This window comes from Dendropsophus ebraccatus, chromosome 5 (assembly GCF_027789765.1).
Source record: "Dendropsophus ebraccatus isolate aDenEbr1 chromosome 5, aDenEbr1.pat, whole genome shotgun sequence".
Classification (NCBI taxonomy): Eukaryota; Metazoa; Chordata; class Amphibia; order Anura; family Hylidae; genus Dendropsophus; species Dendropsophus ebraccatus.
This window is the reverse complement of record NC_091458.1, coordinates 10,202,640-10,274,728: the sequence shown is the minus strand read 5'-3', so window position 1 is coordinate 10,274,728 and position 72,089 is coordinate 10,202,640. Positions and strand designations below refer to the sequence as shown.

Genomic DNA, 72,089 nt, shown 5'->3' with positions numbered 1-72,089 from the left:
CCCATGGGGGTGGTGAAGGCCGTCTTCTCACGGTCTTCGGGTGCCATGGGCACCTGCCAGTACCCACTGGTGAGGTCCAAGGTGGAGAAGTAGGCGGCTGACCCCAAAGCAGCAATAGACTCTTCGATCCGGGGCAAAGGATAGGCATCCTTGTGGGTGATTGTGTTTATCTTCCTATAATCCACGCAGAACCGGATGTTACCGTCTTTCTTTTTCACAAGGACAATAGGGGCAGCCCACGGACTCTGACTTTCTTGGATAACGTTAGAGTCTTTCATCTCCTTGAGCAGTTTCTTGACCTGCTGATAGTTGGCAGGGGGGATTGGCCGATGTTTCTCTTTGATAGGCAAATGGTCCCCAGTGTTGATCCGATGCTGGACCAGATTGGTCTTTCCGAAATCGAGAGAGTGTTTGCTGAAGGCCTCGTGATACCTTTTGGCCACCTTGAGGATGCCGTGGAGGTATTCAAGTGGGGTATTGGCATCGCCAATATGGAGCTCGTCCCACCAAGGGGCGAGAGCCCTGTTTGAGTCCCTTTGAGTGCCACGGATGGATCTCTGATAGGCAATGGTCTCCTCACAGACGATGTCCTCAGGATCGAGTTGGTATAGCATGGCCACGGTGGTGAACTTGGGTAGGTCAGCTGGGGAGTCTCCAAGGTTCACCAGACGGACAGGGACCTGACCATTGGAGACGGTCACCAGGCTTCTAGCGGCCCTGACAAGAGGTTGCCCCTCAATTTCAATAGCATCCAGAAGGGCCACATAGTCAGCATTGTTAAGGCCCGGACGGACCCTGCACCAGATGAGGAACTCACTGTTAGCTGGGATGATGATCGGACGAGCATCTCTAGTGCGGACACGGCAGATTTCTCCTCGAGGATTGGCAAACTTCCGCTGAGCGGTGAGCACTTTAATGGTCTTCTGGACGGCTTGCCTGTACTGAGGAGAAGCACAAGACATAGAGGCATTCAAGGCATCCAACACTTCAGTGAATACATGACGGATAATATTCATGCCTAATACCACGGTCCTACTATCTCCCTGAGCCTCAGTAACAATGATACCCTGACGTGCTAGCTCTTGCTTCCCTATGCAGACAGTGGGTTCCCAGTAACCTAGTTGCACAATAGGACGACCATTACTAGCAATAAGTTTCAGACGGTATTTCTCAACTGGACCTAGGGTTCTCAGATCCCAATGTTCTTCAAACACATGCCTCGGGATAGTGGTAACCTGGGAACCCGTATCTACCAGAGCCTCCAGGGGGACTCCGTCCACCCAGAGAGTCACATGCGGGCATTGTGAGAGGAACCTTGAGAACCACTGTGCTTCCTGCGGGCCTGGATCTCGACCTCCTGGGTATTGGCCCTCGGACCCAGGGGTAGCCCCGTTTAACTGATAGCATTGGGAGCGGTAGTGTCCATGTCGCCTACAGTGGCGGCAATAGGGGCGCTCAGGGGATCTAAGTCTCTGTGGAGGAGGCCGATCGGGAACTGCATACTCAGGGCAGGGGTCCTGTGGTGGTGGAGGTGTTGGATAGGCCCCTTGTAGCCCCCTTAGGGCTTGGCAGAGAGAGTCAACCACTTGCGTAAGGAGAGCAGGGATCGCTGGTGAGCTAGCCGGGATAGACTGTTGGGCAGCTTGTATAGCGGAAACCGGCGGAATCATATTGGGCACTGGAGGTGAGGGTATAGATCCCACCGGGTCCGGGCAATCTGAACCTGGAGTACAGCCGGCACAGGGATTGTCAATGCCAACCACCCTCAGAGCCAGAGTCTTGAAGTCCAGGAAAGGCATTGTAGGGTTTTGGGCAGCTAGCATACGCAGTTGGCTCTGGATGAGTCTAGAGTCCACCCCCTCTATGAAGCGGTCAGTGATCATACTCTCCACAGCCGAGGGGGCTATGGTATCAACCTGTCTCAGGGCCCGGTAGGCAGATTGGAGGGCTAGTGCATAGTCTCTGAGGGTCTCACCTGGCCTTTGTCGTCGGTCATAAAACTTAAGGCGGACCTCCGTGGGTGACTGTACCTCAAATTCTTTACTCAGCCGGGCCAGGATCTGTTGTACATTAGCTTTCTCCGTAGCTGGCCACGACCGCACCTCCTCTGCAGCGGGACCCTCAAGTTGTCCTAGCAGCAACTGCACCTGCTGAGTGGGAGAGAGTGAGACAAGTTCAAGGGTGCGGGAAATTTTTTCCTTGAAATCAGCCAACGTGTGGGGTTCCCCTTTATAACTAGGAAGATTGTTGGGCCCAATGAAGAACGGGACCGCTGCGGTAGCCATAGCAACGGGAGCCGCGGGAAGTCTTCGCCGGGCCATCGGCGGACTGCCGGACCCGTCAGAGTCACTGTGATGGCCGGTGGACATGATGAGGGGTTCTGGTGTAAGGCGTCTGGAAGAGAGCAGAGGTGAGGAGAGCTTGCGGGAACAGCAGGCACCGATAGGCAGGGTGTCCGGGACCGGAGAGGGATAGGGCGGAAGTCAGCACCAACACTTCCGGCGGTCCGGGCACAATCTCCTTCCCTCCTGCAACAGAGGCTTGGATACTGCAGGGCCGGGGCGGAGCTTGAGTGGAGCGCGCGCTCGCGCGCGAAGACAGTGCGTCACAAGCTGACTTGACCCCTTAGCAGGCCGCAGCGCGGCAATAGCAGAGTCTCTGAGGATGATGAGGGGTAGCAGTACAGTTCTGGGGACACTGACAGTTGGCACAACACAGTCTGTATCCTGTTCGTGACGCCAAATGCGATGCCCTGGCCCCTGGGGGCCACTTCCGCAGTGCTGGTGTTATGAGCGGGCAATGACCGGTGCAGCTGCCGGGGTTATACTTGTCACGGTATAGGCCTGAGGGCAGCACAGCTGTAGGGCCGGTCTGTGGAATCTGCGGGTGATGATGGGCATGCGATTCTTCGCTGCACTTAGTCAGGGCACCAGTTAGTGGACACCAATGCCAGGGTTCAGTAACAGCGGTTTTATTATAGATGAAGTAACTAGTAGCAACAGTTCTGTCCGGATGCAACCGGGTATATAGCAGGCTTTGACAAATAAAGCAGGAGTGGTGCTGCATAGGCTGTGAGAATACGTGCCGGATGATGGGAGTGGGAGTATGAGAGAAATAGCGTTGCTGGGTGGATTAGCTTGAGAATAATACTTGCTGTGAATCCTTGCAGCGATGAGGAGAGATATCGGAATGACACCCAGATGAGAGAGAAGAATCCGGTCACTTGAGCAGGCAGATACAGCCGAAGACTTGAATATAGCAGAGCATCTGATCCACACTTCTAGTGGTGAAGTGGGAGCTGCAGAGAAGAAGCCCAACTCCTCTGAGGCAGGAGAGGGACGACACACATCCTCCTTGCTTGGAAGCAGGGGGAAGACTAACTTGTTAGGAGGAAGTGGGAGGTCACATGGTTGCTCCTGGCCAGAACTAGTCGGCCATTGGAGGAACCATGGTTACAGGTCACGTGATCAACAGCCTTGCATACCACTGTACACTGTAATAATATACAGGAATACATGACAATACACATGAAAATGCACATTACTAGAGAATACTAGGGGAAAACCAGCAGCAGTTGCAGTGCAAACACTTACCAGAACAGGCATTGACACAGCAAGAGAAATGGCCATAATAGGAGTAGTAGTCTGCATGTTCTGGGACACTGCAACTATATCCATGATTTCCACATAGCCTTAGGGCTTTATCCAACTTCAGCAGCCACCGCTAATCAAATGCCGAAAGTTCGGGTTCGGATCGAGTCGAGCATGCTCCAGGTTCGCTCATGTCTAGATGTTACACATAATAGGCCGACACAGGTGTATACAGGAAAATTATACACTGCCTGCCTGTCGCTGATGCCTAGTAGTCTGTGCACTGTATGAATATAAGTGTATGCTGTAGCCCTAACAAAGGGTATACGGGTCTTGCCTGTCTAAAATGTCTGACAATCCTCACTGTCCCAATTAGACAATGCAACATTTAGACAGTAGGAGCAACTAAACCCAGTGCAGGACCTTTAGAAGACACACCAGCTGCCTGTCTGTCTGAATAAAGCAGCTGCTGTCCTGGTAGCTGGCCGATTCTTTCTATATATGAACAGAATATACTGTGCTGTGCTAAAACCTATTTCTCCCTGCTACACACACTCTACCTCTCTAGGTCCAACATGACATCTGATGGCGAGCAGGAAGTCCCAAGTTTTTGTACTTTGGAGGTCACATGACTAAGCCAGCCAATGAATGTAGACTGTTCTCGCGATGCCAGCGTGCTCCCAGGGCCTCTCACCCCCCACATAGTTATTGGTCCAAAAAAGGCGCCAGGGAAGGTGGGAGGGGAATCAAATTTTTACTGTGTATTTAGTAGGATGCTCGATCGAAAATGAGTATTTCAAATAGTGTAGTATTCGATCAAACATCTATTCGATCGAGTATTACTCACTCATCTCTAGTTATTATCTATTCAGTCTCCTTCCCCCAGGTCTCAGCTGCCACTTTCTGCTGAATACATAAAAATCTGTGTGTGAGCTTTCCTCTCTGTCTCCCCCTCCAACCCCCATTACCACCAACACCACCACCACTTCTGAAACAGCTGATGTAAACAAGTCCTTCACTGTCTTTATCTGCAACATTGTAGCCTCTGGAATTTCTGACATTTAATTGACAATGCTTTGAAAGGATTATCCAGCGCTACAAAAACATGGCCACTTTTTCCCTCTCTTGTCTCCTGATTGGGTGGGGTCCATTAAAGTAAATGGAGCTTAATTGCAAATCACATCTGAACTGGAGACAAGAGAAGGGGAAAAGTGGCCATGTTTTTGTAGCACTGGATAACCCCTTTAACGGTCGTTATTTGGGAACAAAATGACAGATTTCCAAAAAATGTCAAAAAACAACAACAACAAAAACGACAGTGTTGGAACATGTCCTTATTAATAATAATTGTCAAATAAAATAACATTTTCTAATTTTTTCCAAATTATGGATATTTGATTTGTAAAATGAAAATGTAAAAACTCCAACAGAAATATTCATCTCAATTCTCCTTTTTGCATTTTCTTTCGGATTTTCCTCAATATTTGTCTTTTTTTTTTTTATAAATTGTTTATTTTCAAAGTTTTTCAAAACAGAATACATAAACAAACATACATTGGAGGCATGAAAGACTTCCGGTTACATAGACTTCAGGGCCAACACCATAAAACAAGTTACACATAATCACGATCAGAAAACGTCACTTTTTCCTCAATATTTGTCTTAAGGAACAATTACTTCTGGGAGTCTTTACTTAGATATTACATTAGAAACACAATTAAACTACAGAAAACCGAGGTGCAAATGTTTATTTTTCAAGTGTGATTTAAAATAAATGTCGCCTTATCATCTACAGGAGGACCGGCATTGATGGAAAGAATGAATTCTCCAAAACCTCAGATGTTTATCTCAATCTCATTTACATATTAACCTCTATGGTATACCCGTCATGCGGCCGTTAAGAGTAAACAGAGAGGGCTCCCGGCGTGAGCCCTCTCTGCAGCGCGCGGTCCCCAGTTGCTAAGTGCAGCCAGGGACCGCGTGTATTAGCCGGCGCGGCCGACCGCCGCGGCCGGCTAATTAACTATTCAAATGCCGCTGTCAAAGCTGACAGCTGCATTTGAATAGCAGCTGTGCCCCCTCTCCCTGGTGTCCAGTGGGGGATCTCCCCCCCGCGATGCGATCGCGGAGGGGAGATCCGTTCTAATGAGCCGGCCGGTGCTCAGCGTTGCTCCGACGCTGATCCCGGCTCGGCAATCTATTCAGATGGTCTGCAGCAGACCATTATAATAGAGCACCGATCTGATGGATCATTGCTCTATTATATACACAGGATTGATCTCAATGGGAGATCAGTACTGTGTATATAGAAGTCCCCCAGGGGGCTTCATATTACTGTAAGGGAAAGTTAAAAAAAAGTGTTTTATTAATAAAAAATCCCCTCCACTAATAAAAGTCTGAATCACCCCCCTTTTCCCATTTTACAAATAAAAATAAATAAATAAATAAACATGTTTTTTATCACCGCGTGCGTAATCGCCTGAACTATTAATTAATCACATTCCTGACCTCGCACGGTAAACGGTGTAAGCGCAAAAAAATCCCAAATTGAAAAATTGCGCATTGCACAAAAAATGACACCTGACACAGCCCCATAGACCAAAGGATAAAAGTGCTATAAGCCTGGGAATAAAGCGATTTTAAGGAACGTATATTTGTTAACAATGGTTTTAATTTTTTACAGGCCATCAGATACAATATAAGTTATACATGTTATATATCATAGTAATCGTAATGACTTGAGGAACATATATAACAACTAAGTTTTTCCATAGGAAACACGTCGTAAAAATGAAGCCCCCCCCCAAAGAAAAATAATTGCGTTTTTTTTTTTCAATTTCACTGCGCATATAATTTTTTTCTGGTTTCGCAGCATATTTTATGGAAAAATTCAGCCTGTCATTGCGAAGTACAATTAGTGATGCAAAAAATAAGGGCTCATGTGGGTCTGTAGGTGTAAAATGCAAGTGCTATGGCCTTTTAAGCACATGGAGGAAAAAACGAAAACGCAAAAATGAAAGTTAGCACGGTCCTTAAAGGGTTAAAGAAACAAAAAGGACATCATCCAGTATTGTTACTAGCTCAGACGTTTTATCTGCTATAATTTGTTGCTGAAGAAAAAAAGCTACAGAAGCTTCTGAGCTGAATGTTTCCAAAACGATAACTAAAGGCCCTATTCCACGGAACGATTATCCGCTGTTACAGGCGATAATTGTCCCGTGGAATAGGAAGCAACGATCAGCTGACATTGTTCATGTCGGCTGATCGTTGAGGTCGTTTGTCTTTCAACATGTTGAAAGACAAACGACTTATATAGCAACAATCTGCTGCTGCCGCACCGTGGAATAGGAGCGGTGGCAGCAGACCGCCGCTATATCCTATGGGCTGCACGGATGATCAGCATGATATTGCCTTAAGGGGCCCATTACACAGAGTGATTGTCTGCCCGATCAAGCCGACTTGGCATATTATCACTCTGTGTAATAACAGCTGCAGGACAACAGGGGAGAACAGGTAAGTATAAGCCTTATTATTATTCATGAGAAAGGCACGTTCTGCACGCATATCACTTACCATCTTATACGGCCCTAAGGGTTTCGTTTTTTTTTTCATGATAACAAAACTCTTCTCATATGCAAAACATATGTCAATAGCTTCCTATCCTGATATCGGCCCAGGGATAAGCTGTTGTTTAGCCCCTGGAAATTAGCTGCTCTGTAGCAGCATCTGGTCCATACATTGCATAGTATTATGAAACTAATGCAGTTTTACAGTATGGCCATTCAAAGTTACTCCTGGGTTGGCTACCCTATTTCTAGAGTGAAAGATGGAATCCTAAGGCAATGGCCACTCACTTTTGTTGGCTAAGGACTTATGGAGAGTTCAAGAAACCTTGAACATACAATGGCCGATTATGAACCTTTTGCCTGGCGAAACATGAAAATAATAACTTTTTTTTATATAAAGCATCCCTTAATGTCACATTAGACATTGATTTATAGAGTAGCAACCTATGGTTGGCATTAGGGTATCTTTCTTCTGAAGGAGAGCTAATTTGCATATTTGTTCCGTCCATAGGATGGTGACTGTACACTCTATAGATCCCTTCATAAAAACCAAAACAGATGACTACTCCCTGTTCTCCATCAGTAATATCAACAAGGATCTTACAAGGCCCATAAGGACTTATCGAGGTCTACAGGGATCTTGCAAGTTTCACATTGACCGTATTGTAGATAATTCTTATTTTAACAAATGAATCCATGACCAACCCTGTATTTGATTCTCTGAAGAACTTTCCTTAATGTTTGCCTGATTTCCTTTGTTCTGAGGAAATATATAACAGGATTGGCCATATGGGGGACAACAGAGTAAAGGAACAGGATGAGGGCATGGACATCTGGCCTAATAATTATTACAGAACTGAGAGAGATGGTGTAGAGGAAAACTCGGGGTACATAATACAAGGCCACCACCAGCAGATGGGTTGTGCAGGTGTAGAAGAGTTTGTGCCAATTTTCAGAGCGAGATGATGATGAAATCTCCACTACGATCAAGACGTAGGAAAGAACAATGATCCCTAAAGGTGCAAGGAGCACCACCATAGCAAACACAAAGGCCACTTTCCTTATGAAGGTGACATCTGTACATGCTGTTGCCAAGACTGCCGTATGGGTACAAAATAAAGTGTTTATCTTGGTGGATGAGCTACACAAAACAATGTTGGAAGCCTGAATAGTGAGAGTTGCATTTGTAGATGTGGCTGCAAAAATCCAGAAGAAGGAGCAAATGATGATCGTTCTCCTGTTGGTCATAATCAAGTTGTATCTCAGAGGCTGGGATATAGCAACATAGCGATCCACGGCCATGAACATCAGCAGGTAGGAATCAACACTTCCAAGGTAATGGATCCAGAACATTTGGAAGATACAGACTTTGAAGTTAATAGAAGACGACCCAAACCAGTATCGGGCAATGAGTTTCGGTAAAGTAACCGTATCAAATAAAAGATCAGAGGTGGCAAGGTTTGCTATAACCAGATACATGGGTTGATGTAGATAAGTATTTAAGGCGACCAGACAAATGACACTGCCATTGGCGGTAAGGGAGAAGATGTAAACCAAAAACATCACAGTGGACACAAGGCTGTAAATGTTCTCAGGAATTCCTGGAAATCCCACTAAAATAACTTCTGAAATTTCAGTCTCATTTCCCATTTTCTGGCTCTAAAACACCACCTAGAAAACATGCACAAGACTATACATAGATTAGCATTGATTAGTATTCCGTCCTACAATATGTCTTCTGCCTTAAAGAATAAAGGGTAAAACATGAGGCATGTGGCTTCAAGAACTTTAAATGTTGGGTCAGAAATGAGATCTGACATCTTAAATAAAATAAATAAGTTTAGGTTCAAATTTTAGTTTTCAGAATTTAGATATTAACCACTGTTCACATTGCTGTACGAGGACTTGTTTCTTGTTGTCTTATTATAGGCACCGTTTATTTTACCATATATTGTTTCAAAAAATTATTTCCCATTCCTATGTTCCCACAATTGGATTTTGTGGTCACAAATGATGATCAAGAATAGAGATGAGCGAACCGGGTTCGGGTTCGAGTCCAGCCGAACCCGAACGATCGGCATTTGATTAGCTGGGGCTGCTGAAGTTGGATAAAGCTCTAAGGTTGTCTGGAAAACATGGATACAGCCAATGACTATATCCAAATTTTATCACATAGCCTTAGGGCTTTATCCAACTTCAGCAGCCACCGCTAATCAAATGCCGATCGTTCAGGTTCGGATGGACTCGAACCCGAACCCGGTTTGCTCATCTCTAATCAAGAACATTATTTGCAGCTGTCATTACTTTTAGGGAAAGACGGTGGCAACATGGACTAATAATGTGTTCTATTAGTCTTGTTTCTCACATGGCAGTGTTTTAGCCAAGTCCAGAAGTGGACCCAGTAGGAAACAGAACTATACTGTAAGCCCTTCCTTTATATTTCCCTTTCCGTTTTAATCCACTTCTAGCTTTAGCACAAAAACTGCCGTGTGTGAAATCAGCCTCAAAGTTTAGGGAACAGCGACTATGTCCTTCTGTGGTTCTGTAAACAAAAAAATAAGAGTTATGGCCCTCGGACTAGCTATGTACGCTATATGATGTTATTAAACAGATTCCTTCCAGAGTAAAATAAAAAAAAAATGTCTGCCTTACAGAAGACAAGGAAGAAAACTGAGAACTGGCTGTGAAGAAAAGAAGCTAAAGGGTTAATCCCTCAGTGATCGGGGATGGGGATGTCTCTGCTTTCCTTTCAGATTTACAACTTTCTACCTGGACTTTAGTATCAGACATTGAGCTGGTAACAGGGTGTAATATGGAGGAGTGTATGACCCTGTATATAATATATATATCATCTGTCTGTATCTTATTACTCACGGTGAATATGAAGAAGACGTCTCAGCAGATCCCCCGGCCGTCTGCTGATCACAGTCTCTGTACAATATATAGTATGTGTCGTCCTATGGGGAACGTCCCCGGTGGCTGCAGACATCACGCCACAAACTTTGCTGATGAGACGTCTCAGGAGTTTTATTAAAACTCTGGAAAATTCAAAATGTTCTCATATTAGCAAATAGTTACATATTGTCCGTGGAAAAAAAAATCAGTTTACTGTATATCCAGCTTTACTGGACCTACGTGCCTGCCACTGTAGATCAGCTTGTACACACTGCCTAAGCCAGGCTCTACTAGTAGAGTGCAGATTTAACTGACCAATGCTAATCTAAGGATTGCTTAGAAATGTCTTCTATGAAAATTTAACTCCTTCCCGACTGCCAAATTTTGTGGGCTTAAGTTTCCTTCCTCTACAACTTCTAAACTCATAGTCATTTTTAAACTTAAAGCGACTCTGTACCCACAATCTGACCCCCCCCCCCAAACCACTTGTACCTTCGGATAGCTTTTAATCCATCAGGAGCTCCTGATGAAGAGAGCGAAACGTGCGTCGGGCTTGTGGGCCAGACGGGGGTAAGATCTCAGTGTGTGTGCGGTGCCTGGACGCTGGAGTGTGGTCACATATGAACTGCAATTGTATATGGCGTTTTCCTTCTGGCGCTCCTCTGTTAGTTGGTGGCCAGCTGAGGAATTACGTACCTGTTTTCCTCTATAGATTATATAGTACTGGTTTAGCTGTCCACTTCTATGTTGGGGTGTTCTAGTTCAACATCATTGCCTGTACTTTACTATTAGTGACCACCAGATGGCAGCGTTGTAATTGGCACATATTACACTATAGCACTTTAGCATATTTATATATATATATTTGGTTGGTTCTCCCCCTCTGGCCTTAGTGTTATCTGTGTCATTCCCCATGGTAATTTTGAGTTTTTAATATTATGTATATGATGTATATGGTAATAAAGGATTTGTTATACTTCTAGATTATTTGTGCAATTTCTTTGGTTGTGTGTATAGGTTTGGTTGCACAGTAGATTTATTTAGGCAGGACTTTGTTTTGGGTTGTTTCTCTTTAATATTACCAACGGAAAGAACAGCACCATCACGGGTAAGCCGGTGCCGCAGTCCGTTTTTTGAACCTCGGCCTGGTTCCCGTGTAGGGTGCCGATCTATCCACGGGTACCGGGCTGGGGCTGAAGCACAGGACGCGGCTCCATTAGAATCAATGGAGTCGCGTAATGGATGGGGGTGGGCCGGCCCGCCTCCTGTGCTTCAGTCCCAGCCCGGTACCCAAGGATAGAATGGCACCGTACACGGGAACAGGGCCGAGGTTCAAAAAACAGACCACGGCATCGGCTTCCTCGTGACAGCGCCGTTCTATCCGTGGGTCATATTAAAGAGGATGTACCTGTTGGTACATTCTCTTTAAGGTCAACACACACATTTTCCATTGAAGTCAGGTCTGGGCTCTGGCTAAGCCATTCCAAAACATTGATCTTCTTCTGGTTCTTATGTTGATGTTGCAGTGATGCTTTGGGCAATTGGGTAAACTCCTGTTCATCTTCATCTTTTTAGCAGAAGCCTCAAGGTTTTGTGCCAAAATTACTCTTTACAATTTACGCTACCTTGACTAAAGCCCCAGTTCCTGCTTCAGCCCCAGAGCATAATGCTGCCTCCAACATGCATCACTGTGGGCTTGGTCTCATCAGACCAGAACACGATTTCCCGCATGCTTCTTGCACATTTTTGGCAAATCATAGACAGAGTTTTAGTTAAAGACTCCATAGCCCAGACATATGGGGAATATGGGAGATTGTTTTCACATGTAACACACAACCAGGACTTGCTAAATATCACTACACCTCCTGAATGTTGCAGTAGTCCTGGACCAATTTTCTTCTTGTCTTTTCATCAATTTTTGACAGACATAAAGCCCAAATTTTATTCACTTTTTGATGAATGTCTTCACTGTGTTCCTTGGTATATCTAATGTAATGGAAAGTGAGGAACCTTCAGCGCCCCAACTATTGCAAAACTACAATTCCCATCATGCCTGGGCAGCTGAAGCCAAGCTTGGGCTTTCCAGGCATGGTGGAAATTGTAGTTTTGAAAGAGCTGGAGGGCCAAAGTTTCCCTGTCCCTGACATATGGGGTTAGTCAGAATCCCTTGAAATGATGGCCGCCGTATACTAACTATAGTGTAAATGTGATTTGGTAAATTGAAGATTACTACATGTCATGAGATTATGACAACCCTCTTTAAGAAATGTATCTTTAGTCTTACTAACAATACATTTAGAATAAATGACAATTGCATATATTTACAATATTTCCTAACTGTGGATATTTGATTTGTAAAATGAAATTATAAAAAATCCAAAAGAAATATTCATGTCAATTCTCCTGTTTGCATTTTCTTTCAGATTTTCCTCAAGATTTGTGAGAAGGAACAATTACTTCTGGGAGTCTCTATTTAGATATTACATTATAAACACAATGAAACTACTGAAAAACTACCCAGGTGCCTAAGTGGGACACCACACTAATCTTTTTGAGTGTCACAACTTAGAATTTGACAATACAGGAGGAAAACTGAGCCTTATACAAGAACTACACAGATGATATATGGTCTGCAAGAATCTTACAAAGCCTACTTGGATCCTGCAAAATTTACATTGAGCATAAACAGTGTGCATAGACTTTTGTGGTCTATAAGAATCTGACACAGTTAGTATGGAGCTTGCATGTTCTACATGGAACCTTTAAGGTCTACAGAGACCCTAAAAGGTCAACATGGAGCGTAAAAACCTCTTTGGATTTTACATAGTCTGCATGGATCTTTAAGGCCTACATGGATTTTACAAGGTGTAGAGTATATTAATTCTTTAAGGTATACATGGAGTTTTTATGGTCATTACAAGGCTACATTGACTTCACAAGGTCTGCATGGACTTTACCCTATCTACAAGGATCTTACAAGACTTATCAATATTAACCCCTTAGGGACCAAGCCTATTTGGGCCTTAATGACCAGGCTCATTTTTCAAAATCTGACCTGTCTCACTTTATGCGCTTATAGCTCAGTGATGCTTTAACGTATGCTAGCGATTCTGAGATTGTTTTTTCGTAACATATGGTACTTTATGTTAGTGGCAAAATTTGGTCACAGTCTTGTGTTTTTTTTGTGAAAAACATCAACATATCATGAAAAATTTGCACTTTATGAACTTTGAAATTCTTTGCTTTTAAAAAAAGAAAGTCACATGACAAAAATTAGTTAGTAAGTCACATTATGAATATATCCTCTTTATTCTGCCTTCATTTCGTAAACATATTTCACTTTTTTAGGGTGTTACGGGGCTTAGAAATGTATCAGCAAATTATGAAATTTTTATGAAATTTCCAAAACTGATTTTTTTTTAGGCACCAGTTCTTTTTTTAAGTTGATTAAGGAGGCTTGTATATTGTAAACCCCCATAAGTGACCCCATTTTGGAAACTAGACACCTTAAAGAATTAATCTAGGGGTATAATGAGTATTTTAACTCTACAGGGGCTGGAGGAAAGTATTCACAATTAGGCCGGAAAAAAATGGAAAATAGAAATTTTCCAATAATATATTTGTTAAGATTAAAGTATCTCATTTTCATAAGCAACATGAGAGAAAATGCACCCCAAATTTTGTAACGCAGGTTCTCCTGTGTACAATGATACCCGATATGTGGGCGTTAACCACACAGCGGGGCTCAGAAGGGAAGGAGCGACAATTAGCATTTCCAGTTCAGATTTTGCTGAAGAATTTTCTGAGCGCCAGGTGCGTTTGCAGCCCCCCTGTAGTGTCAGCAGAATAGAACCCCCGCAAAAGTCACCCCATTTTGGAAAGTACACCCCTCAAAGAATACATCTTGGGGTGTGGTGACCATTTTGACCCCATAGGTATTAGAGGAAAGTATTCAAAAGAAGACGGTAAAAATGAAAAAATAGAATTTTCCCAATTATATGTTTGTTTAGTTTGAAATTTCTCAATTTCACGAGGAACAGGGGAGAAAACTCACCCCAATATATATAACGCAGGTTCTCTTGAGTATAACGGCACCCCATACGTGGGCATAAATCACTGTAAGGGCACACAACGGGGCTCAGAATGGAAGGAGCGCCAATTAGCATTATCAGTGCAGATTTTTCTGAAGAAGTTTCTGAGCGCCAGGTTCGTTTGCAGAGCCCCTGTAGTGTCAGCAGAATAACCCCCCCCCCAAAAGTCACCCCATTTAGGAAAGTACACCCCCAAAGAATTCATCTTGGGGTGTGGTGACCATTTTGACCCCACAGGTATTGGAGGAAAGTATTCAAAAGAAGACAGTAAAAATGAAAAAAAAAATAGAATTTTCCCAATAATATGTTCCTTTAGTTTGAAATTTCTCAATTTCACGAGGAACAGGGGAAAAAAATCACCCCAATATATGTAACGCAGGTTCTCCTGAGTAAAACGGTACCCAATATGTGGGCATAAACCACTGTTTGGGCACACAGCAGGCCTCAGAAGGAAGGGAGCGCCAATTAGCATTTTCAGTGCATGATTTTTCTGAAGAAGTTTCTAAGCGCCAAGTGCGTTTGCAGCGCCCCTGTAGTGTCAGCAGAATAACCCCCCCCCCCCCAAAAGTCACCCCATTTAGGAAAGTACACCCCTCAAAGAATTCATCTTGGGGTGTGGTGACCATTTTGACCCCACAGGTATGGGAGGAAAGTACACACAGCAGGGCTCAGAAGGGAAGGAGTGTCATTTTAGTTACAGGCAATATGTGGGTGTTTACTGGCTATCTGCAGGCCTGTATTTAGAGTTCATGCTGCCCTAGGCACTTTGCACGCAGAGGCGCCCCCCCCCCCCCCCCCCCCCGTTACTGTACATGCATGGTATACACCCTGGCACTTGGGTGCCGCTCTGCTTGATGCCTGCTGTTCTCATCAAACAGACGTGATGGAGGAAGGAAGGAGGCCGGGGACGTCTTAGTTTGGGGACTGGTTCTGTCCAGTGTTGGACTGGGGTACCTGGAGCCCACCAATATAGAACCAGTGAGACACAACATGCTGACCCGCTCCTTTCCTGAATTCATCTGTATCTGTGACAAATCTCAGAACACCCTCCATTTATACAGCTCTCAGGGTATGCTGGGAGTTGTAGTCTCTGAGAGGACAACCCTGTAATAAATCACTGTGTGCAGAGGCTCCTGGTGGCTGCAATCTGTGGGTGACAACCATCAGCCCTGAAGGTCCAGTAATACATCTGTCTACAGCGGCAGCTATCAGAGGATTGTACTGCTGTACTACAACTACCAACATATCCTGAGGGCTGCAGACTGTCAGTACATGCTGGGAGTTGTAGTGCCTGCAGCTGTTGTAGTTGGGTCCTATACACTGGATGCTTTGTGGCATATAAGAATACATAGATCTGTGGGGGCTCAGTGCAGGGAAGTGACCCCAGAACAGCACTAATATGGGACATAACAAAAACATCTCCCCCTATCCCCTATTAGTGCTGTTCTGTGGTCACTTCCCTACACTGAGCCCCCACAGATCTATGTATACTTATATGCCACAAAGCATCCAGTGTATAATGCACCTAGGACCCAACTACAGCAGCTGCAGGCACTACAACTCCCAGCATATCCTGAGGGCTGCCGACTGTTCTGGGAGTTGTAGTGCCTGCAGCTGTTGTAGTTGGGTCCTGGAGGCGTTGTGAGAGATCAGAATACATAGATATGTGGGGGCTCAGTGCAGGGACGTGACCCCAGAACATCACTAATAGGGATACGGGTAGATGTTTTTGTTCTATCCCCTATTAGTGATGTTCTGCGGTCACTTCCCTGCACTGAGCCCCCACAGATCTCTGTATTCTGATCTCCCACAAAGCCTCCAGTGTATAATGCACCTAGGACCCAACTACAACAGCTGCAGGCACTACAACTCCGAACATTTACTGACAGTCTACAGCCCTCAGGATATGCTGGGAGTTGTAGTGCCTGCAGCTCTTGTAGTTGGGTCCTAGTTTGAAAGTTTGGGCTAGTGTACTGTAGTGACCGCAGGGATGTGTCAGTACACTACCGCAAACCATACACTGACCCATTGAGACCCCAATGGTGCACAGGCTCTGCACAGTATAGAAGTGATTACAGTGCAGTTACTAATGACTCACAGGTGACGTCTTCTCGAATTGCCGTCGCTAACTTTTTGCTTTCTTCTCCATCTGGCGCAGCATCATGAAGACTTCTCCGACGACAACTCGTCTGCAGTGTGGGCAGCTGGGGGTGACTGGGGAAGGGAGGCAGCTGGGGGTGACTGGGGAAGGGAGGCAGCTGGGGGTGACTGGGGAAGGGAGGCAGCTGGGGGGGGGACTGAGGAAGGGAGGCAGCTGGGGGTGACTGGGGAAGAGAGGCAGCTGGGGGTGACTGGGGAAGGGAGGCAGCTGGGGGTGACTGGGGAAGGGAGGCAGCTGGGGGAAAGGGAGAGCAGCTGGGGGGCAGGGGAGCAGCAGGGAGGGGCAGCTAGGGTGGCAGGGGAGAAGCTGGGGTTCAGGGGGGCTGGGGCTCACGGGAGAAGCTGGGGTTCAGGGGGAGAGGCTGGGGGTCAGGGGGAGAGGTTGGGGGCAGGGGAGAAGCTTGGATTCAGGGGGAGAGGCTGGGGGCAGGGGGAGAGGCTGGGGGTGGGAGGGAGAAGCTGGGGGTCAGGGGGAGGGGCTGGGAGGCAGGGGGAGCAGCTGAGAATGCAGGGGGGAGAGGCTGGGGGCAGGGGAGAGGCTGGGGGGCAGGGGGAGAGGCTGGGGGCAGGGGAGACGCTGGGGGGCAGGGGAGAGGCTGAGGGTTAGGGGGAGAGGCTGAGGGGGCAGGGGAGAGGCTGGGGGGCAGCGGAGAGGCTGGGGGTTAGGGGGAGAGTCTGGGGGAGTAGGGGAGAGTCTGGGGGGGGGGGGGTAGGGGAGAGTCTGGGGGCAGGGGAGAGGCTGGGGGGGAGGGGAAAAGCTGAGGGTTAGGGGGAGAGGCTGGGGGTCAGGGGGAGAGGCTGGGGGGTCAGGGGAGAGGCTGAGAATGCAGGGGGGAGAGGCTGGGGACCAGGGGAGAGGCTGGGGGGCAGGGGGAGAGGCTGGGGGGCAGGGGAGAGGCTGAGGGTTAGGGGGAGAGGCTGAGGGTTAGGGGGAGAGGCTGGGGGGCAGGGGAGAGGCTGGGGGTAGGGGAAGAGGCTGAGGGTTAGGTGGAGAGGCTGGAGGGGCAGGGGAGAGGCTGGGGGGGGGCAGGGGAGAGGCTGAGGGTTAGGTGGAGAGGCTGGGGGGGCAGGGGAGACGCTGGGGTCAGGGGAGACACTGGGGGGCAGGGGAGAGGCTGAGGGTTAGGGGGAGAGGCTGAGGGTTAGGGGGAGAGGCTGAGGGTTAGGGGGAGAGGCTGGGGGGCAGGGGAGAGGCTTGGGGGGCAGGGGTGAGGCTGGGGGTTAGGGGGACAGTCTGGGGGGGTAGGGGAGAGGCTGGGGGCAGGGGAGAGGCTGGGTGGCAGGGGAGAGGCTGGGGGGTGCAGGGGAGAGGCTGGGGGTGCAGGGGAGAGGCTGGGGGAGCAGGGGAGAGGCTGAGGGTTAGAGGAGAGGCTGAGAATGCAGAGGGGAGAGGCTGGGGACCAGGGAGAGGCTGGGGGGCAGGGGGAGAGGCTGGGGACAAGGGGAGAGGCTGAGGGTTAGGTGGAGAGGCTGGGGGGCAGGGGAGAGGCTGGGGGTAGGGGGAGAGGCTGAGGGTTGGGTGGAGAGGCTGGGGGCAGGGGAGAGGCTGGGGGGGCAGGGGAGAAGCTGGGAGGGGCAGGAAAGAGGCTGGGGGTGCAGGGGAGAGGCTGGGGTGGCAGGGGAGAGGCTGAGGGTTAGGGCAGAGGCTGAGAATGCAGGGGGGAGAGGCTGGGGACCAGGGGAGAGGCTGGGGGGCAGGGGGAGAGGCTGGGGGGCAGGGGAGAGGCTGGGGGGGGGGGCAGGGGGAGAGGCTGGGGGGCAGGGGAGAGGCTGGGGGGGGGGCAGGGGGAGAGGCCAGGAGCAGGATGGGCAGGCAGGCTGTTCCCCCCCCCCCCCAAATGCAGGTCTGGGTCCGGGGTGAGCTTCCCACCTCTCAATGCAGGTCAGGGGTCCGCAGGTCACCGTGGCGAGCTTCCAGCACACACAGTCTGACAAAGGCCGGAAGCTCACAGCTGCAGCCCCGCGGTCGCGGATCTTCTCTCCTGCTCGGCGATGACGTCACATCATGTGAGCGCCGCCGAGAAGGAGAGAAGAACCGGGATCGCAGGGCTGCAGCTGTGAGCTTCCGGCCTCTGTCAGACTGTGTGCCGGAAGCTCACCCCCTGCCTTGCACCCCGGAGCTGCATGGGGGGAGGGAACCAGCCTGCCTGCCCATCCTGCTACTGGCCGCTCCGTCTCCACCCCCCCCACCCCCCCGGCGCGGACTAGGCACCCGTGGGCCGGTGCCTACGGAGGAGGCACCGGATCACGGGTGCCTAGTGGCAAATTTGGCCCTGGCTATCTGGGGTGGTAATGGAAAATCTCAGGGTGTTTACTGGCTATCTGAGGTGACGACAGGCAATCTGGGGCGGTTATGGGCAATCTCGGGTGGTTACGAGCAGTCTGTGCCAATCTGGGTAGGTTACAGGCAATCTGGGAGTGTTTACTGGCTATATGGGGGGTACGGGCAATCTGGGGGTGTTTACTGGCTATATGGGGGGTACAGGCAATCTGGGGGTGTTTACTGGCTATTGGGGGTGGTTACGGGCAATCTGGGGGTGTTTACTGGCTATCTGGGGGTGTTCACTGGCTATCTGGGAGTGTTCACTGGCTATCTGGGGTGGTGATGAGCAATCTGGTGGTGTTCACTGGCTATCTGGGGTGGTGACGTGCAATCTGGGGTGTTCACTGGTGATCTGGGGTGGCGACCGGCAATCTGGGGTGGCTACGGGCTGTCTGCGATGGTTACGGGCTGTCTGGGGGGGTTACGGGCAATCTGGGGGGGTTACGGGCAATCTGGGTGGTTACAGGCAATCTGGGGAGGTGGCGGGCAATCTGGGGTGGTTACAGGTAATCTGGGGTGGTTACAGGTAATCTGGGGTGGTTACAGGTAATCTGGGGTGGTTACAGCTAATCCGGGGCAGCTTTTGACTTTGGTGACAGGGGTAAAAAAGTGCCGGCACCATTTGGAACAAGCGATCAGCGGTATATAGTATATACAGCTGATCGCTTGTACTGGGACCACACCGGGTGGTCCCCGATCATTGTCCCATGCTCTCTGCCACCTCCGGTGGTGGAGAGAATGGAGCTTTGATCATTTTTAGGAATCCATCACTGTGAACAGAGTCTGTACACAATGATGGCGGTGGCCATCTTGGATCCAAGATGGCCGCCCAGGGAGGGGAGGGTCAATGACCAGGTCACTAGGGTTAATTCTGGGGACAGGGGGGGACATGTTCTCATCTCCTCTCACTGTGGATTCACTGTGAGAAGAGATGAAAGCGTTCAGCTGGACTGACAATGCCCGTTACCGGTGGCCGCCGTTATACTGGTAATAACGGCGATCGCCGGTGAGGGGACTGGCCGGGACTGACCCCACATTCTACCCCAACCCCTCAGCTACCTCCAGTAGCTGAGAGGAGGGGGCTGCGAGCATTACTGGCGCCGCTGCACTATTCTGCGCCATCGCGATAAAGAGCTGATGGCAGCAGAATAGAGCCCATTAGTGATCGCCGTAAAAATCCGTATCGGCGGTCACTAATAACATAATACATGTATTCTCTGGGTCGCTACGGTTACGGCGATACCACATTTGTGTAGTTTTTTTTTAACTATTACCACTTTGGCGCAATAGAAACTATCCTCCAAGCAAAAACCCACAAAAATTGTCACCACATTGCAAGATCCATAGCGTTCCTATCTTTTGCGAGACAGATCTGGTTTTGGGCTTATTTTTTGCGGGAAGATCTGTAGTTTCTTTTGATACCAAGTTTTACATGTATATGACTTTTTGATCTCTTTTATAACGTATTTTCTAAAGCAGATTGATAAAATACTGCTATTCTGGTACTGTTTTTTTTGTTTTTTTTACAGCGTGTGTCGTGCGGTTTAATTATTGATAAAGTTTTATAGATTGGGTGGTTACGGACGTAACAATACCAAATAAGTATATGATTTGTGTTTTTGATCACTTTTATGTCAACTTTTATTGTGTATGGGGAATGTAATAAATTTTTATTATTGGGGGGGGCTGTGTTGTGTTTGGTGCACACTTTTTTACTTTTACACTAGTGTACATTACTGTACACTAGTGTAAAATACTTATATCACTGATACAATACACTGCAGTACTGCAATGTATTGTATCATGCCTCATGCTGACAGGCAATAGCCACGGCCACCCCTGTCAGCATGAGGCATCTCCATGCTGACCCCGGGGACCTTCATTAGGACCCCGGATTACCATGGAGACCACCAGGACACCGGACGGCGCCGCGGGACATCGCGATCGCGTAAGTGGCATTTATGGGGTTAATCCTCCGCTCCGGGCAGTTACAGGAGAGTGTCAGCGGTCACACTGACCGCTGATCACCCGCTCTGCTGCCGCCGCCGGGCGGTAATTTATTCCGATGCACCCGCTGTTAAAAGGCGTACGCATCGGAATAAAGCCCGGTCACTAAGGGGTTAACCTTACTTTCCATAATCCTTACGTTAACAAATGAACCTATGACCAACCCTGTATTGGATTGTCTGAAGAACTTTCCTTAATGTTTGCCTGATTTCCTTTGTTCTGAGGAAATATATAACAGGATTGGCCATATGGGGGGCAACAGAGTAAAGGAACAGGATGAGGGCATGGATATCTGGCCTAATAACTATTACAGAACTGAGAGAGATGGTGTAGAGGAAAACTCGAGGTACATAATACAAGGCCACCACCAGCAGATGGGTTGTGCAGGTGTAGAAGAGTTTGCGCCAATTTGTAGAGCGAGATGATGATGAAATTTCCCCTATGATCAAGACGTAGGAAAGCACAATGATCCCTAAAGATACAAGGAGCACCACCATGGCACAAACAAAGGCCACTTTCCTTATAAAGGTGACATCTGTACATGCTGTTGCCAAGACTGCCGTATGGGTACAAAATAAAGTGTTTATCTTGTTGGTGGATGAGCTACACAAAACAATGTCAGAAGTTTGAAAAGACATAGCTACATTTGAAGGTGTAGCTGTGAAAATCCAGAAGAAGGAGCAAATGATGATCGTTCTCCTGTTGGTCATAATCAAGTTGTATCTTAGAGGCTGGGATATAGCAACATAGCGATCCACGGCCATGAACATAAGCAGGCAGGCATCAACACTTCCAAGGTAATGGATCCAGAACATTTGGAAGAGGCACAACCTGAAGTTAATAGAAGACGACCCAAACCAGTATCGGGCAATGAGTTTCGGTAAAGTAACTGTATCAAATAAGAGATTAGAGGTGGCAAGGTTTGCTATAACCAGATACATGGGTTGATGAAGGTAAGTATTTAAGGCGACCAAGCATATGACACTGCCATTGGCGATAAGGGAGAACACGTAAACCAAAAACATCACAGTAGAGACAAGGTTATGTAAGTCTTCAGGGATTCCCGGAAATCCCACTAAAATAACTTCTGAAATTATAGTCTCATTTACCATTTTCTGTTTTATAAACCTTGTTAAAAAGCCCTAGAAAAAAATACACGAAAAAAGATAATGTCATGTTATGGTCACCAATATACATCAAGATTGAAAGGGTAAGGGTACACTTTGGACATGTTTCAAAATTTTGCCTTAAAACAAAGTATTACATTTAACAATTGATTCGCAACATTATCAAATTGAAATGGTTTTGGGTTCAGTGTTTTATTCTTTATAATTTGTACATTAACCCTTTAGGGTTCAACTTTTTTTTTTTTTTTTTTTTTTGAAAGAAGACGAAGGAGATGAAGGAGAGGGTGAAAATTAAGAAAAAAAAGCACAAAACCTATGGAGACCTGAGAGGAAGTAAAAGAAGGAGTAAAAGAAAAATATTAATCACATAATCCATGGAGGAAGAAGAAGGGAAAAAAAAGGAAGAAAGAAGAAGAAACACCACCACAAAACACTTGGAGACCTAAGAGGCAAAATAAGAAGTAAGAGGGGGAAAATAACCACAAAACTCATTGAGCCCTAACAGGAAAGGAGGAGGAAGAAAAAGAGGAAGAAGAAGAGGATGAAGAGCCACAAAACCTATGGACCCCAAAGAGGAAGGAGAAGAGGGAGAAAAAAGAAGAAAAATAACCACAAAACCCAGGGAGCCTGAAAAGGAAGATGGAGGAAAAAAAGATAACTACCCATAAAACCAACGGTAATTTAAGAAGTAAAAGAAGGACAAGGGAAATAAGAACAAAACCCATGAACCCTGAAAAGGAAGAAGAAACCGGAGAAAAAAAACTACAAAACCCATGAACCAATGAGTGAACATTTGCATTGATTTTCTACTAACTTTGTAGTTAAACTGTTCTATTGTAAAATGTTTGGAAAAATGAGAGACTCATCCTTTCTGACGTTGGGCAAGAAGCCAACCATTTGGGAGCAGACCAAAACAGACCGGGAGAGCCTGCACCCAGGAACGGGACACCGTGGAGGGTGAGGGGTGCAGTAGCACCATCTGACTGTATTGTCTCCCCTAGACAAAATCTGATACACTGGGAGGAATTTGAACACAAAGTGCTACAACAACTATGGCACAATGTTATCTTTATAACATCTACCACACATAGACTATTCTAACTGATTTATGTACACGGACTAAGTAAACAAAAAATAGCAAAATCGGAATGGAAATATGCTGTATGAAGTGAATATAAACTAAAAGGACTGGCGGTAATAATGTGAGGGGATCCTGTCTAATGCATTAGCCACCAGCCATTTTAGTTTATAGTTATTTAATATGGCATATTTCCATTCCAATTTTGCTATTTTTTTGTTTAAAAAAAAAAACAGAAAGGAAAATATGTTTTAGTGCAAATTTCCAAACGCTTCACTCATCTGTAGCTAAAGGGTTAATCCCTCAGTGATCGGGGATGTCGCTGGTTTCCTTGCAGATTTACAACTTTCTACCTGGACTTTAGTATCAGACATTGAGCTGGTAATAGGGTGTAATATGGAGGAGTGTAGGACCCTGTATATAATATGTATATATAATTTGTCTGCATCTTATTACTCACAGTCAGTATGAAGAAGTCGTCTCAGCAGATCCCCCGGCCGTCTGCTGATCACAGTCTCTGTACAATATATATAGTATGTGTCGTCCTATGGGGATCGTCCCCGGTGGCTGCAGACATCACGCCACAAACTTTGCTGATGAGACGTCTCAGGAGTTTTATTAAAACTCTGGAAAATTCTGGAAAACACATAACCTGAGAAAAGTATATTTAGTTATAGATTATACAGTGAGAATAAGAGTTGAGAATATTGTGGCTTCCACCTTGCTTCATCAAAGGGCTCCCACGAAGAAGCAAGCGTGGTGAAACACGTTGGGGTCTAAGATGGAGGCTGTACTTTTCTCAACTTATATGCAAAATGTATTTTTTTTTTTGCTATTTGCATAGTTGCTACCATGTACTGTATATACAACTTTGTTTTTACTGCATGTGACCCAAGCTCTTGGCGCTTTTTGCAGTTATTGACATATGTGAATTAATATAATTGTTTGTACTGTATGTATACCTCCTCATTCTATGGAACTCTGTACATTTATATGACCCTTATTTGGACTCCTGGTTCCTGGTCTGGGGTTAAACATTGTCCAAGACATAACTTGAGGTAGAGGGTCTTGATAGCCCCAACTGGGTGATAGCCTGTAACTGTGCAGGAAAGTGAAGGAAGCTCAGATAGGGACCAAATAGACACAAAATAAGAACCAAAACCAAAGTCGGCAGCCAAAGTCTCAGTCAGGAGGTACAATCAGGGACATATTCAATTACTATACAAGAGTCAGATGTTAAAAAATGGAGGGGGAATATCAGGACCAGAACCAGGAAACAAGTAAATTAGACAAGTGGTCAGAGCACTATAGGTCCAATAAACAGGAGGGGAAATGCAAGTAAAGCACTAGGGGAAACAATCACAGGCATCTGTGTCCAGAAAGCGCCTGATTAAATCTGGCACCTCCCAAAAAACATGCATCCCCAGCTCTGAATGTGATTGGCCAGCATCCAAGATTCCTAAAAAATCCCAAGCTGCAATGGTCCATGAGTAATGTAGAAAAGAGGAGGATGTGATAGCTGTTAAAGTGCATCTAGGTAGGTTGCAATGTCTATTGTAAAGCCATAGCTGTCAGGCCTTGCTGGGAGTTATGGGTTTGCAATTAGTTGGGTCAAGGGTTAAAGAAACCTGGTCAACAGGCCGCAATACCACATTTGGGGGGCATCCAGACTTTTGGCTTTATTCTTTGATGATGGCAGGAATGGGATCTGCACAGATTTTACATGGACAAAGGCGGTGGCATGTAGTAATGCGCTTGGGGTCACTGTGGGCCGGTGTGGGTCCCAGTATTGTTCAATCTTGGTCTCATCAGACCATTACATGGTTTCCCACACGCTATTGAAAGACTTAATATAGATTTTACATTGGCCTAAAGGTTTTTATAGCCAGCCTTGGATGTATCTCATTCCACCCCACAACCCAGACATACGAAGAATACAGAAATTGTTGTCACATGCAGTACATAACCAGTACTTGCTATATATCCTTTCACCTCCTGTAATGCTGCTTTAGTCTATTGACACCCACCTGGACCAATTCTCTTCTTGTCTTTTCATTAATTTTGAAGGACGTCCAGTTAATCAAAATTTTGTCCACTTCTTGATGATCATCATCACTATGTTCTCCTGACTGATGCCTTTCAACAATTAAATCTTTTATATGTGTTGTAAGCTGGTTATGGACTATAGGGGAGATTTGTAAAAAGCTGTACCATGGTGTATGCCCCTTCTCCCTGATGTACGCTGCAGCGGGTGGTGGGGGGGAGGTGTCCGCAGCAAGGCCTCCTCCCACACCAGATTTACCATGATTTATGCCTACATGCAGGTTTAAATCATGCTCCTCTTAGTGAATCCGGCAGGGCATAAATATCCCCCTTCGTTTTTGCAGTAATATAAAACTATCATGAACACTTGGACAATCTATGGGGTTAGTCAGAATCTCTTTAAATTATGTCTGCCGTGTACTTACTACTGTGTTATATGAATGCAAATGTGATTGGCTAATTCAGAACATAACCACACCCCCAATTATAAAATGGTGTTCACACTTATGCAACCACATTATTTTAGTTTTGTTAGAGGTTTCCCCTCTAAATGGGTTTGCTTTGTTTTTCAATAGAATCATACAGATTATGGTCACATAATAAATCTGAACTAATCTGTCTTTTAATTTAATTAAAATTTTTACATAAAAAAAAAAACCTATCATTTAAACAGTAAATGTGGACTTTGTATATATAATAATTGAAAAACACATTTTACAATATTTCCCAAACTATGGATATTTGATTTGCAAAATGAAAATATAAAAACTCAAATAGAAATATTCATTTCAATTCTACTGTTTGCATTTTCTTTCGGATTTTTCTCAACAGGGAAAAATTATTTTTTGGGGGTCTCTTTTTATATATTGTATCGGAAACACAATGGAAGTACTGACAAAAGAGGCACAAATTCTTCTTTGAAAATATGATCTACAGTAAATGTCGTCTAGACATCTAGATGAGGACCGGCAATGATGGAAAGAATGAATACCCCAAAACATTTACATATGAAGAGAAAAGGACATCATCCAGTACTATTACTGGCTGAAATATTTTATTTGCTCTAATTATTAGCTGTATGACATAAAGGAGAGGTCCAGTGAGATGCAATGACATGCAATTTATTAAAAAGTTTTGGAGGAGTCTACAATTAGATTAGCATGTATCAGTTACTTTCCACAAGGGTAGATCCCTTAGAGATCACCTTATTCATAGTCACTATGAGCCGCCTCACAACAATACGTGGCTGGATCGTAACCCCTGCAAAATGTTTAGATGTGGAAAGGAATGTGTTGCATGCATGTATATTGACGGGACTAGGATATTTGTGCATAAGGTCATGGGCTACATTTTTAACCTTAAAATTTTGCCAACTCTAGCTCTAGAGCTGTAGTATTCTTGTGCTCCTGCACCTGTGCTATGGATTATGTTGGTAAGACCAGACATTTTGGGAGACATGTTGGTGATCACTAAGGTGACATTCAACATCACAGGCATACCACCATAGTCACTCATATTTCTTATAGTGGAGGTCATTCGTCTTTAAATCTAGAGGGGGTGACCAGCTGTCACTGGACCTTCCATGGTTTACAAGGTCAACAGAGATACTAAAAGTTCTAAGGTTAAAAAAGGTTAAAAGGTCTTTATGGACTTTACATGGCTCTTAAAAGGTCTATTTGGGTCTTAAAATGCCTTCATGAACCTTACAAGGAGAACAGTATTGTACAGTACATTGATCTTTCAAGGTCTATGTGAAGTCTTCAGTGTCAGCTCAGATGTTACAAGGCTATATGGACTTGACCTGCGTGAACTTTACAATTTCTACAAGGATCTTAAAACATCCATATAGACTTATCAAGGCCTATGGGGATCTTACAGGTTCTACCTTGACCTTACTGTACATAATCCTTATATATATTAACAAATTAGCCTATGAACAACCCTGTGTTTGATTCTCTGAAGAACCTTTATCAATGTTGTCCTGATTTCTTTAGTTCTGAGAAAATATATAACAGGATTGGCTATATGTGGGACAACAGAGTAATGAATAGAATTAGAGCATTAACGTCTGGCTTAATAATTATGACAGTAATGTTAGACACTGTAACCGGATGGGTTTATTTCAGATAGTTAAAGTGTCTTATTCATGTGATAGGAAGGAATGTAGTGTTTTCATGTCTTATTTGTATCTATCTATCTATCTATCTATCTATCTTAGCTGGCTGTGTAAGTGGGATTGGTTTGTATTTAGCTATGTGCATGGGAATAGGTAGATGTATTGTTATGTCAACTGTTCGGCCATAAACCTCCCCAGTAGTGTCAACATTGGAGGACACAGTTGTTGTTATTGTCCAAATGCATGTAGCTGTAATTGAACAACCACATTTTGCTTGATAAACATGTACAAAGCCTGGGAAACTTCCATTCATGGTCATCAGTGGTCTACATAGACATTTCTGGAAGCACATCACCCCCCACCCAAACTTACTATAAAGATCGGGGGTATGTAGCTTCTAGTCAGCCTCAGCTGGGACCATGGATGGAAGGTGCCCAGCACCCTGTCATCGAGCAAGATGGGTGTATATTAGTGCATAATATACAATGGGGCTCCCCATCTCATTGTGGAAGGAACAACCATGCATCTGTACCATCTGTAACTGCAGCTAAGTATTGTTTTCTGTAATAAATCTCTTATTTTTCTATTAATCTGTGTGGTTATAGCCTTCTCAGACTATTATCAAAAGCAACCGGTTACATAATGGTGTCAGAAGTGGGATAATAGTCCAGGAATTGCTATAACTATATAATAGAAGTATAATGTATGTGTTAGCTGAGATGTGTAGTTGTGGGGTAGATGACAAAGCGAGTCCAGTCCCCTGGTGGGTGTATAGTTCGCGACCCTGTGCACCCAGCACTCGAGATGGTGACACCATTTCAGCTGACAGACCCCAGTCGGCTGGTGGTGCCTTGTTATGTCTCTTGAATGGCGGAAGACCGCAGCAGATGTGGGATGGATCTGTCTGCTGGCGCGAATTGAGAGAGACATACAAGAAAAAGAAGTGAAGCAAGTGGGCTTCATGGATGTGGAGATTGTAGGGTGGGAGCAGCTCCTCACCAAGTTTTGGCCAATGAGTGGCCGCAGTGTGTTGGTTTATAGGTTTGAAGTAACTCATGGTAAGAGTTTGAGAGATGTGAAACCTGTAGTAATGTGTTTGCTAAGAGGATGAGTAGAAGTCGTGAGTTATTGGCCGGTAAGAATGGATGTTATTGTATTACCGGTATTGGAACGACGAATGTGTAGAAGGTAACAGTGTGATAGTGAAAAGCGTAACTTCCAGCCTTAAATGACGGCTTGTATATTTGTGTTGTAATGGTCCGTATATGACGTTGCATGTGTATTTGCACTGCAGAAAAGTTTTTCTATCTCTGTATCTAGGAGAGCAGAGTGAGCAGCAGCTTGTCAGGTAACAGTCTGTGTTCAGTCTCTGAAGCTGATCTATGGCTTATATTAGTAGCATGGAGTTGGTGGAGTTTTAAGTGTAAATATTACTAGATATTCACATTTGAAACTAATGAAGATCATGAATATATTGGCTAGAAAGATATCAGTTGGGGACTCTGTCATTTGAAGGAAAGTTGATGGCTATCTGGTGGTGAGATTTATAGACTTAATCTCTGTACAAAGTGTTGTCCTCTGTCCATTGTTTTAGTGTTTGTATTTTCTGTATGTGGACCAGTCAGATACAGTATAATCTGATGGAACATGAGGACTTCATGGGATTATTTAATCTATGATATAACTAATATGTCTGTGTTTTATCTGCAGGTTCTTGGAGTATTGCTATATATAGTATGTGTATAACCTGGGATGTAATGCATATCCTTTAACAATAATTTAAATCCACGTGGTAACAAATTGGCCAAATGTCAGTACTTTTGTATTGTGTACATATTGTGTTTTCCTTATTGTTTTGTATTCTGCAGCTGTTGAGAGAAGAACAGAAGTGAAGAGACACCTCCTGCTAATGTATTTCTTCCCCTAATTACAACTAATGATTTGTTTGTTTGCAGGAGTAAGTGGCCGTCCTAGCAGAGAAGCCAGGTTTGGTATCACCTGTTGAGTCCTGGCCAGAGTAAAACTTAATGTTCTTTTTTGTAGTACTACCCACATGTGTTGTTTGGGTATAATGGGGATTGTAGTTCAGTGAGACACCAGACTGAATAAAAATGCGCATTTAGGTTTTTGTTTGGAGCTCCAGTTAGAGTTGATAAGAACTCTTTTGTTTTTGTTTTTGTTTTTTTTTGTAAGTGACTTTGCGCTTCCTGTGAGACTGTTGTGAATGGGCCCATGTATGTCTATTGTTTGTCTGTACTGCCATATGTTATATGTTTCTAAACGTTTGCGCAGCGATTTTGAACTCAGCTGAAAGCAATAGAGTGATCTATTTAGATCATTCTATGAGCTGTATGTATAGTTGTATTACCTGTATGTATGGATGGCTCAGACTTATGTATAGTTCTATGAGTTGTATGTTGGGGTTATATGACAGATAAAAAAAAATGAAATGTACTAAATTGAAACAAATTTGACAGATGGTAAAAGAAAGTTGACATATTCTTTATACTCCCTCTTGCTATAACAGAAATATATACATGATATTGATGAGATACCTGAGAGCCTTAGAGTATTTAGCAATAAGGGTAGAATGACTAGAGACATATAGGAGGACAATATGTGTTTGTCTTGTTTGGTCTATAACAGAAATCCTCAGGTGCTGACTGGGTAATGTTACTACAAGAAGGTGTTGGATTGATAAAATTAGAGTGTGACATTTGTTACTGTTGTTTCATTCATTTAATGAAGGGGTGGTGAAGAACAAACACTATAAAGAGATACAAGAGCCATCAAGGACGCTGCAAGTCATGATATTCTGCTCTTGTGTGACTGAGACTGAGTTGCTGAGCCCACCCCATACAGCTTGAATGTTTGTTATCTGCTATGGTCTGTCTCTAACTCCATCTTCAGAGGAGGTGCAGAGGAGCCTGAAGAGGCGACAACCTGAGATGACTGTCTGCCGAGGTGCCAAGATGATGGAGAAAGATGACCCTCACCCGGCACAGCACTGCCACAGAAAGGGGCTCTAGAGTCTGCACCTCCAGCCATACCTGCAACCCCCCTGACCTGAGAGAGAGGAGGGGGAAGGACTGAGACAGACCAATCAACTTGCAAAGACTGTAACAAAAGAGACTTTTAACAACTAAAGAGACATTTTTTCATTGCTATGACTGATAATCCAGCACACCAGTCTTTTCCAGTTTTGGTTTTTAGCCCAGTCAGTGACGGGGTAATTTCTGTGATAGATAGATAGATAAATAGTGAAATATTGTCCTACAGCAACCTCATGTCCATTATGGACCAAGGGGTGGGAAGTGTCATTACTTATATGTACTTGTCATGGTCTCAAGCTTAGTTTATTACACAAAGGTTTAGAAACAGGAGGTGAAGTATAAAATGAAGAGAATAGTATGTGAATAATTACATGTTCAAATGAGGATGATACCAAATCTATGACATCACAAATAATGTTTTGTAACTTCCTTAAATCACATCAATAAGACAAGGGGTGGAGTGTAACCGGATGGGTTTATTTCAGATTGTTAAAGTGTCTTATTCATGTGATAGGAAGGAATGTAGTGTTTTCATGTCTTATTTGTATCTATCTATCTATCTCCTATCTATCTATCTATCTATCTATCTATCTTAGCTGGCTGTGTAAGTGGGATTGGTTTGTATTTAGCTATGTGCATGGGAATAGGTAGATGTATTGTTATGTCAACTGTTCGGCCATAAACCTCCCCAGTAGTGTCAACATTGGAGGACACAGTTGTTGTTATTGTCCAAATGCATGTAGCTGTAATTGTACAACCACATTTTGCTTGGTAAGCATGTACAAAGCCTGGGAAACTTCCATTCATGGTCATCAGTGGTCTACATAGACATTTCTGGAAGCACATCACCCCCCACCCAAACTTACTATAAAGATCGGGGGTATGTAGCTTCTAGTCAGCCTCAGCTGGGACCATGGATGGAAGGTGCCCAGCACCCTGTCATCGAGCAAAATGGGTGTATATTAGTCCATAATATACAATGGGGCTCCCCATCTCATTGTGGAAGGAACAACCATGCATCTGTACCATCTGTAACTGCAGCTAAGTATTGTTTTCTGTAATAAATCTCTTATTTTTCTATAAATCTGTGTGGTTATGGCCTTCTCAGACTATTACCAAAAGCAACCGGTTACAGACACAATGTACAGAAAAACTTAAGGTACATAATACAAGGCCACCACCAGCAGATGGGTTGTGCAGGTGTAGAAGGCTTTTTGCCAATTTTCAGAGTGAGATGATGTGGAGATCTCCACCATGATCAATATGTAGGAAAGCACAATGATCCCTAAAGACACAAGGAGCACCACCAGGCTCGGACTGGGCCACCGGGGGGCCGGGGAAACCCCCGGTGGGCCCCGAGCTGGAGTGGGCCCCGCCCCCTGTCAGGGGACACAGGGCTGGAGACTGCAGCCATGTGGTCTCCAGCCAGCAAGCCCAGCCGGGGCCCCGTGCTCCCGGGGGGCCCACTCGGGTGCGGCACCTATCTTTTTAACTGGAAGCGATCGCAACAATCGCTTCCAGTTAAATGTAGTGTGCTGATTGACAGCGCGAGAAGCCATAGGCTTCCCGCCCTGTCAATCACTCTTGTGACCGCAAGCAGCGTTTGCTTGCGATCACAAGAGTGTCAGTGTCACCTCCGCTCCCGCCCCCGACAGATCCGCAGCATCCTGGGGAAGTCCCGGGCAGCACGTCGCTTCTGAGTTCAGTGTGCGCTGCGGCGGCTGGGACTTCCGGCTGGGAGCGTGTACCGGAAGTCTCAGCCGCCGCGGCGCACACAGAGCTCAGAGGCGACGTGCTGCCCGGGACTTCACCAGGATGCGGCTGATCTGTCGTGAAGAGAGAAGAAGACACCCGCGACCGACGGGGGAGCGTGTTGTAAGGTGAGTTGTTTTTGTTTATTTTTAGGGGGACATCAGGAGAGGGCTATATGGGGGATGGACAACAGAAGGGGGGGCTATATTGGGGTGAACAACAGAAGGGGGGCTATATGGGGGATGGACAACAGAAGGGGGGGCTATATTGGGGTGAACAACAGAAGGGGGGCTATATGGGGGATGGACAACAGAAGGGGGGGCTATATTGGGGTGAACAACAGAAGGGGGGCTATATGGGGGATGGACAACAGAAGGGGGGCTATATGGGGGATGGACAACAGGAGGGGGCTATATGGGGGATAGACAACGAAAGGGGGCTATATGGGGGATGGAAAACAGACGGGGGCTATATAGGGGGGTGAAAAACAGAAGGGGGCTATATAGGGGGTGAACAACAGAAGGGGGCTATATGGGGGATTAACAACAGAAGGGGGGCTATATAGAGGGATTAACAACAGAAGGGGGCTATATGGGGGATTAACAACAGAAGGGGGCTATATGGGGGATTAACAACAGAAGGGGGCTATATAGAGGGATTAACAACAGAAGGGGGCTATAGGGGGGATTAACAACAGAAGGGGGGCTATATAGAGGGATTAAAAACAGAAGGGGGCTATTTAGGGGGGTGAACAACAGAAGGGGGCTATATAGGGGGGTGAACAACAGAAGGGGGCTATATAGGGGGTGAACAACAGAAGGGGGCTAAATGGGGGGGCAACAGAAGGGGGCTAAATAGGGGGGTGAACAACAGAAGGGGGCTATATAGGGGGATGGACAACAGAAGGGGGCTATATAGGGGGATGGACAACAGAAGGGGGCTATATAGGGGGGTAAACAACAGAAGGGGCTATATAGGGGGGTGAATAACAGAAGGGGGCTATATAGGGAGGTGAACAACAGAAGGGGGCTATATAGGGGGGGTGAACAACAAAAGGGGGCTGTATAGGGGGATGGACAACAAAAGGGGGCTGTTTTGGGGCGATGGACAACATAAGGGGGCCATATAGGAGGATGGACAACATAAGGGGCTGTATAGGGGGATTGACAACAGAAGGGGGCTATATAGGGGGATGGACAACATAAGGGGGCTGTATAGGGGGATGGACAACAAAAGGGGGCTATCTACAGTATATGCGGGATGGATAACACAGGGGAGCCATTTATAGGTGAGACAACACAGGGGGGATGTATATAATAGGGCATGCACAGAGGGGGTCATATACTATAGGGCAGTGATAGGGAACCTTGGCTCTCCAGCTAATGCAAAACTACAGCTTTAGCTGTGGCTGTCCAGGCATGATGGGAGTTGTAGTTTTGCAACAGCTGGAGGGCCAAGGTTCCCTACCCCTTGTATAGGGGATGCACAGAGGTTGTCATCTACTATAGGGGGACTGCGCATAGGGGGATTTCTACTATAGTAGATGCACATGGGGCCATCTATATGGAAGACTGAACAAGGGACCAGTAAAGGGGCCAATACAGATGTGCAGTGTGTAGAGAGATGAGGATGGTGCCAGAGTGTGAAGCCTAATATGTCTGTCTGGCAGATTCTGTGGATTCGTGGCTCGGAGAAGTTCTGATGGCCCAGGGCAGATGGAGAAGAAAATGAAAAGCGAAGAACTCCGATCAGAGAAGACGTCTCCTGTGAGTCACCTGATGCAACTGCAGTGTAATGTATATGGTGTATAGAGCCTGTGTAGAGCTGGGTCTGCCTCTATATGACTGTATGAGGTGATAGTGGTCTGTGTACAGAGGATTTTATTCAGTAGCAGTGGTGACGGTGTAAGTCAGTATGTGGTGGTACTAGTCAGTAGTAGCGGCGGTAATATTTCCCCCTTGTATACTGGTAATATTGGTCATAGTATACAGGATTTGGTCAGCACCAGTATAGCGGTAATATGTATGGTGATACTATTTCCCTCCTATATACTGGTATTATTGGTAATATCAGTCTTGGTATACAGGATCTGGTCAGTAACAGTATGGCGGTAATATGTGTGGGGATATTTGCTCTTTATATACTGGTGTTATTGGTAGCTGTATGACTTTTGTATCTGTATAAAGTGTTATCATGCAAAGAAACCTGTCTTATAGCCAATTGCACAGGGCAATTATAGGTAACAAAAGCTCTTAGGAAGCCCCATGTAAAAGTGTCAGAGATCAGCTGACGCGCAAATGCCCGCTAGTCGGCTGATTTGATCTTTTGTGCAGCTGTATAAATCATTGTTATTGGTCACACATCTCGGTGTATTTCTGCCCTGCTGATTAGCAATTGTTTGCAGCCCTATGCTGCCCCATATCACACCGTGTTAATGGACCCTTATTAATGTTACCATAGATAAGTATAGTGGCTGAAGGGTGGGCCCCATGAATGATTTCCCCTGGTGGGCCCAAGCACTCCAGTCCGACACTGAGCACCACCATAGCACACACAAAGGCCACTTTTCTGGTGAAGGTGACATCTGAACATGCTAATGCCGTGATTGCAGAATGGGTGCAAAACAAACTGTTTATCTTGGTCGTTGGGCCACACAAAACAATGTCAGAAGCTTGAATCGTGAGAGTTGCATTTGGAGATGTGGCTGTGAAAATCCATAAAATAGAGAAAATAATAATCATTCTTTTGTTGGTCATAACCAAATTATATCTTAGAGGCTGGGATATAGCAACATAGCGATCCACGGCCATGAACATCAGTAGGTAGGAATCAACACTTCCAAGGTAATGAACACAGAACATTTGAAAGATGCAGACTCTGAAGTTAATAGAAGACGACCCAAACCAGTATTGGGCAATGAGTTTTGGTAAAGTTACAGTATCAAATAGGAGATCAGAGGCGGCAAGGTTTGCTATAACCAGATACATGTACTTAAAGTGACTGTACCACCAGGCCCAGGCTGAAGCACTGGAGACGGCCGACCCACCCTTAGTGGGAAGAAACTCCAGCCCCTCCATGACGTGACTCCATTAGAATCAATGGAACCCTATCATAGCGGGGCTAGGGTTTTCTCCCACTAAGGGTGGGTCGGCCAGCGTCCAGTGCTTCAGCCTGGGCCTGGTGGTACAGTCAATTTAAGACCACCAAACATATGATGCTGCCATTGGCAGTAAGGGAGAAGATGTAAACAAAAAACATCACAGTGGACACAAGGTTGTGTATATCTTCAGGAATCCCTGGAATTCCCTATAAAAGAACTTCTGAATTTACAGTCACATTCACCATTTTCAAAGATAACTTGATGTCACCAAACATCACAATTACAACAGTAAGAGTAGATTTGGAAATAGTTTCAAAAATGTACTTAAAACAAAGGGGGGATTAAATACAGATACAGATTTGTTTTGAAAAAAGAAGGAGAAGAAGATGCGTAAAAATAACCATAAAATAAAAAAGGGGAAAAACAGTCACAAAACTGATGGTGCCAGAAGAGGAAAAGAAAGAAAAGCGGGAGAATGAGAAAAAGAATAATAAATAAATAAATAAATAAAGCCCCAGGAGAGAAAAGGAGAAAAAGAAGAAAAATTGTTATAGAACCTATTGAGCCCTAAGATCTAGGAGGGGCAGAAAGAAAACTCATGGACCCTGGCAAGAAAGAAGTAGAAAAAGAAGGAAGAGAAAAAGGCGACAAGCCTTCTTTACAATGAAAACAGTAAATCTGTGGAACAGTCTACCCCAAGATCTGGTCACAGCAAAAACAATAGAGGGCTTCAAAACCGGCTTAGACAAGTTCTTAGACCAAAATAACTTAAATGCATATGTATAGAACCTATCATCATCCCTCCCCCTTCCCTGTATCCATCCCCTCCTTGTATATCCCCCTTCCCTGTATCCATCCCCTCCTTGTATATCCCCCTTCCCTGTATCCATCCCCTCCTTGATTGAATTTGATGGAAATGTGTCTTTTTTCAACCGTATTAACTATGTAACTATGTAAGGAAAAAAAGAAGAAAAGTAACCACAAAACCCATGGAGTTTGAAATAGAAGAAAAAAAAGTCAATGGAAAATAGAACAAAAAGAAAAAAATAACCACAAAACTCAAGAAGCCCCAAGAAGTATAAGAAGAAGTGGTAGGAAGAGAATTAGCAAAAGAAACAAATTTATTACAAAACCCATGAAGCACGAAGAGGAAGGAGGAGAAAACAGTCACCAAATCCATGTAGCCTGAAGAGGAAGGAGGAGAAAATAGTCACCAAACCCATGGAGCCTGAAGAGGAAGTGTTAGGAATCGGACAGCAGGACAAGACAAGACAGTGAGCCCTAAGCTCAGCCCCGCCCACTGTCCTCTACCTACTTGCCACAATCCGCCCTAAGATGGCGGCGAGCAACTGGGCGGCGGTCCGTGCACTGGCTAGGTGGGACACAAAGACAAGACAGACAGACAAAACACAATGAAGAATAGTCGACAGTCCGGGTCACAACAATCGGGCAGCAAAAGTACAAAATCACAATCCAATAAGCAGAGTCAAAAAACAAGCAATATGGTCAGGGGCAGGCGGCTAGCAAGGATGGTCAGAACACAAGGCAGAAGGGTCTGAGAAACGACAGATAATAGCAGAACTCAAGCAGGCAGAGACTAAGTCAATAACCAGCAATGATATCCCAGACTGAGGAAGTTATATAGGAGGCCAGGGTTCTGATCCAGAACATCATTGGACCATCCCCCTGATCTCCAAGCACAGACACCTGAGAACAAACCAGATCACTGGCAGGAAGACCTGTCAGTCACAGCAGAACCAAAACACAGATTAACCCAGACATGGCCAGACAGAACTCAGCAGGTGAAGTCGGGTGTGTCTCTCAAGGTGAGCAAATAACCAGTGTTCACACACTACAAAACATAACACAGAAACAGAATGGCAAGAAAATCAGCGCCTTCTCGGCCGCACAGCACGAGCCGAGGGGCGGATAATGCTCCGCAAAGATACAGTCCTGACAGTACCCCCCCTTTTATGAGGGGCCTCAGGACCCTCACAGGACTCAACCTCACTTAGAAAATTGCCATCTGACTCCCATTCATCCGAAGACGAGTCCATGGCATGGAGAACAGGCTTACTGACAGGACGAGCAGAAGAACAAGATAAATTCACATCAGATACAGGCAAATAAGGTACAGCAGAACTAGAAACATTTATTTCGCCGGAGGGTACCTGTGCGCCCAAGTGACCTTCCTGGGAGTCACCTGAACGCTGATGATCTGAGTGCAGGTTTTCTTGCCGCTTGGGACGCTTGTGGCAGAAACTGATGTAATGGCCACTGTCACCACAGTAGTAACAAAGACCGTTGTGTCTCCGGTGTTCTCGCCTGGTCCTGGCGTCCAATTGTCCCAGCTGCATGGGCTCGTCCTCATGAATATCAGGGATAACAACAGAGTTTTTGACAGAGCAGGGAACAGAGGTCTTAGAAGGGTCAGAGCCTACTCTCTCCCTATGTCTGTCACGGAGCCTACGGTCTATGCGAACAGCTAAATTCATGGCCTGCTTAAGGGTGGAGGGATCTGGGTGTCCTGTCCAGGCATCCTTAATGCCATCAGATAACCCCTGCTTAAACTTGCATCTAAGCGCAGGATCATTCCATCCGGATGGAACGCACCACTGGCAGAACTCGGCACAATACTCCTCCACCGGTCGCTTGCCCTGTCTCAAAGTAGTCAACTGCCTCTCAGCTGCTGCTGCCCTGTCAGGGTCATCATACAGTAATTCCAATGCAGAGAAAAACTGATCCACAGAAGACAATTCTGTGGCATCTGGAGGCAAAGAAAAGGCCCACTCCTGCGGAGGTCCTTGTAAGAGTGACATAACTATGCCCGCTCTCTGGCTCTCATCCCCAGAGGACCGGGGACAAAGTCTGAAAAACAACTTACATCCCTCTCTGAAGATTTGAAAGGCCTTTCTCTCGCCTTTGAACCTATCAGGAAGCTGCACTGGAGGTTCTGGGGGAACAGCAGCAGATAGCATGGCATTTTGGCCCAGGAAAGACTCTACCTGCTGCACCCGTTGCGTAAGTTCCAGAACAAGCTGGTTGAGACTTTGCTCAACCAGAGCTTTCATGGGGTCCATAGTCAGGTGGGGAGAGAGAAAAAAAAAAAAGTAGGGCTGGTTATTCTGTTAGGAATCGGACAGCAGGACAAGACAAGACAGTGAGCCCTAAGCTCAGCCCCGCCCACTGTCCTCTACCTACTTGCCACAATCCGCCCTAAGATGGCGGCGAGCAACTGGGCGGCAGTCCCTGCACTGGCTAGGTGGGACACAAAGACAAGACAGACAGACAAAACACAATGAAGAATAGTCGACAGTCCGGGTCACAACAATCGGGCAGCAAAAGTACAAAATCACAATCCAATAAGCAAAGTCAAAAAACAAGCAATATGGTCAGGGGCAGGCGGCTAGCAAGGATGGTCAGAACACAAGGCAGAAGGGTCTGAGAAACGACAGATAATAGCAGAACTCAAGCAGGCAGAGACTAAGTCAATAACCAGCAATGATATCCCAGACTGAGGTAGAAAGAGAAAGGGGAATACAGCGCACTGCGCACATAGTGTGATTCTGCAGGGTAGGTTGGTGTAAGAGTGAGTGATAGAATATTGCTCACCTTTGCGTGTCGTGCTACGAGCCCGACACCGCCAAATGCTTTAAACGCTCGCTGCCCACCAGGGGTCCGACTGAGTCGGTAGAAGAAATCGGTGTGCAAGGTCACTTTATCCAGGCAGGATACGTGGTGTACTCTGGTGTCCGTCGCTGAGCGGGTTTTCCAAAGATTTCCAAGGAGATGATGGAGTCGTAGTACTAAAATCTTAAACTACTTTATTGCATGACGTAAAATAAAATACGTTTCGAGGAACATGCCTCTTCATCAGATCTGATGAAGAGGCATGTTCCTCGAAACGTATTTTATTTTACGTCATGCAATAAAGTAGTTTAAGATTTTAGTACTACGACTCCATCATCTCCTTGGAAATCTTTGGAAAACCCGCTCAGCGCCGGACACCAGAGTACACCACGTATCCTGCCTGGATAAAGTGACCTTGCACCCAGACTGAGGTAGTTATATAGGAGACCAGGGTTCTGATCCAGAACATAATTGGACCATCCCCCTGATCTCCAAGCACAGACAGCTGAGAACAAAACAGATCCACTGGCAGGAAGACCTGTCAGTCACAGCAGAACCAAAACACAGATTAACCCAGACATGGCCAGACAGAACTCAGCAGGTGAAGTCGGGTGTGTCTCCCAAGGTGAGCAAATAACCAGTGTTCACACACTACAAAACATAACACAGAAACAGAATGCAAGAAAATCAGCACCTTCTCGGCCGCACGGCACGAGCCGAGGGGCGGATAATGCTCCGCAAAGATACAGTCCTGACAGGAAGGAGGAGAAAATAGTCACCAAACTCATGGAGCCTGAAGAGGAAGGAGGAGAAAATAGTCACCAAACCCATGGAGCCCGAGACAAAGGAAGGAGGAAGAGAAGGAGGAGAAATACAAAAAAGAAGAAAAATACCCACAAAACCCATGTCCAAACATTTCACACAAAAAGATTGTTTTGTAGTTCTCTGGAATAATATTTTATGGACAGAGTCATTAAGAGAAGTTCTGTAACTTCCAGCTATTATGAGGATGATGATGGTGTGGTAATAGTGATGAGCAAACATGCTCGTCCGAGGTTGGTACTCATTTGAGTATTAGGGTACTTGATGGTACTTGTTACTCGGACGAGCATCTAGCGATACTCGAGAAAATCTCATCATCCGTTTCCTGTAAGTTTGGGCGCTATTTCTCAGCCAATAAACATGCAGGAGACTCTTTGGTACATCTTGCGATCACGCAGGACCCATACATATCGATAGCAGCGATTGGTTGGCCAGATCAGATGACCCTGCCATATAAAAATCACGGCCGCCGAGGTTTGGCTCACATGCATGCTGGAAGAGATTAGGGACAGAGCTACTGCTGGTCAGGGAGAGCGTTAGGGAGGGAATTAGCGTTCCAGTAGGCAGGGAATACTAGCGAAACAACCAAACAGCACTTGTAAGGGCTTCAAATTGTTTTTAAATTGTATTACTAGACTGCTGGCTGGGACTTGCAGTGCAGCTACCACGATTTCAGCAGCACACTGTGGTGACCTGCTGCTGGCAGAAAGGGGACATTAGGTGTGGCATACAGACCCCTAAGAAGTGCTCAGTACTATTTTATTGGGACCTCTACTATATTTCCTGATTTCTGTATTTCTTACACAAGACATATCTAAGTTCACTACTGCTTGTTCAGTGTAAAGGGGGTGTCACAGAGTGAGTATAGGTGCAGCCACCAACAGATTGTATCCCACAGCCCCCTAAAAACTAGTGGGCCCTCTACTATATTTTCTGATTTTTGTATTTCTTATGCAAGGCATATCTAAGTTCACTACTGCTAGCACAGTGTAAAGGGGGTGTCACAGAGTGTGTATAGGTGCAGACATCACCAGATTGTATATCATTGCCTCCCAAAAACTAGTGGGACCACTAGAATATTTTCTGACTTCTGTATTTCTTACGCAAGGCATACTGTATCTTAGTTCACTACTGCTTGCACAGTGTAAAGGGGGTGTCGCAGGGTGTATAGGTGCAGCCAATACCATATTGTATCCCAAAGCCCCCCAAAAACTTGTGGGACCACTAGTATATTTTCTGCTTTCTGTATTTGTTACTCAAGGCATATCTAAGCTCCATACTGTGCAGTGTCCATAAAATGGTGAACCCCAGGAGTAAGGGTCGAGGACGAGGGCGTGGGGTTCCAAGCGATGCAGTTGGCAGAGGCCGTGGTTCAGGGTAGGGTGACACAGCAGCACCCGTTGATGAAGGAGCAGTAGCACACTGCAGACGTTCACTCCCTAGCTTCTCGCAACTTACGGGGTCTCAGGGTACACCACTTTAGAAACCGCAGCAGCGTGAACAGGTGATCACGTGAATAGCGAATAATGTGTCCAGTATCTTATCCACCACCCAGTCTTCCATGCAGTCCACCAAAGCTACGAAAGGGAGTGGAACCCTTGCTCCATTAGCTCAGCCTCCTTCCCCACAGCCTGGCTCCTCCAGGGAAAGAAGGGATTCAGATCCACCACCACCACCATGCTCCCAGGAACTCTTTTCTGGACCCTTCCCTGAGTCTGAGCAACTGGAGCAGTTGATCTGTCCTGATGCCCAAACTATGCAGCTCCCGCAGTCAGTGGGTGATAAAGAGTAGGGACTTGCAAGCGGGGTTGGAAGAGGTGTCTGATGATGACGATGAGACCCGGTTGTCAGACAGTGAGGTTGTTGGCATGGATGTAACTCAAAGTGGGGAACAGAGTGAGGAATTGGAGGAAGAGCTGGTGGATGAGGACGAGCTGACTGACCCGAGCTGGGTGGATAAGCCTAGTGAAGACCGTGCTTCTGAGGGGGAGGCAAGTTCAGACGCAGGACAGGTTGAAAGAGGAAGAGGGGTGGGCAGAAGGAGTAGCAGGGGCAGAGTGAGTAGATCAGCAACTGTTTCAAACTGAGTCAAACTCCCGTGGCCAGGCCTAGATGTTCCCAAGTCTGGAGGTTTTCCAAAGAAAGTGTGGATGACCGACGGACTGTAGTGTGCAACGTGTGCCACGCAAGGATCAGCAGGGGAGCCACCACTACCAGCCTACCACTACCAGCATGCGCAGGCATATGAGTGCTAAACACCCCACTCAGTAGAACCAAGGCCGTTCAGTCAGTGCAAGTCGCACCCCTGCTCCTTCCCTTGTGTCACGTGCTGGCTCTGTCAGTCTCCCCGCCCCAGGCGCGAGCACCGCCCTACACGCACCCCTTCACCTCCACTAAGCTCCCCGCCCTCCAGCAAGGTGTACAGGCGCAGCATTCAACTGTCCCTGCAGCAGACCTTTGAACGGAAGTGCAAATACACTGCCACTTACCCGCACACACAAGCCTTAAATGTGCACATAGGCAAACTGCTGAGCCTGCAGATGCTGCCATATCGGCTGGTAGAGACAGAGGCTTTTAGGAACCTCATGGCGGTGGCCGTCCCACGGTACTCTGTCCCAGCCGCCACTACTTTTCACGGTGTGCCATTCCAGCCCTACACTAGCACGTGTCGGATAACATCATCGGTGCCCTGACCAACAAGGTCCACCTAACCACAGACACGTGAACAAGTGCTGGCGGGCAGGGACACTATATCTCCCTGACGGCACATTTGGTCAACTTGGTGAAGGCTAAGACAGAGTCTGGTTACGCTCATGTTCTGCCCACACCGAGGATTGGGGGGCCTACCTCGACCGGGGGGCCTACCTCGACCGCGCTCTCTCATGATTTGTATACCTCTTTCTACTCCTCTTCTTCCTCCTCCTCTCTATTACCCTCCAAGAGCACGTCGCATCAGCACTGCGGTGGGTAAGCGCCAACAGGCAGTGTTGAAACTGCAGAGCTTAGGCGACAAGAGGCACACGACCTAGGAGCTGTTGCAGGGCATCACAGCGCAGACAGATCTTTGGCTCGCACCACGGAGCCTCAAAGCAGGAATGGTTGTGTGTGACAACGGGCAGAACCATGCCTTGCCCACATGTTCAACCTAGTGGTGCAGCGGTTCCTTAAGAACTACCCCAATTTGGCTGACTTGCTCACCAAGGTGTGGCGCATCTTTGCACATTTCCGCAAGTCAACCACGGATGCTGCCACCCTTAGGGCAGTGCAAAGGCGCTTACAACTGCCGGCTCACAGACTGCTGTGCGACGTGCCCACGAGGTGGAATTCCACCTTCCAGATAGTAGCCAGGGTTTACCAGCAACGCAGAGCCATTGTGGAATGCCAGATGTCAACCTCGGTAAGAAGCGGTAGTCAGGTCAGTCAGCTACCTCAAATCTACAATGAGGAGTGGACGTGGATGTCTGCTATTTGTCAGGTACTGGGCCCCTTTGAGGAGTCAACACAGATGGTCAGCGGCGATGCCGCCATCATCAGCCTCACCATCCCGCTGCTGTGTCTGCTTCAAACCTCCCTGCTCAGCCTGAAGTCTGCCTTTGCCTCAGGAGATGGGTGAAGAACATCCACCGCTAGATAGCCAGACCACCTTGACGTCAGTTTCTCACCAAGGAGTAGAGGATGAGGAGGATGAAGAAGAGGAGGCAGAGGAGCAGACTGCTGCCACGACTGAAGAGGGTTATCAATTCTCAATCCTTAGTTGTTGAGCGTGTATGGCCTGAAGAGGAGGAATTGGTGGAGGAGGAGGAAATTGAGCCTATTGAGGAGAGGGAGTTCTTGCGTGTTGGGACCCTGGCGCACATGGCTGACTTTATGTTAGGCTGTCTTTCCCGTGACCCTCGGGTTAAAAATTTTTTGGGCAACACCGATTACATGGGTGGTCACCTTCCTGGACCCTCGGTGCAAACAGAACTTTTCCACTCTCATTCCTGTCAAGGAACGCAGTATGAAAGTGAATCAATATCAACAGGCCCTGCTGCAGAAGCTGAAAATGTACTGTACTTTCCATGTGACACCACTAGCACCAGAGGACGTAGTTTTGTGGTCCAAAGAGCGGGGGAGAGGAGGGGTGGAGCAAACAGCTTGTCAAGGGGCAGGGGAACACTCTCCAAGGCCTTTGACAGTTTCTTGGCACCCCAGCAAGCCTATGTCAACCGTCCCCAGTCTAGACAGAGTAGTGGGGAAGGCCTTCAGAAAGATGGTGAGGGAGTACCTTGCTGAGCATACCAACGTCCTTTCCAATCACTCTGCTACATACAACTACTGGGTTGCAAAACTGGATACGTGGCCCAAACTGGCGCTTTACACCTTGGAGGTGCTGGCCTGCCCTGCCACTAGCGTGTTGTCAGAGCGGGTCTTCAGTGCAGCTGGTGCCATCAACTGACATCGCTGACAGGCTGACGTTTATAAAAATGAACAAAGCCTGGATTTCACCTGAATTCAACTGTCCACCCGGGGAAAACAGCTCAACATGAAAATTCTTGGTATCTTCTCTCCTCCTCCTTCAATTCTCAGCCAACAGCCAAGTCTTCTTCTGCCATGTTGTGTCTGGCCTAATTTTTGGGAGGCTCACTTGCTACCTCACTCACTTTTAATGGGTCTCTGTGTCCTCACTGCCATGCTGTGTCTGGCCTAATTTTGGGGAGGCTAACTAGCTTTCTCACTTATTTTTAATGGTTCTCTGTGTCCTTATTGCCATTCTGTGTCTGGCCTAATTTTTGGGAGGCTCACTTGCTACCTCACTCACGTTTAATGGTTCTCTGTGTGCTCACTGCCATGCTGTGTCTGGCCTAATTTTTGGGAGGCTCACTTGCTACCTCACTCACTTTTAATGGTTCTCTGTGTCCTCACTGCCATGCTCTGACGTCACTACGTCTGCGGAGGAGCGGGACTGGTTGCCGGGGTATCACCGATCGTGTCCCGGCAACCAGTCAGCTGTGTTATCTTTTTTTTTTTTTGTGTGTAGCCGTGGCCAGGGCCTCACCTCCCCTAGTCGATCGGCACCAGGTGTACCCTTGATGGTGACTGACAGCTGGCCTAGCCAGTTAGCTGTCAGCACCTAGGTTCGTGTCCACTATAAATCCCAGCCCCCCTCTGAAGTCCCCGAGGCGACCACAGGGCGTAAATATACGCCCTGTGTCATTAAAGGGTTGAGCACAAGGAGGAAAAAAAGAAAATGCAAAAATTGAAATTGGCCCGGTCCTCTAAGGGTTAATGGTTCTCTGTGTCCTCACTGCCATGCTGTTTCAGGATAAATTTTGGGGTGGTTCATATGCTACCTCTGTTTTTAATGGTTCTCTGTGTCATCACTGCCATGCTGTTTCAGGCAAAGTTTTTGGGTGGTTCATATGCCTACCTCTGTTTTAACCAGGCTGTTGCTCAGAATTAGGCATAATGGTGCCATTAGGTAGCCTCAGAGGCATGCATACATGCTGCCCTGCTGTTTCCTGTGCATTTCCGTGGTGTTTCCATCATTTTCTGAGGTCCACAGGTTTTCACACAACCTTCCCTCTACCGAACTTGGGTCCCCTGCAAAAATGCTCGAGTGTCCTAATGACTTCAATGGGGTTTGTTACTCGAAACGAGCACTCGAGTATCGGGAGATGTTTGTCTCGGGTAACGAGCACCCGAGCATTTTAGTACTCGCTTATCACTATTTATGTCCCATTGTGATATTTGTTTTTTTTGATTCATGTAAAATAAATTTACATATTTTCTTCTTTGTTTCTTCGTTGTGCCAATGAGTACACAGTTTATGACAGGCCTTTCCTTTCTTTTTGGTTGGAGTTAGGCAGTTGTCGTGGCCCAGGTTGTTGGAACTGGAGTTGGGCAAGCTGGTGTAATGTGCGGAGTGTAGGTGCAGGTGCGGTGGTATAGATGACAGAGATGACAGGTACACCACAGTGCAGACAGGGAAGGAGGAGGATTTGCCCTCACAGCATGGCAGCACCCAAAGTGGCTCACGGGCATTATTGGAGCATAGCTAGGGGGATGCAGAGGACCTAGAGGAGAAACCTGCCCCTATGGACAGCTTGTCCTTGCCGCTGGGCAGCCTGGCTCACATGAGCAACTGCATGCTGCAGTGCCCGTGCAATGACTGCAGAGCTGCCCATATTCTCACTAGTGCTGACTACTGGGTGGCCACACTGCTGCATCCTTGCTACAAGGACAACATTGCTCCCTTAATTAATTCCATTAGTAGAGAGTGATAGATGCAGGAATACAAGCACAAGCATCTGTCAGAGAGAGCTCAGTGGAGTGCAAGGCCAAGGCCGAGGAAGAGGAAGCTGCCAACATAGCTGGGGCATCAGCATTGCCTTGGAAGGGAGGGTTAGCATGGCCGCAATGTGGCACACCTTCATCAGTACTCCACAACATCCTCCAACACCATCATATAGAGACCGTAATAGCAGGAGGCAGACTTTGAGCTACATGGGGAATAAGATGAGTGTCTGATGTGGATGTAAACACTTGACAGCACCACTGGTGTCCAGAGTTTCAGTGGGATCTCGTCATTCCAGGTTAGTTCTGTGCAGAACTGGACGGCACACTGGCACATGATCTGCAAAACTTGACGTAGGCGATGCAGCGCTGAAGCTGCAGAGAAGTTACTGGTTCCTGAAAGGCCTGCAGGTCGCTGGTCCCAGGACAGTCATGATCCCATATAGGGGTTTTTCCATCCCAAGGCCTACTTGCTACTTGGTACTACATACCCTTTAATCCCTGGTACTAGCATGCTCTGCTTTAATCTTCAAGTGTTTCCTACAAACCTACAATATCTACAGGGGTAAAAACTACTATTTCCACATACCAGGGGACATTTCTAACTGTTTAAGGGGCAATTGGCTTCAAACCGGGGAAAGAACCTATGTACTGGGGAGTAAATATCAACTTAGGACATCTATACCGACAGGCGCACATGTAGTTACCTACAGAGGAGCAGCAAACTACTGGGGGGGGCACCTATCTACCTATGGGGGGCACTTGGCTAACTAAAAAGGAAGAACTACCTACCTGGGGCAAATACAAGCTTCTTTTTAGGTCAACTACCTATCTAAGGCACCTCCATAATTCCCATAGAACCCAGAGACCATGCACATCTACTCCTCTAGCACAGGATCTTGTACTAAACTTAAAGGGGTTATCCAGCGCTACAGAAACAGGGCCACTTTCTTCCAGACACAGCAAAACTCTTGTCTCCAGGTCAGGTGTGGGTTGCAGTTAAGCTCCATTCACTGCAATGGAACTAAGTTGCAAAACCCGGACCCAAACTTGAGAGAAGAGTGGGGCTATCTCTAGAAGAAAGTGGCCATGTTTCTGTAGCTCTGGGTAACCCCTTTAACCCTTGGTGACATGTGGTGTGGTGTTACATAGGGCTGAGGGTAATATTTACTCTATCACCTGTATACAGATAATTATTGTGATGCAAAGAGTAAGAGCCATGACAAGAGATGCTGCATCAGCTGTGACGTCCGTACCGGTGAGGATTGGACCCCGGGGACTCTGTGTGCTCAGTGCTGCAGGGTATAAATACAGCCGGGATCTGAGGGGGGACGTCATTCATAGTGGGCTTCCTGGAGAGTCACTGACCCGACTATTGGAACAGTAAGTGTTACCTCCTATTGTCATCTACTATATAGTCTCATAGGAGGGACAGCTGGCTGCACAATAGGAAAGCTTCTTACAATCACTAGATATATATATATATATATATATATATATATATATATATATATATATATATATGATAATACAGGCTCTCATAGGCTTATTACATCTCTACTTATACACATCATACAACTCCTCACAGTATCAGTATATATATATCATACTACACCTCACAGTATCAGTATATACATCATACAACTCCTCACAGTATCAGTATATATATCATACTACACCTCACAGTATCAGTATACACATCATACTACACCTCACAGTATCAGTATATATTATACCTCTTACAGCATCAGTATATATATCATACTACATCACAGTATCAGAATACACATCATACTACACCTCACAGTATCAGTATATATATCATACTACACCTCACAGTATCAGTATATAGATCATACTACACCTCACAGTATCAGTATATATATATCATAATACACCTCACAGTATCAGTATACACATCATATACTACACCTCACAGTATCAGTATATATTATACTACCTATCACAGTATCAGTATATATTATACTACCTATCACAGTATCAGTATACACATCATACTACATCACAGTATCAGTATATTTATCATACTACACCTCACAGTATCAGTATACACATCATACTACATCACAGTATCAGTATATATATCATACTACACCTCACAGTATCAGTATACACATCATACTACACCTCACAGCATCAGTATATATTATACCTCTCACAGTATCAGTATACACATCATACTACATCACAGTATCAGTATATATATCATACTACCTCTCACAGTATCAGGATACACATCATACTACATCACAGTATCAGTATATATATCATACTACCTCTCACAGTATCAGTATACACATCATACTACACCTAACAGTATCAGTATACACATCATACTACACCTAACAGTATCAGGATACACATCATACTACCTCTCACAGTATCAGTATACATGTCATACTACCTCTCACAGTATCAGCATACACATCATACTACTTCTCACAGTATCAGCATACACATCATACTACTTTCCCGTCCTTCTCTATTATTAGCAATGGTTATGAGGTTGTATTCACACTTGCTGCTTATTTTACTGTAATTTTTTTGTGTGTGCTCCTATATCCTCATAGACTGGAAGCTCTTGTGTCCCCCTATATCATTATCCTCCTCAAAAGACCACCTCCTTGAGTAGATGACCCCTTGAGGAGATGACCAGATTTTGTGTGATAGATTTTCAGTTTTCCAATTTCTGTGAGAAGACCGCCCCTGGAGAAGTCCATTTTGGGTGGTCTTCTCGAGGAAGCTACACTGTATGATACTTATGGCTCACAGAGGACAGATGCCATAGTAAGAGTAGACCCAGGGCCTTCAAGGTACCATGATCCTCTGAACTTTTTAAAAACTTTTTTGTTTTTCTATTTTTTTTAGTGACTGTGAAGTAGGAGGTCCTGTACAGCCCATACATATAGCTTACATTAAGGTGGGCACACTTCATGCCAGTGACCAGGGTTTTCCCTCCCTCAGAACAGAAGGATGTGTATTTTCTGCAGCTCCATAAACTTATGTAACTGAATAGCTGTTTTACATTTACTGGTATTGTTATAAATATAATAGATGAAAAACGTGGCAAAAAGTCGTGTTTGTTACAGAATACATTTGTCTTTTTGTCGCTTTGGTAGAGATCACAAGCCACTCATGAAAACACCAAAACACCAGAAGAACTGGAGGAAGTAACATCTCTGGACGGAACCATCACTGTTAGTATTACTATTTATATCCTTCCTTTCTTTTTTACCTTTTTATACCTAATTATCATGTGGCGTTGACTCTAAGCAACCAAATAAACAATGTTTCTTCTAAATGTTCTCGGGTCATTTGGGGTTTTATTAAAGTTCTCAGTTGGCGACTATTTTTTTGTTTGTTTTTTACTTTTTTGTTGCATTTTTATAGCCATTCTAATCTATATTCAGTTTTACATACAGTTACAAGAAAATTTAAGTGAACCCTCTAAAATTACCTGGATTTCTGCACTGATTTTCTAAGTCTTTAATTCACCATTATGGACAACAAAAAGTAACTAACCTAACGATACACTGATAGTTCTACTTTTCATGTCTCTTGATTGAAATTTTTGAGTAAACATCCACAGTGCAAGGAGAAAAGGTAAGTGAATGCTGGAATATAATATCCTTCATGTAAGTTTTGTATGCACAGCACCCTCCCTTCCTCAGACCAGGCCACAGCCATGCAGTGTTGGACTGGGGTATCTGGGGCCCACTAGAGGAAAGGATCCTGGGGGCCCACCAATGAATAATCAGTGAGAAACAACATGCCAGTCAGTGTTAGTGCAGGTTCTAAAGCTGGGGGCCCATCAGAGCATCCTCCAGTCCTCTGGTGGGCCAGTCCGACACTGAAGCCACTCCAGTCATGACTCTGTCTTGGCCATCAGAAAAGTCTTCCTATATACTTCAATCTTTAATTTGAATCTCTTGTGCGCTTTGGATTTTTCCTATTGTGCCATCTCTTGCTATATTGTTGTTTTGTTGCGTCGCCTATCATCTCTTCATCTTGAGCTCTCGTATGGCTGCCCTTATATTCTCCTGTAAAATGTTTTCCTTCATCTCTAATTCCAATGAGAAAGCCCTGACCTAGAGGCAGCAAAGTAGCCCCAAACGATGATGATTGGTGTGGGTGAGCAGGGTTCTTTTTCCTACCAACAAATGTGTGTTTTAGAAGAACTGAGAAACATCCAGGTGGCCTTGGGTAAAGAGTTTAGGATTAAAGTAGCTTCCTTCATGGTGTCCTTCTAGAAGGTCTAAAGTGTGTCCTTCTAGAAGGTCTAAAGTGTTCTGTAGACTAGAGATGAGCGAACCTCGAGCATGCTCGAGTCCATTCGATCCCGAACTTTCGGCATTTGATTAGCGGTGGCTGCTGAAGTTGGATAAAGCCCTAAGGCTATGTGGAAAACATGGATATAGTCATTGGCTGTATCCATGTTTTCCACATAGCCTTAGGGCTTTATCCAACTTCAGCAGCCCCAGCTAATCAAATGCCGATCGTTCGGGTTTGGATGGACTCTAACCCGAACAAGGTTCGCTCATCTCTACTGTAGACCTTTTATTGCTCCCTTTAGCCTCTTTCTAACCCTTTTTAGGATTAGGCATTGTTCTCTTGGAGTGATCCAAACAAGAAAAGAATAAACAGTTCAGAATTTTTCCACTTTTCTTCTTTTATTTTCCACTTGTATTTTTCCCCACTTCCATTTGTATAGTCATAGATTGATGTACACCCAGTCCTTTAGGTTGTGTAGCCTTTTACTGTCATAATATGTCTTATAAGGTCTTCTAGAGGTTGTTTTCATTGAGGCATGGTTCACACTGTGGAGAAGAACAATTCTGTCAGTAACCAGACTAAACGTCAATAATTCCTGCATTTTACAGCTCCTCTTTTCCCTTGTACTGTGCATGTTACTCAATGTGCTCAAAAAGATAAGAATATAGCTGTCTGTGTGTTATTAATAAAGCTCATGGTAACCCACAGAAAAATAAAATTCTGACATCTACAAACATTTTTTTTCTTTTTCTAGGATTCTTCCATATTTGCTGTGTTTTTTTTTGTTGTTTTTTTTTAAATTATACAATGACAAACCAGTCTACACCTTCTGAAGTTTTTCTGGTTGGTTTCCCGAGTCTCCCGCTGAGGTTCTACATTCCTGTATCCCTCACCATGTTTTTGGTCTACATCTCCTCCCTGTCGGCCAATGGCACAGTCATATTGTTAATCATTTTAAAGGAAAGCCTACATAAGCCCATGTACATAGCTTTGGCGCATCTCGCAGCTTCAGAACTTCTTTTTGACACAATCACATTGCCTAAAATGATTGCCAAGTATTGGTTCGGAGATGGGACAATGCCCTTTACGGCCTGTCTATTCCAAGTCTTCTGGGTCCATTATCTGGGAACTCTAGATGGTTTCATACTCATGGTGATGGCCATGGACCGTTATGTTGCCATTTCCAGACCTCTCCATTACTCCTCCATAATCTCCAACAAACAGATGGGCGCTGCCTGTATTTTATGTATTTTTATATCATTTATTGCCGGTTTGATTGTTATTTTTATGGACCTTACTCTTGTATTTAATTGTGGTCAGACAAGAATCAATGGCTATTTTTGTTCCAATACTACCGTTCATAACTTGGCTTGTGGTGATGTCTCTTTCACCAAACGGGTGGTTTTCATCATAGCAATGGTAGCCCTCTTTGTATCCTTAAGTGTCATTATATTCTCCTATGCTGCTATACTAAGGATTATGCGTTCTTCGACTCACTTGGCAAATGGTCAAAAGGCTTTATATACCTGCACCACACATCTCTTAGTCATGGCTTTATACTACTTGCCTAGACTTTTTGTCTACGTAGCAAACCAGTCAAGCCAGTTGATTCTTAATGCCGATGCCAATTTATTAATCCTTTGTCTGTATACGTTCTTACCTCATGTTGCCAACCCTATAATATACTGTCTACGGAACAAGGAAATTAAGCATATAATGAGAACCACCTTTAGGAGGCATATACCCCACAAAATTACCTAATAAAACAGTCAATGGGCTGGGTAGACCGAGTTCTTGGTAACTGGGCAGTGACAGAAAGGGACTGAAGGGCATCGTTCTGCCGAATGTACATGACAAAATCTTGGGCTAGACACCTACATGACCCTGCCATTTTAGATTATTACCTTGAACTCTATTAAATACTTTATACACTAGAATTATGTGATGTCACTAGTCCCAGTCCTTCCAATTTTGATAGAATCTATTTTGTGATATTCTAGAGATTTTCAGAGCAACAAACAAGTAGTGAATGTTAAGCAATAGAAACTCTTAAACTGGAGAAAAGCTGCCTCTAACTGAACGCCAAATTGACCCATTTGGACATTTTAGATGATTTCCACTTCAAGGTTATCTAAACTTGTTACAAGGGTATTCTTAGTTATTTTTGAATTCGGGGACCCTGACTGACCTATAGAATAAGTGGGAAGATGACCATGCTGTCACACTCTCCTTTCCCAGATCTGTGTCTTAGACGTGGATGGTCCATAGACTTTGAAAGTCCTTCTAGAAAATGAAGAATAGATGAATCCCGGCACTTGCCAAGTAGAATTATGCTTCTGTATTTAGTGCAATTCAAGCTGGTACATGGGGGGGGGTGTTTCGGCTTGTATAGCCTTCATCAACTCAGCTTGAGCTGATGAAGGCTATACCAGCCGAAATGCATTCTCCGAAACGTGTCGTCTACTGCCTGGGGACTCCTATGACCCTGAGCACCACTAACCTGAAAGAGTGCCGTCTTCTACTATACTTCTAGGAAATGTGACATGGAGCCAGGAGTGAATGGACTCCATGCAAACTTCTTTCCTTGTTCAGGGCATGGAGCATTCTGTATAGAGAGTTTTTCCAGCCCTTTCTCTCAGGTAGGATTGACAGCTTTACTATCCAATTAGAAGACAGCTAGACCTTTCAGTCATGGCAAGGGGAGGGGCAGGGAAAGGAAGTTGCCTGGATAGAGATCACTGTGAGCCAGGTAGCTTCTCTTGGCTCGTTCTCCTGATTAGTGGGGCTCTCTGCAGTGAAATCCTGACCAAGTAAAAATCCTTGTGACATGTTTAAAGAATTTTTTTTTATGACAGTACCCATTTAAGGCCCCCGATACACTGTAGATATACTTAAAAAAAGTTTTCAGAACCCAGAAATTTCAGCAGGACGGACCAACTATCAAATGACTATCAGGACCTGCTGACTTTACCCGGACAGATGATGTTGGGACAGAGAAGGATCGGACATGTTGGAGTTTAACCAGTTGATACTTTAGTTCTTGAAGAGGTAATCCACCGCTAGAGGGGTTTGACAGCGGTTTACACCTCCTCTCCCTATTCAAAGCACATAACAGCTTGGGCGAGCCCACGTTCATGTGTATGGACGGACCAGGAGAAATAGCTGTCCTTGCTTTTCCTTAACAGTTGTTCATGTGAATATTTAACCCTTTCATTGCTGCACTGATACGATTTATTACTTTAAATGAAATAAAATTACTAAAACAAAATATAAAATAAAGCAACTTTACAATGAAGCTTGACTAAAGTGTCTTGTTTTGTGAATACGTGTCATATGTTTTTGTCCGGCCATTTTGAAAGTCTGACAGCCAGCAGGGGTAGGGGGGAATTTGATAACAAGGAAGAACTTACCTCTCCCCATGCCCGGGGTGAGTGTCGGGATTGGCCTTGGGACCCCTGTTGGGCTACAGGATCTCCACTCCTGTCAATGTTATGATCCGGCTGATGGACTGGCAGCTCAGCCAGTCAGTGACTGTGGCAGGATGCTGCTCCAGTCACTGATTTGCTGAACAGCCAGTCCATCAGCCAGGACAGACAATTTCCCTCAAGTCGTGACTTCATCCCAAATTGAACGAAAATGCCTTAAGGTGGGGTTACCGAGGCGGGTCCCACTGCAGGGATGGGGAGAGGTAAGTGCATGTTCGTTATCATATTCTCCCTGCCAGATTTTCAAAATCGCCGGATATCTCTTTTAAGCTTTAAGTATTCGTTAGATAACACTCCAAAATTTATTTTGTAAAATTCCTGAATATTCGCTCTGGTTCACGAATATCCGCAAATCAAGCCAAAACGAATCTCAATAAAACAGCTAAAGCATTGTAGCTACAATAGTGAGACTATTACAAAGTAATGTTTTGTCCAACAGATGTTGCCGTGAAAGTGTCGAAAATTGGAAAATGTAAAATTTTAAAAACTGTCAATTTTCGCCCCTGACAGCAATCGACATTGGTGAAACCAATTCCCATTCAAGTACCCTTTCATCTCCCCTTTTATGGCACCTTTAGTATCCCCTGTTAGTTTATTGTCACCCCGTTTCCATATCAGGAGTTCTCACCACCATTTTTAAGCTTATATTCTGGACATTTCATATCTTATTGTATACAAGATTTCTTGAGGTCTCTCCCCTCAAAAATGCACGTTATTGTTGGCGGGCAGTGCCAAAGGGACAGGGCTTAATAGCTGTCGTACCCCCATCCCCCCCGCCTACAACAGCACCATAGGCTCCGCCCCCTCTGTGTTGTCATTGGCATGTAGGTCCCACCCCCTCTGTGATGTCAGCAAAACTAACAATCTGAAGGAAGATTTCAGAAAGTTAACTGTGTGTGTTAGGGGGCAGAGCCTAGGCCTACAGCCATCCACATGAGGCCAGAAAATGAGCAGGGCCTATGCGGCGATGATGTCACTGAGGGATGGGGCCTTTGGCGCAGGTGTAGGTGGGGAGATAGGGCACGACGGCAGTAAAGCCCCACCCAGATTGCACTGTCCTCCAACAATAACATGCATTTTTGAGGGGAGAGACCACCAAGAAATCCTGTATACACTAAGATCTGAAATATAAGCTTAAAGAAGAAGTCCGGCCATTTTTAAAAGCCGGAAGCCAGCAGGGGCAGGGGGGAATTTGATAACGAGTATGAACATACCTTTCCCTGTGCTAGAAGTGAGCAGGACCATCCTAAGGCATTTCCCCCCGAGTTGTGATGACGCCAGGACTTGGGGGAAAAGACCTATCCCAGCTGATGGACTGGACTCTCAGCCAATCAGTGACTGGAGCGACTAGCCAGTGGCCAGTCCATCAGCTGCTTTGGAATGGGTGCAGCACTGAAGATCCCGGAGCTTGGCAGGGTCCTGAAGCTGGTCCCACTGCTCACTGTGGGCACGGAGAGAGGTAAATTCATACATGTTACCAAATTCCCCCCTGCCCTGCCCGGCTGCTGTATTTTGAAAATGGCCGGACTTCTACTTTAACAATGGTGCTGAAAGTTCCTTATGTGGAAAGGGGGGTGACAATATCCCTTTAAGATATAAGTGTCTATTAAATATAAATATAAGTGTCTATTAAATTTTGATTTAGATTTATTTAATTTCAATGTAATGAATAATTATTTTAATAATTAAGCATTTATTTTAATAATTTAATTAAAGAAGTCTGTCCCCTTTTTAGGACTTGGCCACTGGCAGCGGGAGAGGTAGCAGTCAAGGAGGTGGAAGTGAAGGAGGTGAAAGTGGTGGAACACGGTCACAATGGGACAAAGGTTGCAACTCCTAAGTAAGACCCAGTGGTCAGGTGAGTTGTACCTAGGCTGTTATTGTGGAATTGATCCTTTAAAGTTCCAGCTCCACAGCAGTCAGTAGTCAATCCCGGAGCCAGCAATCATCTGAAGAAACCTCACTTTGCTATGTTTCTCCAAAGCTTTCTAGCTGATGGTCCACCAAAGGTTGACTTGTGGCTAAGACACTACAGGAGAGCCAGGCAGGAAAATCTTCAGGATGGGGAGTAGTCAGGAGAGCCAGGCAGGGAAATCTTCAGAATAGGGAGTAGTCAGGAGAGCCAGGCAGGGGAATCTTCTTTTAAAGCAAAAGGATCAAAAGGCATGCTACTGGAGGAGGACAGTCTTGGAGAGGAAACCTTCAGCCCTGACTACGATGATGATGTGGCAGACCCCACATGGAATCTAGGAGCACATGCATTGTCATCTTCATCAGGTGATGAAGATGTGATTGTTCCACCAAGCCAGTGTCAGGTCCCGAGCACAACTTGTGGTTCCAGAGGTAAAAGGGTACACCAACGGGGTACACCATCAGCGTGTTGGCAGAGTAGCATTCAGGAAGGCCCAGGCAATCTGTCATGTGACAACCTGGTAGAACTCAGGCCTCTACATGTTGAACTGGATGTACGAACAGAGATCCACAGCTTACAAATTCCTCTTAACGCATTCTGGCAGCTTCACGCTGAACTGCAATTTTTAGGTGACCCATTGGTAGATAATGCGTGATGTCTGCCAATTTCTAGTACAGTTTAAGGAAGCTACTCTGTTCGTGATCCGCAATGACTACATATTAAATTAAATTACGGAGACTGCATTGAGGAACATCATCACTGAGGAGAGCAGTGCTATGGTCTACCATGTGAACCTGAGCTCGGAGGGGGAATAAATGGTGGTGGAGGAGGAAGAGGAGGGGGAGTTATGTGGGCACAGGTACCAAACACCAACGGGTGGCATATCTGGCCATGACGGCCAAAAGAGATAGCTTAAGCTTTGGCTGTCCAGGCACGATGGGAATTGTAGTTTTGCAACAGGTGGAGGGCCGAAGGTTCCCCATCCCTGATATATGTGATTAACCTGAAAGTTCACTGTCTAAAAGGTAATGGACTATGTGCAACAAATCTCAAAGTTTAGCAGTTTCTGAGTTCTTCACTTTCACAACAACTAGGTAACCGCCCACAACAAGGTCCAGCAACTCTTAGAAAATTGATGGGGATGTCCCTGGATGGTCATAGATTGTAGCAGTGACGCCTTTCAATTTCTCCTCCTGCAGGGATTAAAGTTGTGCAGGAGAGCTGAGGGTCATAATATCATTAGCAATGTCTATGTGGTCACCACAGATTTGTAGGTTTTTTTTTTATGTCCTTGTGTGGTCCTTGAACCTTTTCTAATAGGTGGCCCACACAATAATATGACCTGGTGGGGTGTCTTTCTGTTGGTGTACCCATGATGGGTTGATGCAGACAACTTGATCCAGGCAGACGTGTAGACTTCTTTTCTTTACAGCATAGAGTAGAATGAAACTTACAAAGTCTTTAGCCTAAATGTATAAAATTTGGCCACAATTCACTTGGTTGCTTTAGTAAAGTCTCTGATAACACTCTAAGCACATTAAGTGTTGCTATGGGACATACACAGTCCTGTTAGGATACACTATACTGTAAATGGTGCTCACAGCTTGGCTTACTGTGGTAAATGTCAGTTTTACCTATGGTTAGCTATGTTACTGTGAAGGTGACCATGATGGTGATGTTTCTTTGGGTTAAAACATTGCAATCCTTAAAATGGCTTCAGCCTTGTAACTGCTTCAGGGGGAAGGAGAGGAATGCTGGCAGCACGACGATGAGCACAGCACCATGAACCTACATCGCAGCCACAACACAGACACAAGAACAAGACACTACTATATAAACAATATATGGAAAACAACACGTTATGCCGGCATGACTGCGCAGGACAGGATACTGCTGACCATCTATGGATTGACCTATCAGAGTGTGATATGTATGTGTCTTGTGACTTGAAACCCCTCCTGTGATGAAAGCTTATATATTTCATGTGAAACTAAATAAAGCGTTGAGTGCGCACTCCTAACTCAAGCTATGAGAGGAGGTTACACCGTCTTTTCGCCTGGTGTCATGTCCTTGTTGCTAGCGCTCAGCTTACTTAAGTTGGACAGGGATAGTCACTTAGGAATAAGGCAGATAAAAAGCAGATCTCGCCTTATCAGTTGGTGGCCCGTACGGGGACAGTACTCGAGAGGAGACACTGAGCTCTGGAGATCAACCGCCTGCCACTCACCAGAGGAAATAGGACTGGCTGACATAGGAGACTGATCACATCCATTGAAACATGGTAAGTCTACTGATTCTTTGAATTTGTGGCTTATCCGTGTGTCAGACTGTTCTGAATGAGGCTGGGGGTGCATGTGTCGACCTCTGGAGGTCACTGAACAGCCAGTAGGTGTCTCCACTGTACTTTCCCGTCCCAAGAACCTTTAGTATATATGTATATAGTCGTAACCAACTGACTATCTCCTGGCTGACTCGCCTTAACATTACAATTCCCTGTTGCAGGATGTAAGGCAAAAAAGCTTCTCAATGGTCAAAGAAAAACAAACGCACAGCTTCTATCTTTCCTGGTTTAGAGAGTAGGAACATGAAGTTAGGAGCTTATAGCTTCTCAGCATGGACTGGAGACAGTTATTGGGTAATACATCTCCTAATAGGCACACAGTGCTGTGACCGACCAGACGCTGAGCCAACTTGGACTAGATTGGACTAGAGGAAAAGTGGATTAGTCAGGCAGCAGAGTTAAGGATAGACTGCAGGGGAGAAAAGGTATTAAATGGAAGGTCAGGGAGTTTGTAGGAGGAAGGAATAGTCAATTGTGTCGAAGGAAGAAGAAGAAGGAGCACCGAGTATTGGTGTGAGGCTAAGGTGGTTAGCAGGTCATTGGCCACTTTGATGAGGGCAGTTTCTGAGGAGTCGTGAAGGTGGAAGCCAGATTGCAGGGGGTCGAAAAGTGATTTGGATGAGAAGTGGGAGGATAGTTTATAGTAGACATGTTGTTCCAGGAGTTTCCAGGCAAAGGTGAGAAGTGAGATGGGGCGGTAACTGGATAATGAGGTAGGGTCAAGGGATGGCTTTTTAAGGATGGGTGTGATGGTTGCATGTTTATATCGAGACGGAAAGATGCCAGTAGCTAATGATAGCTTGAAGAGATGATTTAATGCTGGATCAAATACCAAGGAAAAGTTCAGGATAAGGAGAGATGGGATTGGGTCAAGTGCGCACCTGGTGAGGTGTAATGTGGAGAGTAGTTTGGAGGCGTTCTTCAGTTATAGAGGAGAGGAAAGTTAGTGGGGACGGGCACGAAATATGCATGAGGGGGAGATGAGGGGACTGTAAGGTGAAACGTACTCTGATGTAATCAATTTTCTGTTTGAAGAATATAGCAAAGTCCTCGGCAGAGTTACCAGATGTAGGGGGTGGCAGCGGAGGGCCGAGAAGAGAGTTGAAGGTGCTAAACAGTTGACTAGGGTTGTGAGATAAGGAAGAAATGAGGGTCTGTTTAGTTCTGTTTAGCAGAGTTAAGGGTAGATTTGAAGTCAAGGAGTGCTCACCTGTATATCTAGAAGTCTACCTTGAAGTGGGTTTTCTTCCAGCACTGCTCAGCAGCTCAGTGTGCCAGGGCTGTCTGTTGATGTACGTGAGAGGGGTGCATGAGTCAAGAGCTGAGGTAATTGCGGAATTGTTAAAGATTGCAGTTGCGTCAGTGTCGTTCAGAGAAGATGTGTGGAGAGGAGGGAGTCAAAGAGTGTGTGAATGTGAAGGTGTCTAAGGTTTTTGCGAGGGTGGGCAAGGTTCTGGACTGGGGGGCAATTGATTAAAGGAGAAAGGAGAATGTTAGGTTTGTGGTCAGAGAGGTTGAGAGGTGTGCTAGTGAGGTCAGATATGGGCAGAGGCAGGAGAAGATAAGGACCAGTGTGTGACCCTTTTTGTGATTGGCCATAGAGGTCCACTGTGTGTGGCCAAAGGAGGAGGTTAGTGATAGGAGCTTGGAGGCAGCTGTTTGGAGGCAAGTGTTGATGGGATGTTGAAGTTGCCCATGATGATGGGTGAGAATATCTGTAGAGATGAAGTGCAGTAGCCAGGTGCTGAATTGGTCGAGAAAGGTGGTTGCAAAGCCTGGTGGTCGGTAGATGGCGGTAGGAGGGTGAATAGGAGGGGCACTTGGAGGTAGGAGGGTGAATAGGAGGGGCACTTGGAGGTAGGAGGGTGGATAGGAGGGGCACTTGTAGGTAGGAGGGTGAATAATTACAGATGGAGTGTACTTCAAAGAACGGGTAAGGAGAGGAGGGATTGAGGTGAAGGAGCAGTTGTCCATTAGCAGCAGGCCAACCTTGCCACCCTGTTTGTTGCTTCGGGAAAAGTTTATTGCCGACAGAGCATGCGTTCCAGAGTGCAAAAAAGAAAATGACAGCAAGATGAGGGGTGGTAAGCATACGTATCGTGTTGGAGGGGTGGCGTGATGTTGAGAAAGGTGGGCGAAATGAGGGCAGTAGGGTAGATGAGATCTGGTGGGGAGGGCCAGGGTTAGGAGAAATGTCTCCAGCTCTACTCTACCACGTGTGTAAACACCTCTCCCCCTATGGCTACATTGAGGGGTCTGAAAGTTTGTCTTGTATGGGATCATCCATCAAATTTAAAGGGGTTGTTAAGGAAAAATGAATTTCCCCCTATCCACAGGATAGAGGAAAGCAGAAGGTTGCGGAGGGCGTGGGGGGGGGGGGGTGGCGGGGTGTGTGGGGGGGCTGGGTCTGTACCCCCTGCCAAACTCCTGTTATGAATAGAGACGTTGATCCAGCATGCACCCTGCAGCTCTATTCTTTCCAATGGAGTACTGGACCCATAGTTCTATTTATAACATAGTCGGTGGGGCCCAATACGGAGATGACCGGGGGGGGGGTATAGCGGTCAGACCCCCGTGACCCCCTTCTTTTCCTCTATCCACAGGAAAACCTCTTTAAGCCTTGGTCACGTGTATTATTACATTGAATAGAAGGCGATATCTACTATGCCATCTGTATACAGGTAATTAATATAAAGCAAAAAGGAATAGCTAAATGAGACGAGATGTGTTCTACATCAGCTGTGACGTCCGTACCGGTGAGAATTCGGCCCCGGGGACTCTGTGTGCTCAGCATTGCAGGGTATAAAAACAGCCGGGATCTGAGGGGGGACGTCATTCATTGTGGGCTTCCTGGAGAGTCACTGACCCCGACTATTGGAGGAGTAAGTGTTACCTCTTATTCATGTTATCATCTACCATATAGTCTTATAGGAGGGATATCTGGCTGCACAATAGAAGGGTGGCAGGAATCACAGGGGAAGCTTCTTACTGACAGTCCCCGACCATACACAGGACTATACAGTACATCGGAACAGGCTTCCATGGGCGTCATCCTACATCTCTCTGCTATTCAGAATCATTGTACACATTATACTACTTCACGTGTAACAATCCTCCTTCTCTTTTACATTAATAACAATCATGTCAGGTTGTATTCACACTCTCTGCCATCTTTCTTCACAGCTTGAATTTAAACAAAATAAATGTAAAAAAAAACAAAAACCCTGCATGTGAGTGGAGCCTTATGGGTTATGACAGCTTTATTGATACAACACTGTTACATTACATTTACATGTTCCGTGCACCATATATAGGGAGAATGTGCTACAGAACGGACATCAGAACTCTGGCATAATCATTCATTATGATGCTGCGAGCTCCAAAACTGTTCAAATTTACTACTCTGACATGGCTGTGTCAGTACAGTAGTGCAAAGATTTAACTATTTCGGAGCTCATGGCATCACATGATACACAATTATGTCGGCGTTCTGATCCCCGGTCCGTAGCAAGTTGTCCCTATATACGGACTGTGCACGGAGTGTGTAGATGTAGAATTAAGTATACAGTGAAGCCACCTCCCTGAGAAGACCACCCCCTTTTACAGACCAGTTTTTCGCGATGGATGGATGTTCTTTCTGCTGTACATCATGGTGGACATTTTCTATGAAGTGATCAGCCACCTTAGATGACTGTTTTTCAGTGCAGTGATGGGAGAGTCAGTACTCCAAAGTACAGAGAACACTCATCTACCAAGTATTATTTCACTGCCAAAGTGCGTGAGAGAACAGCCTGCACATCGGGGTCTTGGTACAATGAAGAAGTGGCACTCTCTGCAGCTCAGTAAGTGAAAAAAATCTTTGTACATGGTTAAAATGCCGACGTGTTTCAGGTCTACAGACTCTTAGTCATGGCTGTGTAATCAATCCTGGTAAATTAACGTTCCCGGTGGCACATTGTCTATGCATCACAGCAATAAAAATGGCTACATGTGTGGGAGTCTTGTGTTGAACATCTCCATGTATCCATGCCCATTTAACAAGATCGATTACAGAGCCATGATTAAGGGTTTAGAAGACCTGAAACACGTTGGCATTTTAACCATATACCAACAGTTACCGAGCTGAAAAGAGTGTCACTTCTTTTCTACTAAATAGTAAATAATTGAATAAAAATTGAATATAGTAAAAATTTTAAATGGCGCTCAGTTCATTACGCTTATCCTTCTATTTCTTTTTGGCCAGTAAAAAAAAGTTAAGCTACCGCGAATGGAGCAGAAATTGCAACAGAAACAATATAAAGGGGTCCTGAGAAATCAAGTTTGACCCCCAGTAATACTGAAACCTTAACATAGTGGAAGGTAGAGATCAGAGTGTTTTCTTCAGCCTCCTCCAAGCCACCATAACTTCAATTACTTTACCTTCTTTTTTTTTTTTTTTAATTGCCTGTGGAGTTGGGGATCTGTACAGTCGTTAAATAGGGGAATAGTTGGAGATGGTTGCAGTCCCCTGGCCACATTTTACAAACATATTAATGATAGGCCCCTCAAAACTGTCCCTGCCTACTTGCCAGTCTTGCACAACTGGGTGATGGCCCCTACCCTTGGTAAGTGAAACACAGAACGGGAAAAGGTTGACAAACAACAAGCAAAAACAGAGGTCACAAGGCTAGGCAAAGAGGTCAGGATACGGTTCCAATATAGACGTCAGCTCTGGCTATAAGAGATGGTCCCAGAGCACAAGTGAACTTCTTTTATGATGTCAGGTCCCCTGTCCACAGAGTGAATGGATCGACCCTCTGACATCCAGACCATAGGGATCAAAGACCAGTAGAGAGGGGAGGTGAGTGGTGAAGGCAGCTGTCCATCACTTCTCAGTCTAAACTATCTGCATCCCAGGACTAGTCTGGCAGAAGAAACCAGACAAGTGTGATGAAAACCAGTCACCAGACAGCTAGTACTAGCATAAGAAACAGTTCAGACTGGTGCAAAGGAAACAAACAGTTCAGACACTGAATCATGGCCAAAACCACAGAGCTACTTTACGCGCTAAAAGTTGTAATTATTCTTTTTTGTCACCCTTAAATGGTTCACAAGATGAACTCAAGCAAACACCAGAAAAGTGAAAGTAGTAATATACCTGGACTGAAACACCATTGCCATCACTATTGTTTCTTTATTTCTCACCTATTCGTGTCTAATCATCTGTATACTGTAGATTTGACTCTTTGTAACCAAATGGACAATGTTTTTGCACAATGTTCTGGGGTCATCTTGGGGTTTATTAAACTTCCCAGTTGCTGTTTCTTAGTCTTTTCCCTTTTTCATCCTTTTGCCATGCCATTTTTGAGCACAGTAACCTGATGGAAATATGTTAATGAGCTCCTTTGGTGCACTGGGGGTGTTCCTCAGCCTCCCAGTGCACCATTCAGCCTGCCCCCACCTCCTACCATCACACCTACTTATGCATATTCATGCTTATGCAAGCCCCGAAGCAGGTGTAAATTTTTGCCCAATTCCTGCGCCAAACACAGGTGTCACCTGATTCACTAACAGGCGTGCGCCTCTAGATGAATACGGCGGGGTTATTGGGGGCCGGACCTAATTTAAGACCGATGTACCAGTATGCCAGTCTTAATAAATGTCCCCCTCTGTACGGAATTTGTTCAGTTACATTGTTTGTGTATATCCGAAACTACAGAACAGACCAATTTTACTAGTAATCAATGCATCAATTAGGTAATTCTAAAGGGTTCACTTACATATCCATGCAATAGTAGAACATTTCTCAGTAGCAAAAGAAGATCTAAGATTCAGTGAACCATATTGAACCGGTTACTATAATGGGCAAGAGTGATAAATGTCAAGTTTTTAAATTCTGGTAAAGGTTATAATCTAGTTCTGGGTGATATATAAGGCCATTATTGATCACAAAAAAAAAACAATTCTGATGTTTGTAAACATTTTTTTCTTCTAGGATTTTTTCACTATACGATGACAAACCAGTCTACACCTTCGGAAATAGTTCTGGTTGGTTTCCCGAGTCTCCCGCTGAGGTTCTACTTTCCTGTATCCCTCACCATGTTTTTGGTCTACATCTCCTCCCTGTCGGCCAATGGCACAGTCATATTGGTAATCATTCTAAAGGAAAGCCTACATAAGCCCATGTACATAGCCATAGCCAATCTCGCAGCCTCCGACCTTCTTTTTGACACAATCACATTGCCTAAAATAATTGCCAAGTATTGGTTTGAAGATGGGACAATGCCCTTTATGGCCTGTCTATTCCAAGTCTTCTGGGTCCATTATCTGGGGACACTGGATGCTTTCATACTCATGGTGATGGCCATAGACCGTTATGTGGCCATTTCCAGACCTCTCCATTACTCCTCCATAATCTCCAACAAACAGATGGCTGTAGCCTGTACTTTATGTGTTTTTGTATCATCCATTGCTAGTTTAATCGGTATTTGTATGAACCTTACTCTTGTATTCTCTTGTGGTCGGACAAAAATTAATAGCTGTTTTTGTACCAGTAGTAGCGTCTATAACTTGGCTTGTGGTGATGTCACTTTCCCCAGACGGGTGGGTTTCGGCACAGCGATGGTAGCCCTCCTCCTACCCTTAAGTTTCATTATATTCTCTTACATAGCTATAATAAGGATCGTGAATTCTTCGACCCACTTGGCGAATGGTCAAAAGGCCCTGTATACGTGTACCACCCACCTCTTTGTCATTGCTTTATACTACATTCCTAGACTTTTTGTTTACATAACTAACCAGACCCAGTTGATTCTTAATGCCGATGTCAATGTATTGATCCTTTGTCTGTATACGTTCTTACCTCATGTGGCCAATCCTATAATATACTGTCTACGGAACAAGGAAATTAGGCATATAATGAAAACCACCCTTAGGAGACATATATCCCTCAAAAGGACCTAATGGTCGTTAGGGCTGGAAAGACTGAGCAACACAAGCATTACTTTACCCACTAAAGAGGAAACTATGTGGAGGACCCCTAGATTAGGTTATTAGCTTAGCAAACTATGTTCTTCTCTATTGACCACTTTTTACAACCAAACTCTTGATTATATGATGTCACTGCACCAGGTGTAACGATTTCACTAGTCTCGGTCTCTCCACTCTTGGTGGAATCTATTTTGTCATTTTTTACAGACTAAGGCTAGGGCCACACTATAATATTGCTTTCTATTTAATTGTATACTTTTAACATCATGTGGTCAACCATGTTTTTGTGTACGGTAAAAAATTTAAAATGAGCCTTTTTATAATGTAAGTCACAGAAAACGGATCCTGACATAGTATGCAACTGCATCTATTTTTTGCGTCTGTTTTTTCCCCATAATAAATTTATGTAAAACAGAAAGAAAAACAAACCACAATGTAATAAAAGCCTAAAACTGTTGTTTTATATCCCAAGAAATGAACCTAAAAATGTAATTGTTATGATTGTAAAATTACCCTTTTCTCAGCCACTCTTGTGCCAAAATACAGATGTAATTTGTAATGTATTTTAAGACTGAAAGTGAATGTACCATCAGGTACCATCAGGTACATCAGGTGCAATACCTGATGGTACATACGCTTTAAAGAGCCGAAAGTACGCCACAACTTGAAATTTCTGGGCTGTAGCAAGAGCTCCTAAAAAGTCTCAAAATTGCTATATTTTATAGCTGAAGTTTACATTTTTCGGCTATGTTCACACAATGTATTTTTTCTGACAAGAACCACCGTTTTTTTCAATTAAAACAAGCACCATTCTTGTCATAGAGAAATGTGTGTGCATTAAAGTCAACAGCCGTTGTTTGCTATGGCCATGGAAATAATTGACATGTCAATTATTTCCAGCCATTTTGCATTCATTTCAATGTGACAACGGCCATTGTTTGACACTCAAGATGACGGCTGATGTTTTTGAATGCCAAACAACGGCCGTTGTCCATACCGTGTGTGAACATAGCCTCGAACTGTAAAACACAACACAAAAAAACATGTCCATGAAGTGCTCCCTGGTCCAGAGCCCTGCCCTGCCCCCAGAGCACTAGCTCTTTCTAATGATAATCAATGAAGTGGGCAGGCTGGCCCGCCCTCTGGGGGGTGGGGAAGTGCTCCTAATGGGGCTCCGGACCGAGGATTACACTGGTAACAGCAACGTTGGCAAGGAGGAAGACACATACATTCATCCTCAGTGCCCCATGTACAATAGCGGGCCATCAACAGGTTAAATTTGGCGAAGCTGCTGATAGTTCCCCTTTAATAGCGTTGGTTACTCGATCGAACATTTGAGCATTTGAGTGTTTGCTTATCTCTAATTATTATACAATAATTACGTGCCACTCAATGAATTATAAAGAAGCCTTTTATAGTGCAACTAATAATAAACTGCTAGTGTAGGTGTGTTTCCATCTATCTGACTACGGACAGTTACGGAGATCAACACTCCACGACACAATATAGATAAACACTCATAAATATTTACCATAACATGTAAGAGAACTGCTAACTACTCCAAGACAACACCACCACAACACGATATAGATAAACAAAATATTTACCAAAACATACGAGAACTACTAACTACACCGGGACGCCACAACCCCGACACGATATAGATAAACACTCAGAAATATTTACCATAACATATAAGAGAACTGCTAACTACTCCGGGACGCCACAACCCCGACACGATATAAACACTCATAAGTATTTACCAAAACATACGAGTACTACTAACTACCACCACCCCAACACGATATAGATAAACACTCAGAAATATTTACCAAAACATATACAAGAACTACTAACTACTTAGGGACGCCACCACTACGACGCAATACAGATAAACACTCAGAAATATTTACCATAACATATACGAGTATTACTAACTACTACAGGATGCCACCACCCCAACACGACATAGATAAACACTCAGAAATATTTACCAAAACATATACAAGAACTACTAACTACTTAGGGACGCCACCACTACGACGCGATACAGATAAACACTCAAAAATATTTACCAAAACATATACGAGTATTACTAACTACTACAGGATGCCACCACCCCAACACGATATAGATAAACTACTCCAGGACACCACCACTACGACACGCTGGTATCCTTGATCTGTATTCTTCTATTATACTACTTGTAGACACAGAAACAATTAAGAAATGAAATCACTCAGATGTTGTTTTGATTTTGTAACCCCTAGACAACCTATGGGGTATTGATACAGCATGGACGCCTGTGACCAGACAACCCATGCCCATGTACCTGTCCACCATTATGTGCCCTCACCGTTAACAAAGAACAGCAGCAATTGCAACAGGAGCAGCTGTGACTGCGGGGGTCCTGATCTTTTTCCCTGACTGACGAAGGAGTTCCCATTACGTCTGTGTGGTCCGATCCGCAATCTTCTAATAAAGTCGGCCATAGGCAAGCTCTATGTGCAGAGCGCCTATAACACCGCCATAGCATTGATCCCACGACGCAATCAAATGCTTGATGCATAAGAAATCTTTTTTTTTTTTTTTTATTACATAGCCACTTCCCCAATAAAAGTAAAAATCATCCCCCTTTCCCATTATACAATTAAAATACGTAAAAATAATTAAATAAATATATTATAAACCGTAGTGTGGGTGATTGTCCTATCGATTAAAATATAACAATATTGTTCCTGCACGGTTAACGGCGTAAACAAAAAAAAAGCTAAAAAGTGCCAGGTTTGCTTATTTTTATGATACAATATATAACAGAAAAAAAATAATATGCAATAAAAATGTCCACTCTGCGTAAGTATAGTACTAATGAAAACTAGAGCCCCAAACAAATCATTACAAGAGTCACAATAGGGCTATTTTAATCACAATTTAAAAAAAAAAAGTTTTACTGTAAAAAATAGTAAAATATTAGAAAAGCTATGAAAACATGGCTATCGTATTCAGACTGACCTCTAGAATAAAGATATCATGTCAGTTTTACTGTAACGTGTATTACGTAGATACAGGAACTTCTCAAAAGTTACAAAGTCACATTTCTTTCCAATTACACCCCATAAATAATATTTTTGGGGTTCCATCATGCATTTCATGGTGGGTTGAAAGGCTCCATTACAAAGTACACCTCATTTATTGAAACATAGTGCATAACATCAAACGCAACGTTTCAGTGGCTTCACCCCACCATTTCCAAGTGTGCTGTGCTGCTTTATTTGTTTAATAGATAGATAGATAGATAGATAGATAGATAGATAGATAGATAGATAGGAGATAGATAGATAGATAGATAGATAGATAGATAGATAGGAGATAGATAGATAGGAGATAGATAGATAGGAGATAGATAGATAGGAGATAGATAGATAGGAGATAGATAGGAGATAGATAGATAGATAGATAGATAGATAGATAGATAGATAGATAGATAGGAGATAGATAGATAGATAGATAGATAGGAGATAGATAGGAGATAGATAGATAGATAGATAGATAGATAGATAGATAGATAGGAGATAGATAGATAGATAGATAGATAGATAGATAGATGATAAATAGTAGTTAGGTGTAAATCACACTATATAATACAGCAATAAAGGGGCCTAACTATTGTGCAGGGCCACAAAAATAGGGGGCATAATTAAGGGGTTGTAAGAGCCTATTTTCTGTGTGGAGGCACAAAGGGGATCATAACTCCTGTGCACAAAGGTAGGAGTAACCACTGTGACCAGGCCTAATACAGGTCTAAATATTGTATGGCCTAACTACTGAGTGGAGAAACAAAACATTATTTTTGTATTGGGGCACAAATAAATGAATTATTAATGTGTAGAGGCACAATGGAGTGCATTGTTATTATGTGGCGCAACAAAAATACTGTGCAGTTGCACAAAGTGTTGCCTAAATACTCTATGGGGGCACAAACCTATACCTAACTACTGTGTAAGGGCACAAATGAGGGCCTTCCTACTACAGGGCTACAAAGAGGATGACTAAGAACAAAGTGTAGGCACAGTGGGGAAGCTATCAATTGTGCAGAGGGAAAAAAAATGGGGCTTTATTAATGTGTGGTAAGACAAAGGGAGGCATAATGTGTGGGAGCATAAAGGGGACCTATTGTTTGGAGGCCCCTTTACTATGTGGACATCTAAAGGGCGGCCAACCTACTCTGTTGGGACACAAACTTAGAGGCTTCATTAATAGGGGGGGGGGGGAGTGTATTTTCCATGTTTGAGCAGAAGTGGGCCTATTTTAGGGGAACAGTTAGGGGGTTTACTGTGTGGGGCACAAATGGAGGCAACATAAATGTATGGGGCACAAAGGTCCTAACTGTGTTGGACTACAAAGGGGAAACGTATTTATAGAGTGGTGGCATGAAGATGTGAATAATAATGTGTGGAAATATACAGGGGGCCCTGTTAATTTTTTGTGGCCCGAAGAGGACCCAACTGTCAGGAACCGGACAGCAGGACAATACAAGACAGTGAGCCCTGATGGTGAACCCCGCCCACTGTCCCTACCTGCTTGCCGCAATCCGCCCTAAGATGGCGGCGGGCAACTTGGCGGCGGTCCCTGTACTGGCTCAGTGGGACACAAAGACAAGACAGACAGACAAAACACAATAAAGAGTAGTCCAGAGTCCGGGTCACAACAATCGGGCAGCACAGTGCAAAATTACAATCCAAAAGCAAGGTCAATAAACAGGCAATATGGTCAGGGGCAGGCAGCTAGCAGGGATGGTCAGAAACACAGCCAAAGGGGTCAGAATAAACAGAGCAAGAAAAACAGAACCAGGCAGAGACAAGCTCAATATCCGGCAGTGAGAGGCAGGCTGGCACACACTACATAGGAGACCAGAGGTCCAGTGCAGGAGCTGATTGGACCAGAGCCCTAATCTCCTCAGAACACCTGGGGCAAGAGAAACCTGACTGGCAGGGAGAACAGTCTGTCAGACTAGCTAATCAGCATCAGAGTTAACTCTGGAGTGGCCAGGAGTATCTCAGGCAAAGCAGGTGTGGCTGAACAAACACAGAGGGAAATAGAGCAGTGTTCAGACAAGGTTCAGGACACTGCACCAACATACAAAAACACTGAATATTAGCACCATCTCAGCCGCACAGGCACACTCATGACACCAACTATTTTTTTTTTTTTTGGGGGGGGGGGGGGCGGCACAAAGTCAGGTCGAACTGCTGTGAAGGGATACAAAGGTATAGACTAACAACTGTGCCTGGACTACTGCAAGAGGGGCATTATTATATACAGTATGAGTGTACAACGACCGCTAAAAACAAAGGGGGCATAACGCCTTTATAATATGTGAGGGGACAAGGAGGATTACTATTGTGTATGAGGGCAAAGAAGCGTCTATCCATTATGCATTGATTCAAAGAAGGGGGTAGCTACTGTGTAGGGACATAAGGTTTTTGTTTTTTTGGGGAGGGGGGATGTAGCTCTGTGGGGTACAAGGGGAACATTATTACCATTTGGGACAATGTGGGTGGGTAAAAAATAGGAAACTTTCTTATAAGCCAGAAGCCAAAGATGTCCGTGGGGCAAATTCTGCAGAGACTAATTGTGGCTGGAAGTGTCAGTGTTGTGGGCTGGATGGAGAATTAAAGGAGAAGTCTGGACAAGGAAATTTTTTTTTTTTTTTTAATTTCCGGGAAGGGGGTGGATGAAAAAAATAACATGTACTAACCTCTCCGGATTCAGTGCTGGTGCTCGCCGTCTGCCGCTCTTCTCCTCGGTCCTTAGCCACTTCCTGGTGTAGAGACGGGACCTAGGACATGATGTATCAGGCCCGCTCAACCATACAGCAGAAGAGACGGGATACCGCAACAGCCTTTGACTGACTGAGTGGGCCTGAAATGTCCCGTCCCAAGTCCCATCTCTACACCAGGAAGCTGCCCAGGATCAGGGACAAGAGCGGCAAACATCAGGCACCCAAAATGAGCAGAGGAGGTAAGTGCATGTGATTTTGTTCTTCCACCCCCTCCCCAGCAAGTTTGAAAAAAATGTCCCTGTCCAGATTTCTCCATTAATGGGAAAGTGAAAAAAAAAATCCTATAAAAAAAGCTGCCTCTCCCCCCTTTAGCCACTAAATATAACTGCACTGTAATCACTTATAGAAATTCTATTAGAGTTCTATTATAGAGACTTTATCAAATATGTTAACTTTATCAGCTTTATCAAATATACCCCAGCTACGTTTGTGTCGGGGGGGGGGGGGGGGGCAGGTCCTTCAAAACTTTGAGGACTCAGCATACACCCTGGCCCACATTGTGTACATATAGACATGTAACCAGTGCTGTATACTCTTTACTTGATACATTATATATAATTATTATCTCCTCAATGTGGGCTGCCAAGGCAGCGATAATGAGATCCCTGCTGACACTACATGTTACCAAACATTTATGTCATCAATGGACTCCCATAGGGAGCACAGACGACTATTAATACCACACAAACGCCGCGGTGACTTCTTAGTGCTCCACTCGGACATCTGACAGGTAAGAAGCTTCTAGAACTTTACAACTTTATCTGAAGACTTTGCTCCTGGTTGAGCTGAGTTTCCAGTTTTCATACATTTATCTTTGGAGAACTTTATACTTTTATTTTGTTTTGTTTTCCATCATTATTTCAGATTTTAGGTAGTATTACATTCTTTATACTAAGGTCAGGTTCATTAACATCTTACGGATGGGACCGGATTTGACCGTTTTTTTTTTTTTTTTCTTCTTAGATGTAAGTTTTGAGGGTTTGTTTTCTGCCAGGTGAGTTGTATTTTTTTTTTATTTCACCACTTTAGGGCCGATATAATGTACTGACAATTTATTTATTTTGAAGGGAAAAAAAACTTTCATGAGCATTATCTAAAAAAGGGCCGATTTTTTATTTTAAAACTGTGGAGACATAGTCTAAAATATTATTTTTCTGCCGGTTGCACAAAAATTTACTAATTTTAGATTTCAAATCTACTTCTCAAGAGAATCAGCTTGACGCATAATGCAGGCGCCTCAAGGCTATTTTTATCCCCTTAGTGATAGAAATAATTCTAGTTTTAAGGATAGGTAAAACTAATTTTCAGCAGCCATTTTTTTTTCTTTTATATGGCTATAGGAATTACTGCAAATTTTAGTTTTATTGGAATTATTTTGGGGTTTATATTGTTTTGATTTTGAATAATTAAACTCAACCTAGGGAAAGTGCAATTAGACAGTTTTTATTCCCTTTTAACATTTTTTTCCACAGCTTCTTGATGCTGGGGTTGCAGTAATAGCAATTTTTTTTTTTTTAGTATTTTATATAAGAAAAACCAAGCACAAAGAGAGTGAGAGCTACCGGCACTACTCCGGAGGGAACAGAGGAGATAATATATATATGGACAATCTTGTACG

At 44.9% G+C, this 72,089-nt stretch overlaps 4 protein-coding genes and 1 pseudogene across 4 annotated transcripts; 2 read left to right on the top strand and 3 right to left on the bottom strand.

Annotated features, from left to right (window-relative positions):
- Positions 1 to 7,837: 7,837 nt before the first annotated feature.
- On the bottom strand, positions 7,838 to 8,806 carry LOC138794010 (olfactory receptor 1E16-like). The gene has a single exon (XM_069972776.1). It carries the CDS (start codon positions 8,804 to 8,806, stop codon positions 7,838 to 7,840), a length of 969 nt encoding a protein of 322 aa, XP_069828877.1.
- Positions 8,807 to 20,772: 11,966 nt separating this feature from the next.
- LOC138794009 (olfactory receptor 2AP1-like) lies at positions 20,773 to 21,744 on the bottom strand. The gene has a single exon (XM_069972775.1). It carries the CDS (start codon positions 21,742 to 21,744, stop codon positions 20,773 to 20,775), a length of 972 nt encoding a protein of 323 aa, XP_069828876.1.
- Positions 21,745 to 26,797: 5,053 nt separating this feature from the next.
- LOC138794008 (olfactory receptor 52K1-like) lies at positions 26,798 to 42,566 on the bottom strand (annotated as a pseudogene).
- An 8,163-nt stretch (positions 42,567 to 50,729) lies between these two features.
- On the top strand, positions 50,730 to 51,683 carry LOC138794007 (olfactory receptor 2AP1-like). Its single transcript, XM_069972774.1, has one exon. It carries the CDS (start codon positions 50,730 to 50,732, stop codon positions 51,681 to 51,683), a length of 954 nt encoding a protein of 317 aa, XP_069828875.1.
- Positions 51,684 to 63,651: 11,968 nt separating this feature from the next.
- LOC138794006 (olfactory receptor 2AT4-like) lies at positions 63,652 to 64,602 on the top strand. The gene has a single exon (XM_069972772.1). The coding sequence runs from the start codon at positions 63,652 to 63,654 to the stop codon at positions 64,600 to 64,602; it is 951 nt and encodes a 316-aa protein (XP_069828873.1).
- Positions 64,603 to 72,089: the final 7,487 nt, after the last annotated feature.

Coding starts and splice junctions, on each gene's coding strand:
- LOC138794009 (XM_069972775.1), bottom strand. CDS start 21,744: ATGGTAAATGAGACTATAATTTCAGAAGTTATTTTAGTGGGATTTCCG.
- LOC138794007 (XM_069972774.1), top strand. CDS start 50,730: ATGACAAACCAGTCTACACCTTCTGAAGTTTTTCTGGTTGGTTTCCCG.
- LOC138794006 (XM_069972772.1), top strand. CDS start 63,652: ATGACAAACCAGTCTACACCTTCGGAAATAGTTCTGGTTGGTTTCCCG.
- LOC138794010 (XM_069972776.1), bottom strand. CDS start 8,806: ATGGGAAATGAGACTGAAATTTCAGAAGTTATTTTAGTGGGATTTCCA.